Raw genomic sequence first — 52,944 nt, forward strand, 5'->3', positions numbered from 1 at the left:
TACACAAAAGATCCAGTTCAAAAGTTTATATGCTTGATTCTTAATAGTGTGTGTTGTTACCTGTGTGATCAAAAGTTCTGACTGGAATAAGACTGGAAGTTCTTATTTTATTTAAAGATCTACTTTTTTTTAAGTTCTATCCAAAGCTTCGTAAAACATTTTCCAGAAGACAAAATAAAAACAATTTAATTTACAGATTTATATATTGTGGATTATATGTAAACATATGTAATACCCTAAATAAAAAAAACAATTTTTGATCCAATTTTAAATTATTGATATTTTGCAGATTCTGAAAGGTTACTATTCAACAAATAGCGCAATATGCTGATAGAATATTCTAGAGCTGAACATAACTGAGCAAAACTATTTTATATTTTAGTAGAATAGTTACATCTATATATTTTTTTTAGTTTTTAATTTATTCATTTTCGAGATTTTTCTTGACTTGGAAATCACAATTTTAAAATTCCAAGCTAAATTCTCAAGTGTTCCATGATCGTGTAGCAATATATTAACGGTGTGTGCACGTTTAAATAGAGACTAGAGCGCATTTATGAAGGAGCTGCATGTCATCTGCTCAAGTGATTGTCAATGGCCGTCTTGAGAAGTGATCAGATAAGGTGTGCAAAAGTCTTGGAAAACTTCTTAGAAAAAGGATGTGGATGAGGACATGAATGCTTTTTACAAGTTGAAATCTTGTAATTATGGCAAGAGCTGAGCACGTCTGTGAGGGAGAACTGTAAAAGGATGCGCGCCGTGAGGCGCACCCGAAAAATACAACCGCACAATGTTTCTAGTAATTCGCGTATGTAACTAATTTAGTGTTGATATATTTTTTACATTTTGTGCGCTATCACAAAAAAAAAACGAGTATCCTGGGGATGTTGGAGGGGCACAAGAGAAATCTGGAGGGGCACAAGAAAAATCTGGGGGGGCATTGCCCCTCCTAGCCCCCCCCTAGACCCGGCCCTGCTTCCAAGTACCTTTTGTAAGGTCCTGCACGCTTTGCCATTATTTATCTTGCAAACACCTGCATCAACAAAAATGCATCTCCGAATTTTTTTAAAAGTAATTTGTAACCGTCTGTCGTGATATTTAGTCATGTGATCCGTTCGCGCACATCCAAATCTTAGCTCTTGCCTAATTAACAACACAACCTATTGTTAGCAACAAACACTGCAAAGCAAAAAGAAAATAAATAATAAAAGCGTCAGTCACAACACTTAAACAATGGCATTTGCCATTTATTATTTCAAGGACAAGAGTGTGGAAGTGGGTAAAATTGACTGGATGAGTACTGAAGACCAGCAAAATTGTTAAAAAAAATATAACACAATGTCCCACACTCGAGGATGAAGATGATGGATGGATGAGTGTGAAGTGGGAAAAGGCAGAAAAAAGAAAAATTGTCCAGCCCTTTTTCCTTTTTAACTTTTAATTAAGGTTTGCATCACTAATCTTGACGGATTAGACATAAGTAAACAAGCAAAAAAATATCACAGACTGTCTTTTAGGAACAGCGGAGAACCCAGTTTTTCACAATGTACACACAACTTTTTTTGACAGACAACTATAGTGATCTCTGCCAGAAAAGGGAACAGTTCATTAAGGGTGAAGACATCTGGAAACAAACACTGAGGAGGAAGACAAAGCCAAACAGTTGGTTGATGGAGGATGAAGAAGAAGAGGAGAATGAACAGCCAAAAAAAAAAAATGTAATTAGATGGATAAATACATCTGTATTTGAATCTAGGACAAATACAAATGTCCATTGCTATAATGAAGCAATATATTACTCTGCTTTTGTATTGTAACACAAACATGCATTTCTGTAAAGCTGCTTTGGAATTATATTTTGAAAATCACTATACAAATCAATTTGAATTGAATCCCTGGTATTGAACTTCAAATTGTCATTTTGATAGCAAAAGTGTAAAAACACAACATGTACCCCAAAAGAGGCAGCAGACCAAATAATGGAAACCCTGAAGAAGGAGTTGATGGCAAAGCAAACTTCTTTACAGGTAAATTATTTTAAGATTTGCAAATTTTAGGGGAAACCTTTTTTTCTTTTTCTTTTCTTTTTGCTCTTTGTGTTCCAGTCAGCTATCGAAAATGAGTTCTCATCAGATGAGGACATACTTGCCAGAAACTGGAGTAAGGTACAACAGCAAATGAAGGAACTTAAAAGAGAGAACAGGAGGCTAAAAGAAGACAACATTAAAGAGATACTTGATGCCATGAGAGGTAATTATATGAATTAAAAAATAATAATAATCTGCCCTTTGAACGCAAACACACAACTTGACGTTGCAACTGTGTGTTTACATTTTGTGCTCTACAGTCATGGCTGACAGAGCAAAACTACAGAAAGTGTGGGCTCACTTTACTAAACTTAATGAAAATGCAGCTAAAAGCAATACATTTAAAAGGTAGTTGTGTGTAGGGTTAAACACCTGCAACCTCATAAAATAGTTACAAATACCACATTCTATAAATCTGAAGCATTGCAGCATGTTTGACTGCTATAGCAAAGTGACTGCTGCAACTAACAGTGTTCCTTACCAGACGTAACTCAAATTAAACCATTTTAATATTATACAAAGCACAAACAAGTGTGGTGAATGGCAATGATTTAATCAGTATTTATTTTGAATAATATTTAAATGTTTAAAAAAAAACATTTTGTTGTGAGTAGTGATTTATTTTTGGCATTTGTGTCAACATGCAGTTATGAGGCCTTTTCACAATTTTCTTATAATCATTTATATCTCCATTCTTTTAACAGAGCTTCCCACAGTAGTGACGAAGTTGAAAGAAGTGATTGGACAAATAACACTTCAGACCTCACCTACTGCATCCACTTCTGCAACACCTTCAACATCAGTAGACTCTGCATGTGTTTCTCCTCAAGTGTTGTCTGATGATATGGTAAGTACCGCACATGCATATAAGTGTTACGGTCCATGTGGGAAGGTGATTATACAATGTCCCAGTAAATCAACTTGGCAGTAATTATAAACATTACCTGAAAAATCTGCATATTCAATTGCATGGTGAATGTGCGTGATAAGTGGTTATTATGAATATTGCCTGACCACAGGAAATATAGGAAGCATTCCCATATTACCAAATGAAATGTTTAATGCTGTGGAAAAGCAGTGTGGACAGGATTTAGACAGGATCTTACATTGCACAGGAGCATTTCGCACCCTTGTTCATTTCATTGGGAAATGTGGTAATGTATCTCAGATTTCCTATTTGGTTGGGGAATAATAACTTGGTTTATTTGCATTAATGCACAGATGATGAATAGATATATATCCCAGGGAATGTGTTTAATTATCATTTCATTAGTTTAGTGTCTAACAACAATGTATAACCAATTGCAAACTGACAATTATTTTTCAGGTGTTTCTCATGCCAGGCTGTGATGTCAAGGTCCCCAAGCGAAAGCTTAACTCGCTGCGGACGGCAAATCTGTCAGTATACATCGGGGACCTTGCCGTGCTTGTCTATGGAAGGGAAACCCTGTCTCATTCAAGCTTGACAGGAAGACAGTCAGGGGCACACAAAGATGTGGAATCAAAGCCACAGCTTGATAGCACAAAACTTGATGCTATATTTGGTAAGTGTATTTAATTTAAGGGAAATTTCATTTTTAAAATGAAATAAATTCCTACACATTTCTCATACATTTCTACTTTTCAAAATGATGTTCGACGTTGGAGGTGACAGTGATTGTGTTAAATTACTGTCACCTCCAACGTGGATCAAAAAGGAACATTCCAAACATTTTGTGAAAAGTTCTAATCTATAAAAGTTTAATTTGGGATCATCAGTTTGGATTTGTGAATGTCACAAAAGAAAAAAAGAAAATAATCACACAATGGAGGAAACAAAAGAACCAAGACCCCTTTGATGATGCCCCAAAAATAATCTTATTTTATGTAAAGTTAGACATTTAAAGGTCATTTTCAGCTGTCTGTTGGTAAATATAGAAATTATTGCATTAGTTTTCAGAAACTTGAATTGCATATCACTACATGCTACTTTGACTGTTTTATTGTGTTAATTCTGGATGATGTATTTGGGGTGACAGAAAAAAAAAAATATAAGCTATGTTTTATTTTGTGTGTGTGTGTGTGTGTGTGTGTGTGTGTGTGTGTGTGTGTGTGTGTGTGTGTGTTTTTTAACTCACAGACCATGCTCTGTCAAAGTTCCCTGACATCACCATGCAAGATGTGAGACGCATCATAAGAAAAAAAATGCAACAACGAAAACTACATCAAGCAAGCTACTGCAAAGAAGCCCATTTGAATAGAACATTTTTGTTGTCATATATTTGAACAATTATTGTTTGGATTTGTAGTTTCTTTAGGAACTGATATCTTGTATGACACTACCGTAAACATTGTGTTTACTGTTTTATTTTGACTGGACTATTTTTGAACCTTTGAGTATAAATGTGAGTGTCATTGTTATTTTCAGTTTATGTGGAATCCTATACAATAGATTTGTTTGAAATTATTGATTTATAAAGATAACTTATGTTCATTATTCTGAGTATGTGAATTTTTGTGTAGTCCACTGATAGTGTACATAAGAACTTACTTATAATTGTAATAAAGTGCAATTAAAGGTATATTTAAAGTATAATAATTAATACCTAAATATCGTAGTGTACTTAAAGGTGCAAAACTAATAAAGAATTAGTAAACTGTGATGTTAAGTCCGACTTAAAGAATACTTGTAGTATAAAACTACTAAACTAGTAGTTTACTGAGAGTACACTAAAAGGAGCAAAAATAATATATAATTAGTAAACTACAAGTATGATGGTGAGTTCACTTAAAGAAAACTTGCAGTATAAAACTACTAAACTAGTAGTTTACTGAGAGTACACTAAAAGAGAAAAAACAATATATAATTAGTAAACTTGTAGTATAAAACGTACTCGGTTACTAACGTAACCTCGGTTCCCTGAGATACGGAACGAGTACTGCGTATGGGGAAAGGTCTCCCTTTTTCCCCGCTGCTGAAGCCTTTTTCAATAACGCAGTGTAACTGCACCGTCATTGGTTCACTCATAGACAAGTTGTTGAACCAATGGCGGCGCGGCATAGCTGCGCGGCCTATGGCGACAAAGCGCGCGAAAGTTCCCGCCGAAATGGGCGGGGTTAAGGGCTATATAAGCGGGCGTTTCGCCATAGGACTTCAGTGTCAATCGACTGAAGCGACGACCCTGAGCCGCAGCCTCGTGGCACGGCAAGTGACGCAGTACTCGTTCCGTATCTCAGGGAACCGAGGTTACGTTAGTAACCGAGTACGTTCCCTTTCGATACTTCACTCGTACTGCGTATGGGGAACGAATTCAACCACGCCGTGCCACGGCTGGGAACGATATAGCTTGCATTTGGCCAACCAAGAGGGGGCCAAGAAGACAAGCAAGAAGGCAAAGCCTAACCGAACCCATGGTTACACTTAAGGAAGATACTTCCTGGGATGGAGTGAAGCGGGACTCGTCGGAGGCCGCTAATCACACCGAGAGAACCCGAGCTTGTAAGGTCGGGACATCGAGATGATAGAACCTGACAAAGGTGGACGGCGAAGACCAACCGGCCGCCTCACAGATGTCTTGGATGGAAACTCAGTTGGACCAAGCCCACGAGGAAGCCATTCCTCTAGTGGAGTGGGCCCTGACTCCTATGGGGCAGTTAGTACCCAGTGAGGAGTAGCACAGGTTAATAGCATCCACTATCCAACGGGAGATGCGCTGTTTCGAGACCGGAGACCCCTTGGTGCGGCCGCCAAAACAAACAAAGAGCTGATCCGACTGCCTAAAGGACCGCGATCGCTCTATGTAGTTCCTCAATGCCCTGACTGGGCAAAGTAGCTCCAGCTCCAGTTCATCCGCCGAGGGAGGAAGAGCAGAGAGCGAAATGACCTGAGCTCTAAACGGAGTTGCGTAGGAACGTAGCCATGCCTAGGTTTCAGAACGACCTTAGAGTCACCAGGCCTGAATTCGAGGCATGCAGGGTTCACAGAGAGAGCCTGCAAATCGCCGACACGCTTAACCGATGCTAGTGCTAGTAGCAGAGCGGTTTTTAGCGTTAGGGGCCTGAGGTCGGCTGAACCCATTGGTTCAAATGGGGCTCCTTTTAAGGCCCTGAGGACCAACGAGAGGTCCCAGGGGGGAACAGTGAGAGGGCGAGGAGGATTCAAACGCCTAGCACCCCTCAAAAAACGGATCACAAGCCCGTTTCGTCCCACTGATTGGCCAGCAATAGGAGCGTGGAACGCCGCAATGGCTGCTACGTAAACCTTGAGCGTGGAAGGGGTGCGCCCCATTTCCAAGCGCTCTTGGAGGAAAGACAGTATGGAAGATACGTCACTCTCCACAGGGTCTATGTTGCGTGTCGAACACCAATCAACAAAGACTGACCACTTCTGATCGTAGAGGCGTCTCGTGGACGGGGCTCTAGCCTGAGAAATGGTATTTATGACGTCCCCGGGGAGGCTAGTCGGCTCCCATCGAGGGACCAGAGGTGCAGAGCCCAGAGCTCCGGCTGTGGGTGCCAGATTGTTCTGTTTGCCTGAGAGAGGAGGTCCCGTCTCAGGGGAATCGGCCACGGGGCTCCCAGAGAGAGCCTGAATAGCTCTGAGGACCAAACCTGGTTCCTCCAGAGCGGGGCCACCAGAAGGACTCTGTGCTGGTCTTCTCTGATGCGCCTGATGACCTGGGGGATCAGTGCGATCGGTGGGAAAGCGTAAAGGAGCGTGCTGGGCCATGTGTGGGCCAGAGCATCTACTCCCTTCGAGAAAAATATTGGGCAATGAGAGTTGTCTTCTGAGGCGAAGAGGTCTATCTCTGCCTTCCCGAAGAACTCCCAGATCTTGAGGACCACTTGGGGGTGGAGCATCCACTCGTCGGAGGGGATGTTGCTCCGTGACAACATGTCCGCACCCAGATTGTTCCTGCCAGGAACATGAGTCGCTCTGAGCGACTGAAGCCTCGGAAGAGCCCATTCCAGAAGACATTTCGCCAGAGCGCATAAGCGGCTGGACGAGAGACCGCCTTGGTGGTTCAAGTATGACACCACCGTCATACTGTCTGACCGAACTAGGACATGACGTCCCGTCAAGTAAGCCTGAAAGAACTGAAGGGCCTTCATCACTGCTAGCATCTCTAGACAGTTGATGTGTAGACGGCTTTCGTCGTGGCTCCACGAGCCGAAGGCCGGTCTGCCCTCGCACACAGCGCCCCAGCCCAAGTTGGAGGCGTCTGTTGAGAGCACCGTCCTTCGTGAGACCGCCTGTAAGGGACTCCGCGCTTGAACCATACTGGATCCATCCAAGGTTTCAGGGCTAGAAGACAGGCCTGATTGACCTTGAGACATAAGCGGCCGTGCCGCCAGGCGCTGGGAGGAACCCGGAACTTCAACCAGTACTGAAGAGGCCGCATCCGAAGAAGGCCGAGCTGCAGCACCGGGGAGGCGGAAGCCATCAGCCCTAGCAGCCTCTGGAAAAACTTCAGAGGGAGATAGGCTTTGTTCGTGACAGATGCCGTGAGCTGCTGAATTGCCAGGGCGCGCTCTGGCGAGACTACTGCCGTCATAAGGACCGAGTCGAAAACTGCTCCCAGAAAAGAGATTCGTTGAGTGGGGCATAGCGAGCTCTTGGCTAAGTTGACCCTGAGACCCAGACATTGTAGATGGCTGAGGAGCACGGATCTGTGGCGTTCCAGCTCGTCTCGCGAACGGGCTAAGATGAGCCAGTCGTCGAGATAATTCAGAACCCGGATTCCCATCTGCCTCAGAGGGGAAAGAGCCGCGTCCATGCACTTGGTGAAAGTGCGAGGAGCCAGAGACAGCCCGAAGGGCAGGACCGTATATTGGTATGCCACCCCCTCGTATGCGAATCTCAAGAATCGTCTGTGACGGGGGGCTATCTGGATGTGAAAATACGCATCCTTCAGGTCCAGCGAGCAGAACCAGTCCTCGGGGCAGATGTGCGCGAGGATCTGCTTCAGCGTCAGCATTTTGAACTTCCGTCTCATGAGGGAGTGATTCAAAAGTCTGAGGTCTAGGATGGGTCTGAGACCGCCATCCTTTTTGGGGACCAGAAAGTAGCGGCTGTAAAAGCCTGTCTCGCTCTCTGACGGGGAAACTATTTCCACAGCTCCCTTTTCCAGCAATGACACAACTTCGGCCCGGAGGACATGAGCGTCGTCCGGATTGACCGATGTTTGAAGCACCCCGGCGAAGCGAGGGGGCCGTCGTGCAAACTGGAGCGAGTAGCCCTGGTTTATGATCCCCATAACCCATTCTGACACATCGGGGATGGCCTGCCAGGCCTCGGCCCGAGTGGCAAGGGGTTGAATGATGTTTGGTGACAGACCGCCGTTGAGGGGGTCGTACACCGAGAGGGGTGGAAGAGGAATTTTGCTCTTTTTGTGGTGAGGTAAAATATTGTTCGCCGTGAAAACGGCGTTTAGAGTGGGCGCAACAGGTGTGGGCCCAGCTGTCACTTGGAGCATGTTTCCCACGCCCGGAAATAAACGAGGCGGAGGGGAAATTACTCGTGGGAGCTTTTGGGGCGGTCCGGTCGTAACGGGACGATCCCCCATCCTCTTCCTTCCTGACGAATCAGGACGACTTCGGAGGCACCGGGTTCAGCACAATCTTGGGCCGGGGTCCCTGGCGTCTCGGGAAGGGAGGGCGCTTCGCAGGGCGCGAGCGCTGGCGATGCTCCTGGGGTGGCGCTGCCTGTGTTGCAGGTGGGGCTGGCTTGTTCTGCTGAGCCGGCGCAGTCCTGGGGCGGCTAGACGCAGAAGCGGAGCTGGAGCGCTTTGGCAAGAAATGCCTCATAGCCTGAGACGATTTCTGCGCGGCAGTAAAGCGCTCGGTGAAGCCGTCCACTGCAGGCCCGAAGAGACCAGAAGGAGAGACCGGGGCGTCTAAGAAGGCCGTCTTGTCTAGATCCTTGATCTCCGTAAGGTTGAGCCACAGGTGGCGCTCCAACACGACCAGGCTGGCCATGGAACGACCAATGGCCTGGGCCGTAGCTTTCGTGGCTCGCAGGGCAAGATCAGTGGCGCTGCGTAGATCCTTGAAAGCCGGCGCGTCGATTCCAATGAGCGGAGGAGTTTAGCCTGGAAGACCTGAAATATGGCCATGGTATGGAGCGTGGAGGCAGCCTGGCCCGCCGAGGTGTAAGCCCGTCCAGCCAGTGTAGAAGTGGTGCGACAGGGCTTGGAAGGAAGGGCCCTCTTCGTTTTCCAACCCACAGCCGCGGGAGGACAGAGGTGAGCAGCCACCGCTTCGTCTAGGGGTGGCAGGTGCTCGTATCCCTTCTGCTCGGCGCCGTCGACGGCGGTGAGGGCGGAGCGATGCGTAGTGTGGAGGCGGGCGGAGTAAGGAGCGCGCCACGACTTCGTCAGCTCTTCGTGGACCTCAGGAAAGAAGGGCGCTGAGCGCTGGCGAGGTGCTTGGCGGCGGCCTGGCAGGAACCATTCGTCCAGGCGGCTGCGAGACGGCTCCTCTGGAGGGGCCCACTCGAGGTCCAGCTCCTCTACAGCTCGAGACAGGATGCGGAAGAGCTCGGCATCCATGCCCTGGCCATGCTCAATGGGTTCCAAGGGAGGCGGTGGAGCAGGGTCTTCCGGCTCGCCAGCCCATCCTTCCCCTTCGGAAGCCGCAAGCGACATGGAGTCATCTTGTTCGTCGTCCGTTCCCCCGAATGAGACGAGGTCACTTGCTTCCGCGGAGGGACGCTGCTCAGGGCGGGAGAACAGAACGGGAGAGAGTTCCCTAGGAGGAGAGGGCGAGGCACGCGGGGGCTGGGCCGGCGTGAGCTCGCTCAACTCCGGGCGCTGAGTCGCTCTACCCCGCTGTCTCTTCCTAGCCGGCTCGCGGGAGGAAGGAGACGGGAGGGCGCGAGCGGCGAGATCGCCCTCCGTGAAGAAGGCGACCCGCGAGCGCAGGGAAGCGAGACTCATGCACTCGCAGTGCGGGCATGAGTCTCCAGCGAGCGTGCCGTCCGCATGGGGCTTGCCCAGGCAGGCGACACACTCGCTGTGTCCATCTTCGTGGTGCAGGGGGGCCCTGCACGTACCACATGAGTGGCGGGGCATCGTAAGACGCCGCTGCCGTGAAAATGGCAATTGGGTGGCTCTTTTAGAGCGGCGAGGGCCGCGGAAGCTTTGGAAGCGGTTAAAACCGCTGAAATCGCTCTTTTAGAGCGGCGTTAAGCCGCGGGTGAAGCTCTCAGGCGGCACGCCGGATGGCGGCAGGGGACGCACAGGAAGCGGCCGGGAGCGGGAAGCGGGAGGCGGCGACGGCGCTGGAAGCTGCAGTCCGCGAGGGCGCCGGCGCTGTCCTCGTCCAGCAAATACAGGCGAGTCTGCTGCGGGAGCCTCTTCAGACGGCGGCGAGAGCAGGCAGGCGGCGAGCTTCTTCGGCTTCAGGCGGAGATCAGCGAAGAGAAGTAGAGGTCGTCGCTGAAGGAGAAAACACTGAAGTCCTATGGCGAAACGCCCGCTTATATAGCCCTTAACCCCGCCCATTTCGGCGGGAACTTTCGCGCGCTTTGTCGCCATAGGCCGCGCAGCTATGCCGCGCCGCCATTGGTTCAACAACTTGTCTATGAGTGAACCAATGACGGTGCAGTTACACTGCGTTATTGAAAAAGGCTTCAGCAGCGGGGAAAAAGGGAGACCTTTCCCCATACGCAGTACGAGTGAAGTATCGAAAGGGAACTAATAAACTAGTAGTTTACTGAGAGTACACTAAAGGAGCAAAAAATAATATATAATTAGTAAACTTGTAGTATAAAACTACTAAACTAGTAGTTTACTGAGAGTACACTAAAGGAGCAAAAAATAATATATAATTAGTAAACTTTTAGTATAAAACTACTAAGCTAGTAGTTTACTGAGAGTACACTAAAGGAGCAAAAAATAATATATAATTAGTAAACTTGTAGTATAAAACTACTAAACTAGTAGTTTACTGAGAGTACACTAAAAGAGAAAAAACAATATATAATTAGTAAACTTGTAGTATAAAACTACTAAACTAGTAGTTTACTGAGAGTACACTAAAAGAGAAAAACAATATATAATTAGTAAACTTGTAGTATAAAACTACTAAACTAGTAGTTTACAGAGAGTACACTAAAAGAGCAAAAATAATATTTTATTAGTAAACTACAAGTATGTGTCACAGACACGTCAGGTTCCACCTCACTCCCTTACCCACGCACTCAATCACCAGCTTACTGATCACCGCCACCTGTGACTCATCAGCAATGCAATCACCACCAGCATAAAGACACCACACTCACACACACTCACTGTCTGGTCTCGTTTGCACTACCTCATATGTATGCTTACCTTAAGGACTCCTAACGCCATATCTACCTGCTCCAGACGTCTCCTCCAGCTCCCTCGTCTCCTACTCCTCGTGTGTACTTACCTGCTGTGTGTGTGTGTGTGTGTGTGTGTGTGTGTGTGTGTGTGTGTGTGTGTGTGTGTGTGTGTGTGTGTGTGTGTGTGTGTGTGTGTGTGTGTGTGTGTGTGTGTGAGAGTGTCTCCACCGACTCCTTCCATCAACAGCATCTGCAAGATAAAATCAGGACAGTATTATCTTCTCTTCATCTCTCATCTCTCCATAATCTGCTTACCATCACCCAGTGCTCTGCTTAACATTAATAAAACTTACCTGGATTGTTATTATCTCTGCCTCCGTGTCTCTGTTGTAACAATGGCACGCTACTCAGGTGAGCAGGCTCTTCAGTGGTCCTGGACAGTGAGGAAGAGTTCACATTTCCTCGGAAGAACACGACTCTGACGATGAACGTCTGTATTTTGAAGAGCGACTTGATCCAGCTGAAGATACAGTTTCTGATGAGTAAGTGATTTAGTTTTACTTAAATTATTTGACGTGTTTTTTCTATATAAGCGTACATATATATTTCCCTTATATTTACATCTAGGCCTATCTATATAACTCTATATAACTTTATCTCATAAAAATGCTTATAAATATAATGCTTTTCTGTTGATATAACGTTACTTAAATTATTTGACGTGTTTTTTTTATATAAGCGTACATATATATTTGCCTTATATTTACATCTATCTATATAACTTTTATCTCATAAAAATGCTTATAAATAGAATGCTTTTCTGTTGATATTCGACTTGTTATTAATATGCATAGATACGTTGGATTCACGCGTTAGATCGATTAACTGCATGCAGCTGAATAGCATATTATGATAGACGTGAATGTGCTAAAATATGCTTGGTTGTGAAATGCGCGAACGTGTTGCTATTCACTAAATGTGCTAACTGATATAGCAGACTGTAACGTTTACACATTCGCACACTTTGTCCGGTAATGGCCAATTGACAGACATATACAGCATGCTTGTATACCTGTTAATTTCCTGTCAGTTATGCATAGCTAATGGTATGAGAGTATCTTATATGCTAATAATTTTTTTTGTTTTAGAAATGTGGATCCATCACTCTCACATTCACCTGCAATTCCCACTAAGAGGGCACCCAGCAACACAGGCGGAAATGAGAAAGAGTAAGTACATGTTCACCCACTATATGGTAGGCCTATGTAAACTACCGTTCAATAGTTTGAAATCTGTATGATTTTTCATCTTTTTAAAAGAAGTTTCGTCTGCTCACCAAGGCTACATTTATTCAATTAAAAATACAGTAAAAATAGTAATATTGTGAAATATTATTCCAATTTAAAATAACTGTGTACTATTTAGTCTACAGTGTCACATGATCCTTCAGAAATCATTCTAATATGAGGATTTGCTACTCGAGACATTTATTGTTTACAATTGTTCAGAAATGTTTCTTGAGCTGCAAATCATCATATTAGAATGATGTCTGAAGGATCATGTGACACTGAAGACTGGAGTAATGATGGTGAATATTCAGCTTTGCATCACAAGAATAAATGACTTTGTGAAATATATTTAAATAGTACACAGTTATTTTAAATTGGAATAATATTTCACAATATTCCTGTTTTTACTGTATCTTTAATTAAATAAATGTAGCCTTGGTGAGCAGACGAAACGTATTTTAAAAACATTAAAAATCTTAGTGATCCCAAACTTTTGAACGGTAGTGTATGTATATATGTGTCTGTATGGCTTTCTTTCTTATGCGTGCACAATATATTAGCGTTAGTGCTTGGTAATGTTAATATATACAATAATAAACATTATATTAGAATTAGTTATTGATGAGGCAAATAGTATAGCTCCTTGTGTAATAACCATCTCGCTGTTTTTTTTTTTTTTTTTTTTTTTTTTTTTTTCTCCAGCTATAGCCCTAATGAGAGTGCTCCAAAACCCCTTGCAAAAAGGCCAAGAAAAACATTCAGACAAGCAACAGGCATTCAGCTCTGTCATGGAAAACAGATAATGACACTGACATGGTTCCACAGACTCTGAGATTCCTACCTGCACGGGAACCTGGACCACAGCTGCGTCCTGCTGATGAACACACTCCTAAGAGTCTCTTCAAAATGTTCAAAATGCAAGGAATAATGCTGGTCGTCGGAACTGCATGCTTTGCAAAGTACAGCTTGGTAAAAGGCAAGACACACCTTGGAAATGCCAGGCATGTGACATTTACTTGTGTCTTCAGTTGAAAAGGAACTGTTTTCAGAAATGGCACACAGATGTGTGACTGTTCAGATTCTCTGTTCACCACCTCTCACTGACCATTGGGCTGCAAAGATTATCTATATGTGATCAAGCAGGTTATGTATAGGGTGTAAAAGTGGGCTTTTTTTTTATAAACCTTACCTTTATTTGCCTGTATACACAAAATGTGCCTTTGACCCTAGTTTATATGTGGATTATATTGTTAACTTTATTTTAAATAAAAAAGAAAAAAAAAACAATGATATGTCTTGTCTTTGCATTTTCTTAGTTGACTCAGTCACATTCCTGACTGAATGGCTCATTAGGGGCAGGGTCTTAATCTCCCCAGGTGTAAATCACTTCATTATTAATGAAGAGTCACACCTCTTCGCATATGGCCTACCTCAACAAAAAGTGTCTTAGAAATTTAAAATCAATACAATGTTTTATGTGTCAGAGTAGGGAGGATCATTTCCACATCATTTTGAAGCAAAAACTCTACACTAAAATATACAATTCTCAAAAGTCTTGTGAAACATTTAGTATGCATTTTGAGGTATTGTTTCAGTTACTTTTTTTTTGTTTTTTTTCAATAACCACGCATAAACATTATTGCTTTAAAAACACAAACCTGTTGCTCACATATTATTGTAGCCTAGTTTGTGCTGAATACAGTGTAATGACACTTTTGTCATTAATATGTTTATAACCAACTGATAAAAGCACAAATGTCAGAGCATGTCAAAACTTCTCCAGGGCCCAAAATCAGCCTCAGACTCCAGAGGGTTAATGGTAATTATGACTACTTGTGTCATTTATGATGTTGATTTGAATTACTTTCTGGATGAGTAAGTTTAAGTATTTATGGAAAATTGACCATTTAAGTGAAATTATTGAACTTAAATATACAAGCTTGATAAAAATTATCATTCTAGAAGAAAATTTCAGATGGCACTTAGAGGCTTTTGCACATGAACTCTTCATGAATTAATCATGTTGATAGGCCCTATAAAACAAATATTTCATATTAATCATGTAAATTTCCTGCACCTGTTATAGACATCCAAATGACGTCCAAAAAAATTACTCCGTTCAAAGGTCAAATGTTGAACGTCAAGATGACGTCCAAGTTGGGTCATGGTTGGACGTCCAAATAGTGGACCTAGTTTGGACGTCGAATAGATGTTCAGAAATGGTAATGGACCGACGGACTACTTAATACTTTCTCTGACTTAATGGGTTCTTATTTATGCTGCATTCTTCTAATTGTTGAGATGGTATTGTACATAAATCAGAGCCTTAACTTTGGTTTTATACCATGAAAATAATTGTTCTTTTTTTTTTTTTTTCAGTGTCGATTGCCATCTGATTGTTGTAAGTGATCAATCTAACAGCCATCCTCAAAGCCTGATTTGCCTAATAAATCAATACATATTAATGTGTACATGTTTATTCTTTCTCTCTCTCTCTCTCTCTTTGCTTGTGGGCAGCTAAAAAAAAAAACCAAAGGCTCTTTTAAGAGCCATTCCACCTCTTAAGTGTCTTTGGCTATGTAAGTATATGTGACACCTCAGTATTCTAAATAAATTCTCATCAGTAATTTCCTAATAAAGACGTTTAAGGGATAGTTTAAAAAAAAAAAGGTTCATATGCCATGTTCATAGCATATTGATAACATTCATAACATTTTTATTTTAAAAGACATATACAAAATCTGTTCAATCATGTTTCTTCTTTTTCTCCAGTTTGCTTTTGTGTCAGCAGCAGCGAAACAAACCTCCCAAAGCTCTTTTAAGAGACATTCAACTGTTAACCATCTTTAGCTAGTAAGTATATTTTGTTATGTTAGACACCTCATTATTTGGGTTTAAATTCTTTAAAGCTACATTGTGCAGCAAGAGAGTCATCAGTAACATATTAACAGCTTTTAATTATGTTTTATTATATCTTAGCGGTCTATGTTCTAAATTGTGTGACTGATTGCAAAGATGAGAAACATGGACATAATTTATGCAGTTTCTCATGTTACCATAATATATTAAGTCTATTCAATTAATAAAAATCCATAGCTATGATCCTGTACCACAATTTTCAGATTTGACAGGTTCATAACATGTTGATTTGTCAATAATCATTTTTCTTTGATTATTTACAATTCTTATGCACGTCTATAAATAATGACTTATGTAATATTTGATATTTTACCCCTTCCTTGTCTGCAAAGAGATAAGTACCATCCTTTTTTAAGATGCAAGCACATTCTAAGTTTAATTAGATAATAGATTAATTTGCAGCATATATTCAATATTCAAGGACTGTACTGTACTGTAATATAATCTTTTTTTTTTTTTTTTTGATTCTGCATCATCTTTTAGTCCTCTGCTGTGATTTATTTTCTTCCTACCATCCTTTAATTTAAGGTAAGTCATTTTTTAAGCATCACTTAGTCCACTTTCAAATAAACTTCTCCTGATAATTTACTCACCCCCATGTCATCCAAGATGTGCATGTTCTTCTTTCTTCAGTTGTAAAGAAATTAAAGTGATAGTTCACCCAAAAATGAAAGTTCTATCATCATTTACTCACCCTCAAGTTGTTCCAAATAAGTATAAATTTCTTTGTTCGTTTGAACACAAAGATAAATATTTTTGAAGAATGTGTTGAACTGAACAGTTTTGGGGCACCATTGACTTCCATAGTAGTTTTCTTTCCTATTATGGAAGTCAATGGTTCCCCAAAGTGGCCTGGTTACAAACTTTCTTCAAAATGTCTTCCTTTGTGTTCAACAGAACAAAGAAATTTATACAGATTTGGAACAACTTGAGGGTGAGTAAATGATGATAGAACTTTCATTTTTGGGTGAACTATCCCTTTAAGGTTTTTGATGAAAACATTCCAGGATTTTTCTCCTTATAGTGGACTTCAATGGACTCCAAACGGTTGAAGGTCAAAATTACAGTTTCATTGCAGCTTCAAAGGGCTTTAAATGATAAGGGTCTTATCTAACGAAACCATCAGTCATTTTCGGAAAAAAAAGCTGTATGTCCTACGCCTTTCCTATTCAACTTACGGAAAAAAACAGAACTGGCGGCGTGTTCGTTCCGTAAGTAGAATAGGGAAGGCGTAGGACATACAGCGTAAGGTTTTTGAAGAATACGGAAAGCAGAAGCACGTACAAGGCGATCATTTGTGTTTATAAAGCATATACAGTTGTTTTTTGTTTTTGTTTTGTTTTTCAGAAAATGACCGATCGTTTCTCTAGATAAGACCCTTCTTCCTCGTCTGGTATCGTTTAAAGCCATTTGAAGCTGCACTGAAACTATAATTTTGACCTTCAACCGTTTGGAGGCCATTGAAGTCCACTATAAGGAGAAAAATCCTGGAATGTTTTCATCAAAAACCTTCATTTCTTTTCGACTGAAGAAAGAAGAACATGCACATCTTGGATGACATGGGGGTGAGTAAATTATCAGGAATTTTATTTGAAAGTGAACTAATCCTTTAAAGGTGTTTCCAGTGTGTTTTATATTTACTATTTATTTGTGCTCACAACAATCATATTGGACTTATCAGGGATAGTATACTTTCCCAACTTAATTTTCCATTACAAATAGTTCCAGTAACAACAAGCCTTGGATCAACAGATTGACAGCATGGATGTCAAGAAGGGTATAGAGAAGGAGTTGAGGAGAGAGCTGAGGAGGACTAAGGAGTGCCAGAAAGAATAGCAGAGGGGACAAAGGAATATATTTAGCAACCCAGGTGAAAAAAAGTACATTTCTATAATGTACTTAAAGTGCTCTGTTTTCACGCACTAGTTTTGTACTTAAGAAGTACTAAAGATGAATTTTTAGTATATTAAGTACAAAATTTGTGTATGAAAATAGAGCACTTTAAAAACATTATAATTTTTTTTTTTTTTTTTTTTTTTACCTGGGCAGTTTTTCCCCACTTACATCCATATGACAGTCCCCTCCCCTTTAGGTCTCTGGCATCACCAACTAAAAACTAACTAACCCTTAAAAAAATATATATATATATTACAATTATGCCATGTCTGCTCTTGGTCAACAAAAGCTGCAGTGATGTTATGTTTAATATTAGTGCGTCCATGGGGCACATCAAATCTCATATCTGCCAGTTTCTCCTGGAGACCTGCATATAAGCTTATATCATTTTCATAGAACATAATCAATGACTGACAAACATAATCAAACAAATTTAACAGTAATTTATTTTGCCACTACTATGGGTGTATACATTTTAAATGGCTGTGCCTGTGACCACATCAGTGGACACCTTTGCAAATATTTACAATTTAATTTTTTTAAAGCAATTATTAGTGATAACATGATCATCAACATCCCAGTGTTGATGCTATCATTTGATTTCCTTTACAGATATATTCAGAAGTGTTTATCTCCAGGTAACATGTCCAGTTACTGGAGTAAACGCAGAAAAATTCAAAGAGGAGTTGAGCAAGATTTGCAAAAACTCCAGTCAGCATCTGTAGAAACAGATGATGAAATAACGGAGGAGAGACTTGACTGCCACAACATAAGCAATTTTGAGGAAGTGGCTCTTACAACACCAGAGTCCAACAATAGAGTGGAGTCAGTATATGATTGCACACTAAGCAGTGAGGGAGGAGCTAGTGAGAGCTTTGCTGGGAACACAGAGGACAGCAATGATGAAAGCACAGATGAGGAGGATAATATCAGAGCATTACTTTCTGATTGGGCTGTCAGGAAACAAATTCCACATTCATCACTGACTGAACTACTCAAGATTTTGTGCAACAAATTACCTGAATTAGGCCTTCCTAAAGATTCACGGACTTTGCTGAAAACAAAATCAGTGGTGGAAATAAAAGAAGTCTCTGGGGGGGACTTATTTTCATGCTGGCATTGAACACGGTCTGTTGTCCCACCTCACAACATCAGTTCATCCAATGTGTCAGTCAGTGTCCCTGCAAGTCAATATAGATGGCCTTCCTCTATACAAGAGCTCAAACTCTCAATTCTGGACTATTTTAGGCCTTGTAGAAAACTACAATGATGGGGTCCAGACAAACAAGTTGCCATTCTCATTGGGATGTTTTTTGGGGAGAAAAAACCAGCCAGTCTTGATTTCCTACAAGACTTTGTTGAGGAAATGCAGCATCTTGAAAAAGAAGGTTTCTTTTTTGAAGACAGAAATATTAGGGTCCAGATCTCTGCCATTGTTTGTGATGTACCTGCAAGGGCCTTCATCAGAAATTCTAAGGGTCACAATGGGTACTATGGATGTGACAAATGCTGTCAAAAGGGAGTTTACCACAATAACCGTATGATCTTGCCAGAAACAGCAGTCTATCTAAGATCCAACCATGACCATTTTGATTCTCTTTCTGAGGACTCGCACTACAGTGGGAAAACGCCTTTAGAATCACTGTCCATTGGTTTGGTGACATCATTTCCTCTTGACTACATGCACCTTGTATGTTACACGTAAACTCATCTCTCTATGGCAGGAAGGGCCACTGAAGACTCGTTTAGGTCCAGCGTTTGTCAGAAATGTCTCTTCACAACTGACAGAGCTACGACCTCATGCGCCATCAGAAATGATCAGAAAAACCGAGATCTGTAATCGAGTCAGACCGCTGGAAGGCTACTGAATTTCGTACATTCCTCTTGTACACTGCACCAGTCTGTTTGAAAGGAAATATTCCAAAGGCGATGTATGAAAACTTCATGCTGCTTTCAGTTGCTATGACCATCTTTCTAAGTCAATCCTTGTGTGCAGACTATGCTGGAAACCTCCTGGTTTTGTTTGTGGACCACTGCAGCAGACTGTATGGAAAAGAAACCATGACTTACAACATGCATTGCTTGACTCTTTTTATTCATGATGTACAAGCATTTGGGGTACTTGACAACATGTCTTGTTTTCCCTTTGAGAATTTCCTTGGCCAAATTAAACGAATGATGAGAAAACCAAACAAACCTTTAGCACAAGTCATACGAAGACTGTCAGAAAAAGAGACCATGTGAACAATGCAGTCAGATGCAGAGAAGACACTACAAAGACCACATGACAACGGCCCAGTCCCAAATGGTCTAAATGTGAAAGAGCAGTATGCAAAAATGCAGTTCGCTCACTTCTCTGTGCAGATTTGCACTGGGAATAACTGTGTCCAGCTGAAAAACACAGATGTTGTTGTTGTGTAAAACCTGGTGGTCGAGGAACACGGAGAAACCTTAATCGTGTACAAAAGATTTAGGAACAAGACAGATCTTTTTGTCTATCCCCTACCATCATCACAGCTAGACATTTTCTTGCTCTCTGGATTGAAGGATGAACTCCTTTTTACCCAAGCCACAAATGTGCTACGGAAGTTTGTGTTACTTCCATGCAAAGAGGACTTTGCTGGCATGCCATTACTCCATTTGTAGGATGTGAGGCACCTGTAAAATAAAAAAAAAATAAGAGTTTAACAATTTCTGTAAAAAGGTTTGTATGTTCAGTCCCTCCGGAAAAACGCGATTATGCGATCGCCTGATTTCATGCATAATCAGCCAAAGTCCGCATAATTATGCGGGGGTCGCATTTTTTCAAATATGCCGCACTTTCGCCGCATAAATTGCTGATTTCAGCAAGCAAAATATATGCGGGGCTAGCATGATTTCATAATCCCTGCATTTTCGTTGCAAAAAAGTCACATATATCTTAGCAGAAAGTTGAAAAATGTTGCGTTTACTTCACACTAGTAAAGCGCCATTATTTTCCCCCTATTGCCATGGGAACCTTGTGAAGTGACGTAATTACGCGACGTGAACATCATCTGCATTCTGCAAACCATGAAACCATGATGAAGCACACAAATCATTCTTATTTGCCAATAACAATAAGCACAAAAGACCGCAAGCAGTTTCCCGGTGTGTTACAGTGGGGGCAAAATATTTTGCACTACGTGCAACTGCGTGTTGACGCTGGAAAACCACTTTCACTTTGCCACCGCCAAGGATGGTTAAAGCAGTAGGGGAAGCAGGCAGGAAGAAGCACACATTTTTTTAAATATTATTTATTGATTTTTATAGAAGTTGTTGGATATTAATAATAATACGTTTATTTTGTATAGCGCCTTTCTACAAACTCATATTCCTTTTGTAAAGGTACAGAACTTGTTTGACTCAATGTTTTGTAAGTTTGAGCCATGTGTTAATTAAGGTCTGAAATAAAACAGAATGAGAACTTAAATATTCTGTGATTTAGTATGCTTGCTTATCATAGGAAGTAATAAGAAATGACACTTTACATTAAAGTAGTAGCCTAGTGAGAACAGGGTGTTGGGGGAATCACCTTTTATTTTTTTCTGTTTTTCATCAAACCGCAGTTTTTACAAGTTCCCGCAATTTCATCGCATAAAATTGCAAAAATATTCCGCATATTCCATCGCATTTTTTAAGAAAACGTGCCGCATAATCAAGCATTTTAGCCCGCAACAATCACAAAAAAATCCCGCGTTTTTCTGGAGGGACTGTATGTTATGATACGTTTGAATTGAGTTTGTGAAATATTTTGTGAAAATTGAGTGACCCTTTTCACCTTTTTGTTTACAGTTCAATGTTTGCTGTAGTCAAATTTCCAAATGAAGAGGACAGTTTAGCTGTCATCTCTGAAGCCTGGTGCACCAAGGAGGGATGCTACTGGCCTCCATATAAGACCCATGAGAGGATCAAGAGGGCAGTGATGCTGCATGAAAAACCAAACAGCGACACATGGGAGATACACCCATTTGATTTACTAAAAAACGAAAAGTTAGGGTTTTAAATGAATATCAGAATACTAGATGTATAATTTGTGAACATAAATCAATTAATTGTTATTGTAACTTTTTTTGTGATGTTTTCAGATACACATGACAAGGTCCATGAATGCCTGATTCGGGCCGAAAAGGGCTTCAACATTGAAACAGAGCCAGAGTCGCATCAGAGGAAGAGAAAGTAAGATTTACTGTTTGAGATAAATGGAACCTAAACCATACACTAGCCTCTAATTACTCCATGCTTGCTATCATTCCCAGGCGAAATCCTAAATTTGACCAGACAGATTCTGAGGAGTCTGATGATGGTGACTATAGTCAGCTCCCACCACCACCAAAGCCCCCCAAATTTGCCCCCAAAAGGATCGTTTGTAAAGCTAAAAAATTTATGTGCCAAGTTTACCTGTAATTTTCATGAACTGTACATATTTACATTTTGATAATTATCATTTGCACAATTTGCAATAGCATGCCCAAGAGACAGCTCCCATCCCTCTGTATCTCTCTCTGCTGGGGGTAAGTGCCCCTTGTTTAAAGAATTTAATATAATAAAGTCTAGCTACCACAACATTTAGCTAAAGAATTAATTGTAATATTGTATTGTAAAAAACAGGAGCAGGATGTAAAGCAGCCTACAGCTCCAATAAGGCAACAATACAAAGTGAGTTAGCATCTATCTTTCAATACAGTGAAGCACTGCAATGTGGCAGTCCTTTCAATGTTTGTAAGAATGTCTGAGACAAATAACTGCTTAACTTTGATCTGAACAGACACCCAGCCCTCTTCTTCATCACAGAGGTGCCCTGTTTACCAGCCAGAAGGTACATAAAGCTTGTCCTTGTCATGATGTCTTAAATGTAAAGGAAAACACACACATCACATCTTTCAGGCATCTATATTACTGTAATTATTGCTTGTATACAGCTATTATTAGCACAAACAATTTAATTAACATTGTTTTAAATCAAGAATCCAGCTACTTATTTATGTTATTTTTTGATGTGTAAACCTCCTTTAAGAAAAATGTCTCAGCATTACATCACTTGCTCACCAATGGTTGTCATAATGAGAAAAATTCCATCCCCTCTTGTCCTATCACATAAAAATTCACCAACATATTTGTTTAGATCTGTTTTTATTTGTTTTATTTTATTTGTTTAGGATGTTGTTGACCATTGCATTGTGTTTCATGCAGAATCAGAATCATCAAGACCATCTTCCCTAAATTTTCTGGCTGCAAATCAAGGTAATTTAAAGTTTTTAAATGTATCACTGCATTTATCGATATTGTATTTATCAGCAACAATTTAAATAAATTAATTAATATCACAATAGTATAAATGCAGTGAACTGTTCTGCACAGTTTTTTTTTGTATTTAATAGGACTGGGCAATATAAAAATTATATTGTAATTATTTTGTCATATTGCTATTTGAACTGCAATATTACTGACATGAAAACACCAAATTAAATGAATAGTTCACCCCACAATATAAATTTGCTCTTAATGTACTCACCCTCAGGCCATCAAAGATGTAGTTGTCTTTCTTTCTTTCTTTCTTCAGTAGAAAATGCAAGTCAACGGGTGGTATCCGTTTAGAGTCCAAAAAAAAAAAAAAATTAACAAATTAAGAACACAAAATGAATCCCAGTGGATACCATAAATTGAGGTATTATGAAGTAATTGATAATATAATTATGTAGGATAATGTTGCTATAATGTACTGATGCTAGGTTAAGGTTATTCTCTCAATTTGTGCCGTTTAAAAAAGAAACAATCTGAAATATAGAGTAGGCCCCTTTTTTTTTCAAATTGCTTAAAACTGGTTCCCTTTTGTGCTTGATTTAAAAATAGAGACCTCTATATGGTCTAAAACGTTACAGGCGCTGTTACTTTGTTTGTGGCCTTAAAATTGCAATAGACTATCTGGTTGCTAGGCATAACAAGTCTCTGGGACAGCAGACAAGCCATTAAAGTAAGCCTAATAAATATACTAAATATGTTTGACTTAAATAATCTAAAGTTTAACAAAACGAAAGAAAAAAACTGTGGGACAAGTCTGTGCTGCTGAGTTTATTTTTGTTGTGAGGAGCGGCTATACACAAGTCAGGAAACTGAGATGAGAAAACGCATCCTGTAGTTTCATTTACATCCTGTTATCATTGTGAGCGCAAACAAATAAAAGTAAACACTTTGTGGCTGTATCTGTGTGATCAAAAATAATGGAATAGGCTATTAATTAATATGAATTAATTGAATAAATAATATATTATATAATATATAAATTAATATTATTAATAACACTGTTCGATCGCGCCGGCACCACATACACATCATATTTTAGCATTGCAAACTTGATTTTGTAGCCTGATTAACATATAAACATCAAGTAATCTAATGGCCTAATTAACTGGAAGGGAAAAAACAAGGACTAAAAAAACAACCTATATAAATTAATTTATAAACAAAATAATTGTATCCGTTTACTCATTCTATTTAATGTTGCAATTCACTTTGTATAGTGCATTTATGTTTTATTCGTCATTATTATTATTGTTATTTTATTTAAAGAAAATAGCCTTTGCCTATATCCCTGATAGCACACGTACATCTCGGAGACGTCTATTTGATGTGTGTGTTTACGTCTGGAAGATGTATTTTTTAGAGTGTTTGCTCATCTGCAATACGTCTATAGGACGTTTCCTGTCAGATGTCAAATAGACGTTTAGAAGATGTCTTTAAGATGTTTATGATTTAGAATGTATGTAAAACTGACATCTTAAAGACGTCTATCAGATGTTTGTAAACAGCAGATGCTTTCCAGATTAAGTGATCTTTAACAGACATCTTGCAGACGTACGTGTGGCTACTTTACATGGACAGTGATTAAAGTCTGTGTTTGTTTTAAAGGTGTATCATGCATTTTGCATTTAGATTGCCCTGCATCTGCACATTCATCATCATTTATTTCCCCAAACACGGGTGACATGCACCACAAAAAAAAAGTATTGCCAAATGTTTATAGCCCCTTTCTAAATGAAATTTAGGAAGTAACACTCACTACTATTTCAACATGCAAGATTCCAGCGAAATGTTAAGACTTGTTCAGCTGAAAAAAGGAAAAAACACCCACTGCTGTTTCAACATACAAGGTTCTATAAACTTTGCCATGTTTTGTTGAATTTCATCTTAGTAACATAAGTCATAGGTCAATTGGAAGAATTGTTTTAATTATTGTACATTATTGTAGGTTAAGTTCAGTTCAGTGTTCGCTCCAGACCCGGAGCTGTTGATCTTTTTTTTATTATTGTTATGAGCTCAAGTTCACTTGCATTTGCATCCTTTTGTGCAGACAGGATACAAGATGTAATGTTACGTTTATGTTGTGTATCTAGGATATTAATCACATAGGATGTGTCACAGAACGGACTTTAGTCCTAATTTGTTTGCTCATTGTTCGCAATGTTCTGTGCTGTGTACAACCCCAAATCAGAAAAAGTTGGGACAGTATGGAAAACACAAATAAAAAAAAAGAAAGTAGTGATTTCTAAATTTACTTTGACTTGTATTTCATTGCAGACAATACAACAGCACATTATTTAATGTGTTCCTCATGATTTTTATTTAAAAAAAAAAAAAAAAAAATCCTATGTTGGTTCTTGCAACACATTTCAAAAAAAGTTGGAACAGTAAAGCATTTACCACTTTGTAATGTTGCCATTCCTTTTCACAACACTTAAAAGACATTTAGAAAAAATTTAAAAATTTAAAAACTCCATCCCCTGTTGTCCTATCACATTAAAATTCACCAACATATTTGTTTAGATGTGTTTTGAACTAATTTAACTGGTAAAAGATGCCTGATCTGTGCATATTTTTTAAAAAAGTCTTAATGAGTTAGAAGGTCGTTGTTGACCATTGCATTGTGTTTCATGCAGAATCAGAATCATCAAGACCATCTTCCCTAAATTTTCTGGCTGCAAATCAAGGTAATTTAAAGTTTTTAAATGTATCACTGCATTTATCGATATTGTATTTATCAGGAACAATTTAAATAAATTAATTCATATCACAATAGTATAAATGCGGTATTGTAATTATTTTGTCATATTGCTATTTGAACTGCAATATTACTGACATGAAATACAAGGTTAAGGTTATTCTCTCGAGAAATTAAAACAAATGCGTGCAGGAAACTCAGTTAACAAACTGAGGTAAAAATTCAACGACCACATGCTCTATTCCTAAATACCATAGCGATTGAAAATGTGACACAGATTTCAAAAAACGGTTCAAAAAACAAGTAGTTAATATTAATCACTTACATGTTAGACACAATTGACTGCATTTGTTGTGTTTCAGCAGCGAAAATAGTTCCAAACAAGCAGAACCATAGCGCATCTCACTCTGCAGCGTTTTCATTACTGAATGATTTAAAGTTTATGAACGAATCGGAAGATTCAAAGAATCCCAAAAAAACTGCCTCATTCTAAATCAGGGGTTCTCAACCTTTTTCAAGCTGATGCGGCCATGCCAGAGGTCTAGTTTTTGTGTAAAGGCATACACTTTGTCTGCAAGGAGCAAAATATGAGTTTCGCAGCCTTGCAAAGACAGGTTGAGGCCATTCAAGCTGTCAAATATATCGACCAAATAGGACAGAGACGCAAGCCACATAGTGTCATCCAGATGCTTTGCCAGATCTGATTTGATTTCTGTCAAAAACCACTTCATCTCCTCTCGCAGCTCATACAACCGCTGTAACACCCGCCCCCTGGAGAGCCAGCGAACTTCAGTGTGCAGAAGCAGCTGTTCATGCCCTGACCCCATCTCCTGGCAGAGGACCCCAAACAAGCGAGAGTGATTTGATTTGATGAGATTTATCATTTTCATGGATTGGTTCAGCACGGAGTCAAAGAGAACCGGCATTTTTTTAGCAGCTAGTGCTTCGCGATGGACCATGCAATGTGTACATTTCACAAGTGGAGCTACTTGCTGAACGCGAGCAGCTAGGCCACGCTCACGCCCCGTCATTGCCTGCGCACCATCCATGCATAGGCCAATGCATCGGTCCCAAGCCAAACCATTTTCACGGATAAAAATATCAAGGACATTGAAAATGGCTTCTCCTGTAGTGTGCGACTGAAGAGGCCGGCAAAACAGGACATCCTCCTCAATCGCCTTGTCCCGCAGATACCTGACATAGGTGAGGAGCTGTGCCTGCCCAGCAATATCAGTGGATTCATCCAGCTGCAGCGCGTAGTAAGGACTCTTTTTTACGAACTCTATCAGTTGCTCTCTGATATCATTGGACATGTCTACAATTCTCCTACGACTGTGTCATTGGACAGGGGTATTGCTCCGAGTTTGGCTGCTGCACTATCGCCTATCATTATTCTTGCGCTGCTGGCAAAATGAGAGTCTCTGCGATTGTATGCGGTTTACCCAGTTGAGCGATTCTTTTGGCCACTACATACAATGCCTCCAAACACTGTTTAGACACAGTGCTGTGGACTGAAATGGTTGCCTGTTGCTGATGGAGGCCATCAAGCTTTCTTTTAAAATATTCAGCCGGTTTATTTTTAATGTCAGCATGCTTTGTTTCGAGGTGCCTTTTTAATTTGCAGGGCTTCATACTGTCGTTTGCCAGCACCTCGGCACACAAGACACACTGAGGTCTCAGATCAGCCATGACTGTAAACCCAAACTGCAGGTATACTTCATCGTACCTTCAAAGCTTTTTTGCTGCTGGTGGTGCGTCGGTTGGCTTGTTGGTCCTCACAAGAAATTTCTCCATTTTTGTTATGTGTTTTCAATAAAGTTTAGGCAATATGTAACTGTGTGTGTGGCTATGTTGAGAGACGTATCAGGGGCTAATCAGTCGGGACTTAGGCACGATCTTTAATTAAACGAACAAAACAATTATTTTGCAGACAATTCAGATTTTATTTTAATACTTAACGATTGTAGTCCTCGTCAGTGTGTGTGTGTGTGTCTTAGTTGCGTGGGTAGTTTTAGCTAAGTGTAGCTACTGCCTAGCAGTTAAAAAAATGACTGGCTAGGGCTGAGATTTGATCTAATCTTTAAAAAGAATGTTTGTGGGTTTGGTCTTTAAAAAGTCTGTTGGGGTTTTGTAGTGAAGGCCTTTGTAAATCGAGATTGATAACAGACTAGCGAGAGCTGGCACAAGTGAACTTGGCAAGAGACTAGACTAGAGTGAATGGAGAGCTATGTCGTGAGTCAATTTAAATGCAGTGATTTATTTTTGTGTGAGAGTGAGTGAACATTTACATTTACACCCCGCTCAGTGTCACCAAATGTGACACTGATATGACAGTTCAACAAACAAGTTAATAATATTAAGTCACTGTTTTGGTCTATTTTAGCAGCGAAAATAGATCCGATGAATTGAAAACAAAGATCACAACATAGCGCATCTCACAGCAACACTCAATCGTGTTTTGAATTATTCAGTGTTTTGAACAAATTGTTTGAGTCAAAGATTAAATTACCCATTCACAAACATCTGTCTCATTCTTGATGAATCGGCTGTTTGAACGAATCGTGAATGAACGACTCAATGACTCGCTTAATAAAACCGCCTATCACCTGCATTTGCGCTCACTATCAACAAACCAATCAAATTTGTTCGTAACTTTTTTTTTTTTTAAATCAGTCCAAACACATTTTAATTTTTATTCAGGAGTTATGTATATACAAAACTACAACTTTTTATGACAGTAGTTTAGTGATAAAAAAAAAATTCAAATTTATTTTTCCAGGTTTTACAGTTGTATTTTTGTAGAAAATGACTGATCGTTTCTCTAGATAAGACTCTTTGTAATGAAGGGTCAACAGAGGAGGGATCCATTTGCAGCTTTTATTAAGATCAGTATCAACAGGGCAAGGGCAAAGGCAGAGATGTAAACAGGAACAGGCAATGGTCGGGGTAGGCGGCAGACAGACAGTGTTCAGGATACAGGCAAGGATCAGGGCAGGCAGCGAACAATCACAGTCCAGTAAACAGGCAAAGATCAGGGCAGGCAGCAGAGAAACACACGGGGGTCAACAGTCCAATTGGCAACAGGAATAACAATCCACAGAAAACGCTCAGAAGTGATCACTGGGGCAAATCAAGACTTCGCGGTGTGTGTGTGTGCTATTTAAATAGTGTGAGAGTGATGTGGTGCAGGTGGCCTATGGGAAACGTAGTCTGAATCGTAAATAGTCAATATTCTGGTGAAGGCTTTCTCCGGTGGTGCGGGGGAGGAAGTGCGGGAGCCTCACTTGTGACACCCTTATTCCTCGTCTGGTATCATTTAAAGCCCTTTGAATCTGCACTGAAACTGTAATTTTGACCTTCAACCATCTGGAGGCCATTGAAGTCCACTATAAGGAGAATAATCCTGGAATGTTTTCATCAAAAACCTTCATTTCAACTGAAGAAAGAAAGACATGAACATCTTGAATGAGATGAGGGTGAGTAAATTATCAGGAAATTTTAATTTGAAAGTGAACTAATCCTTTAATGAAATGAATGATTAGTGCAGCATATAAACAGTTGGATGAACTTATCATGGCTGGAGAAGTCAGCCGTCTCTCTCTCTAGGACAAACAGATGATGGGCAGCAGGGCTTTCTGTCTCAGCAGACATGTGGCGATCCTTGTCACTGTAAGAAATAAGGAGCGGTTACTGAATGTATATTTGAATCTGTTTGTGAGAGTTTGTGTATAAAAGTTTTGTGTCATTACCTGTTGCAGTACCAGTATGAATATTGAAAGAAAACAAATATGTATATTGGTGTATATTTTTTTTGTGGCTGAAAAGAAAAAAGTAGGCAAAAAATGAATGGCTTGGAAAATGGCCCGCTCATTCATCTTTGTGTAGCCTACTAAAAAAAGAAAAAGAAAAAAGAGACAAAGCCGCAGGGAAGTCGTTCAGGGCAACTTGGAGAGCAAGAGAGGTGGTGTTTTGTGGCTAAGAAAAAGAAGTAGGCACAAAAAGTAATGTGGGGAAGCCTGAGGGATGTTCGACATCCACCCTTGTCTCTTAATCCAGGCCTCCACTAGTGACTCACACGGCTGACGCCGACCGAAATGTTCTATAAAGAAGTATCCCAAGAAGCATTAGCCATTGTGGTCACATGTTCTAAGAGATTTCACTACTTGTGCATATATGACTGTAACAGAACGTGCATTTGGATCCTCACCAAGGACACGCTGTTCACGCAGCTTGAGCTGCTCGCTGCACCAGCGGCTGTAGCAGTGCCTCTAGTGTTTATGTCTGCGTGCCCTTTTCGGAGGAGGCCCGTCAAGAGTCACTGGGTAAGACTGAACCAGCAAGTCAAACGCCGTCTGTTCATTCATCCTTTTCTCTCGGCTGGAAGCCCCACCAAACCCACTTCTAGAAGATCAAAGAATTTTTTTTTTTTTTAAATGAAGAAAATGCCAATTAATGACTGCCTCGAGTAGCACAATTACTACTACTGATAATTTCGTTCACTAGATTTCAGATTGCATACCGTGTTTTTCCAGGAAGCTGGTCTGTCACGCTCTGGGCCAGAAATGCATCTGCCCGAGGGTCGCTGCTGGTCACACTGGGAAGGTTGTATCTAGAACACAGAGCAACATTAATATGCAAAACATAAAAGGACAAGTGGACCATGAGCAAATTTGTATACTTGAGATTTTGTAAGAAATGACACAGCACTTACTTGGCATGGAGTCTGTTCGAATCATTGCCGGGGTTATATATCGGCCTCCCACTACTCGACACAACAAATTTGTCCTCTGCTGTCGCATCATTTCCTTGAAGCGTCACCAGCCGTACCTTGTTGAAGTACAGACCAAAACCATAAAAACATACATATGAAGCTGTAGTCTTGCATGACTTTATCTGCTGTTATGGTGTAATTTTGAATATAAACTTGCATGTTCCTTGTCATCAGTCAGCAGTTCTTCCTCCTTCACTGCAACAGAAGCTCCGTTCGGCATGTGGGTTCTCCCCTCCCGTTCCTGAACCTGCAAACAGACATTTGTGTCAGCCGTCACAAACACTCACAAGGTACACGCATCTGCAGAGCACAAGATCAGGAGGCATGGGTAAAGTAAAATACACTTACGGTCATGTTCGTCACAACGTGTGCCTCGTTCGCACCTTCTCCAGGGCTTTGAGGAGCAGATGAAGGTAAAGAGGGCAGTGTGGGGGAAGGGAGGACTGGAGGTTTGTTTGTTACCACTAAGCCCTTCTTTTGCATCTCCTCTATCAACCTGAGGAAATTAAACACAAACATTTGAATAAATATTGAATATTGTACTGCAACATGACAAAGCAGTGAAGCATAAAATGTAATTTACACACCTGGCAAGAGGATCAGCAGTTGCCAAAATGTCTTTAATATTCGGGTACTCCCAGAAACGTCCCCTGTGGGTAAATTCAGCCAGCTCTTTCTTGGCTTGAATCACCGTGGCCTGAATCTCTGCCTCTGAGCGGTCGCGCATGCACACCGTCCTGAGGTGCCCAGGAAGAGAGCGTGGAGCCTTCTTGCAGTGAGGGCAGAGGAAGTACATCCGGCTGTGGAAAGATCTGTGTGAACAATAAGAAGACAAAGTTATATAATACATTTCCTTAAGTTAAATAACAAGTAGGCATCATGTCGTGAGACTCTCATTCTGCAGCACAACTCTTCAAAAATAACAAACGGCATCAGATGACACAAGGCCGAAGGAGCTTTCCAAACAAAGGAATATACGTAGAAAGACCTGTAGTGCTCCAGTAAGTTATAGAGAAAAGTGAATTGTTCCCAATAGATTATACTACATTTCCTAGCCAATACGAAATGACATTCAATAAGGCAGAAAACAATTATTTTATTCCAAGAAACCTCTACCCATCAATTTTACTCAGTCACAAAGACTATTTTGACTTGCTATCAAAACAATGCTTTTCTCATTTATTATATCTGGTCCAATAATATATATATATATATATATATATATATATTTTTTTTTTTTTTTTTTTTTTGACTGAGAAGCATTTACTAGATAAGTAAAGTATTGCCTTGGTTTCTGACTAAATAATTAATCAGTATAAGCAAAATAATATACCAGTGGGGTAAAAAGAAAAATATTATTGTTTTCAGTTTGAATTAAGATCTATTATGTATTAAACCATTGGCAGATAATTTAGCTTGTTTTAAGCAAAAACTCACTTAATTTCGATTTATTTCTTCAGAAAACAACACAATAATGCTTATATATCTACGGAAAGCTTATTTAAGAATTTTAGATAATTGGACTGTAAACAAGACAAAAATACTAAGTAAAACATTCTTTGCAGTGTACATAATAAGTACTTACCCTTCGGAAGCCATTTCATATGCTGAATATCCAAAACAAGCAGTGACTGACAAACAATAGATGATCTCCAGGTGATACTGAAAAACAACTGTAACCTTTCACAGCAGACAGGCTCCTTTAAACAGACCTCAGGTCAAACAGCCAATCAGCCCTCAGCACCCAACAGCCCCCAGATAAAACAACCAATCAGCATCCTGCACCCCCTGCCCAGGTGTTGATGGCCCATCATGCTCTAGTGCTGTAGTTTAGCTTATCTTAGATTAGTAAGAAACAAACAACAAAAATCTCTTCATCTCCATTTACTGTTTAAAGTATATGTAGATACCATAAATAAATGAAGATGGAACTTAGTTTATATATATTATTTATATATAGTCGACATATAATGTAACATATACAGTGCTCAGCATAAGTGACAAATAACATTTTAAACAATATCTTAATGAACACAAAAACAATTTCCAAAATGTTGACAAGACTAAGTTTAACTTATAACATGAAAGCAAGGTCAATAATATAACTTACACATTTTTCAGTTTCATTGAGATATTGTTTAAAATGTTACTTTCAAAGGGGGTGTACTCATTTACGCTGAGCACTGTACATGTACATTTATTGTTGACATACTGTATATAATGTAACATTCACATATAAAAAAACTTTTAAAATATTTGAAACATTTAACTTTTTTTTACATTTACAGACATTTGTAAACATGTTGTTTTTGTATACAAACCTGACACTTATCACAGATATGTATATTATATAGTTTGACTGTTGTCTTAAATACTTTATCACAAAGCTTTATGAGTGTTTCAGTTTCACACATTTTGATGTTATTTCATTACTTTTATTGTAAATAGTGTTTTGATTTATAGTTGGTCAAAGTTGTGTTACTTTAAAATGACAAATGCATCTTTTGTGAGCTGGTTTATGTGTGACTCCATTAACACTGCAGTCATCTTTAGTAAAGGTCACCATGGTTTACACATGAGATGATGTGCTGTAAATCACTGCATCATGTGATCATGACCGTCACAAAGACTTTATGTGTGACTCCATTAACACTGCAGTCATCATTAGTACAGGTCACTTTGGTTTACACATTAGAGATGATGTGGTGTAAATCACTGCATCATGTGATCATGACCGTCACATTACCTGCTGTTACATAACAAAGACTTTATGTGTGACTCCATTAACACTGCAGTCATCTTTAGTACAGGTCACCGTGGTTTACACATGAGATGATGTGCTGTAAATCACTGCATCATGTGATCATGACCGTCACAAAGACTTTATCAAAGACTTTATGTGTGACTCCATTAACACTGCAGTCATCTTTAGTACAGGTCACCGTGGTTTACACATGAGATGATGTGCTGTAAATCACTGCATCATGTGATCATGACCGTCACAAAGACTTTATCAAATACTTTATATGTGACTCCATTAACACTGCAGTTATTTTTAGTACAGGTCACTTTGGTTTACACATTAGAGATGATGTGCTGTAAATCACTGCATCATGTGATCATGACCGTCACATTACCTGCTGCTACATAACAAAGACTTTATGTGTGACTCCATTAACACTGCTTCATTAGTACAGGTCCTGTCATTTACACATCAGATGTGCTGTAAATCACTGATCACGACACATTCAGATGCTCTGCTTCTACATAACAAAAGCTCTTTATGTGTGAAAACAACATCTGTTTAATTCATCATCTATACTGAGGATATTTTCAACTTAGTACAAACCTTGAAAACCCCAAGTGGCAGATAATTTAACTTGTTTTAAACAAAAACTCACTTAAGGTTTTTCCCCCACAGAAAAAAAACGCAATATCTTATGCAATTTTACTTATCTAGTAAAAGCTTCTTGATTTAAGAATTTATAGATATTTGGACAGGAAACAAGACAAAAATACTGATTAAGTAAAGCATTTTTTCCCCATTGTCTTGGATTGGATCTCTAATTAATGTATGATGCTAACTGCAAATTTTTTAATTATTAAACATTGCAAATAAAAGATAAATGCTATCATCATCATGATCAAGCCTTGGAAAAAAAGTAAGTTCTGTAGTGTGAGCTTGTCCTATCCGTCTCCTTTCTTTTTGCTGGCTTTGTTCCGGTAATTAGAGAAGAGTTTAGACATTTTGGCAGGAGGCTGCTCATCTACATCATTACTGCTCTCAGAAATGCAGACTGGTTTTTGGGCTTCAGCCACACTGAGATCTGAATATATATGATAGAATAATGGTTAGCAGCAATAATATTAATGTTATACCTTATTCACAACCAGAGCTGCACAATTCTTGATAAATTGAGAATCACAATTCTTTGTTTAAAATAAAAACTAACCCTCTGGGGTTCTTCATTTAGGAGTCACACTCAGGACCTTCGCGGTCAAAAGTGACCTGACCCCTGAAATCAAATATTTTTTTTTTCCCCAGTAAAATCAATGTAATATATTTTTATTCAATAATATTTTTTCTTTTGAATTTTTAGAGAATTTTATGGTAATAATTAATATTTATGCAATAATTATGATCTATTTTTCCCCATTGAAAAAATACAATTTATATATATATAATTTTTTATTATTTTTCAAGTAATGCTGTATTTCAGGTTAAAAAAGAAACTAGGCCTTTAAAATAATTTTTTTTTAAGTCTGATTGGTGCCACCTGGTGGGAGTAGTGTAGTGAGCAATAATTTCATGCAATACCATAGTTAACCACTAGATTGATGTACAGCTCTCTATAGAAATGCTTGTGAATTCCCTAGTTGTTTTTGCACATATTTTCTCCTTTTGTTTAGGTTGTTGATTTGAATATATATTGAGAGATAGACTACACTTGTACACTTTTTCTCAAAGACTACTTTTGTCAAGTTTTTTGTTTGTTTGTTTGTTTGGTCTAAATGGTAATTTGAAGTGCCAGTTTTACTTTATAATACAGTCAAACCTGAGCATTGTGTTAGAAAGAGAACAAATGGAAAGCAATTTGTTACCCACTTTTTTAATTCTAATTTAATAAAAATGCAATTCATTCATCATAACATTTTTTATAAACCTTTTATAATAAACATTTTCATTAAATCTGTTTTTTGTACTATTCAATGAACAGTAACTCATCTTCAAAAGGCAACAGCAATTATGAACAAAAAAATAAAATATCAGCAAAAGTATAATAATTATAAAACAGTAAATGGAAAATAGAACTATAACTATATTTACATATTATCTGCATATTTACATACTAACTGTAATTAGTGTTTGTTGCACATGTCACAGATCACAACTGAGTGTCTCTTGCATATTGGATGATTGCACTTTGTGCAAATGATGCTTGTTTCCACTTGGCAGCTCTGGCTTATTCTTTCGAATCATTCCTACCATCCTTATTCTTTTCTGCAGGAGCTCTGTGCCAAGAGCATAAGACGTAAAAAAAATTGTCACATGTGACAATATGCTCTTGAAGGTCATTCATCATTTCGAGGACTATTCTTTTGCTCAGGTTTTTCTTGTGACAGTAGCTGGTCTTTGCATCACAGGCTGCCCAGATTTTAATTCCATATTTGGCAGGTTTTGATGGCATATATTGTTTGAAAGGGCACCGGCCCCTGAAACCGACCAGGCACTCATCAACAGTGATGTTGAGATCAGGACGGTACATGAATGGTAGTCTTTCTACCCAGTGAATCCTCATTCCTGTTGCAAAGTTTGTGGCAGCCTCTCAAATCTTCCTCTTCAGAGCTTTCATCAAATGGGTCATCTGGCTCAGTGCTCTCTTCTTCACTAGAATGAACTAAATACTCTAGAGTCTCCAGGACAGTATCCCTTTGCCATTGTGCTGAGTGAACTGTGGGCTAGGCTCAAAGTGGTAATATTTATACCCAAGTTTTTGTTTTCATAAACAGATGCTGTGATTGGTGTTTTGTTTTTATAAACAGGTGCTGCAATAGACCTGAAGGTTGTTACCAGGGAAGAATTCCATCCTTTGATCTTACTCTGTGTGTGTGTGTGTGTGTGTGTGTGTGTGTGTGTGTGTGTGTGTGTGTGTGTGTGTGTGTGTATGTGAGAGAGTGTACTTGTGTGCCAATCTGTTAATGTGTGTGAGTGTGTGTGGCAAATGGGGCAGACCTTCAAGAGTCTGCATGCTGTGAAGTTTGAAGTTTACAACTGTGTGTTTGATTGCTCTAGTCTACATCAGAGAACCAGAAAGTCTTTTAAGAGCGTCAACATCACAATTTAATTTGCTAAATAGGCAGCAACTCACACTAATGACCCCTGACATTGAAGACTTTACTTACTGATTTAATTACAAATATGTGAAACATTTCATTTTTAACTTGACTGAACCTTTTAGCAATAGTTCTGGTATTGAATAAACTACATTTATGCTTGAAATTTTGCTTATTTTACTTGATTACTGATTCTTGAGAGATAAATTGTGTTTCAGTTTGCACTGACACATGAATGAACTCATACAACCTTTTTAACACGTTTCTTTGTATCATTTTTGTCACTGTTTTGATTTTAATACAAAGATTATCTGATAAATATGGTTAGATTTCAGTTCACTTCTGTGATTGTAGAAAATGCAGCGTCTGAACAGGACTTTTATTTTGGAGTGACGACATGACGTCATAAGACTGCGCCGAGCTTCCTGCATCTGCTGTGATTCTGTTGAAGGAAAGGTTTGTTTTAAGAATTTAAGCTGTTTTAATCGATAGAAACAGTTCAGTGATATATAGTTATAGTGTGTTTTGTTTTAAACAAGCGATGTGAAATGAGTTTATTTACTATTTAATGTAACATTGTAATTGTTTATCTAACTGTAATGAAGGATATATTTGTGTGAGTAAAGCTCATATCCACTGATGAGAAACAGTAAACCTGCGTCTCATTTCTCTCTCTAAATCATAAATCAGTTTATCATGAACACGAGTTCAGTCTCTGGAGAGTAATAGTGGAGAAACTGAACTTTTCAACTCCAGAGTCAATTGAATCAAACACTTTGAGAAATGATTCAGTGAATCACGACACGTGCTGCTCAAACAGTGAACGATGAACAACAAACACTAACAAACTAACTAATCATGTTTTCATCAAAGAGTAATCATTTAAATATAATCTATAATTCATTAAATACCAAATGTAGATCATAAACTTCTAAATATTAAGTGTTTAATTTACAGCGTTAGTTTTGAGTGTTTTTTAACAGGTGAAGACTATTAACTCTGTTATTCTTTTCTTACAGATGGAGTTTATTAAAGAAGAGACTGAAGACATGAAGATAATTATTAAAGATGAGACTGAAGACATGAAGATTGAAGATATTGAGGAACAAACAGGTTGGTTTTATTCTCATCGTTTTATTGATCCTAAAATGTCCAGCTCTACAGAAATAGAGAATATTTTCTACAACATAAAACCAAACATCTACTTCTGAATAGAGAACAATGAAAAACAAAAAACTTTGAGCATCTTAATGCTCAGAAGTGCTGTACTTACATTTTAACATACCTGAACATAAACAGCAGTAATTCAACATTAAATCAAGCAAAATAATTATTTTATAAAGAACCATTTAATGTGTGTCATATGGAGGAAAGTCAGGAGAAACATTTTGAACAGAGTGAACTGATAATATTTGATGAAACCAGTGAAAATATTCACACCTTGTCATTTGTGGTACAGGTGTAGTTTGGAAATCAATAAGCGCTGACAGATGAAATGGTGTGAAAATTACATGTTGTGACAAAATTATCATGGTTGTCATTTTAATGTTCTGTAAAAGTTCTGATACAAACTGAAATAAGTTCAGTTAAACTAACAAATTAAATCAGCAGCACTGGATTTGTGTGAATAAACATTAAAGGGATAGTTGACCCAAAAATGAAAATTCTGCTGTCGTCCCAAACCCCTGTGAGTTTCTTACTTCTGCTGAACACAAAAGAAGATATTTTGAAGAATTCTTGACCAAACATTGACTTCCTCAGTAGAAGAAAAGTACTATTGAGGTCAGTGGAAATTGTAAGCTGTCTGATTACCAATATTCTCCAAAATTTGTGTTCAACAGAAGAACTTGTACAGGTTTGAAAAAACATAATGGTGAGTAGATGACAGAATTTTCATTAATAACCCATTAATATTGCAAGCCAAAAGTCACAATTTTGATTGTAAGTGCCAAATAAATACAAAGTCGGACATGGGTCATTGTTATGTGCTCATAGATATAAATTTATGTGTAACTCCTAAATGCAATGAGATGCTCACTGTGAGGACACATAAAAAAATTGGTGGTGCTATAATTAAACAAAACATGAAATTTGCTTTTTCTACAGTACTGTTGTAACTTGAGACACAAAAAAAACGTCACTGCAAAATGACCAAAAATGTTCTAAAGCCGTGACTCTGCAATGGTTTTGCATATTGACACCAAACTCTGTGTCATTGTTATGCCAAACTGACCACATCAATTAACTGACAGTGCCACCTACTGGTCAAACACAAACGGCAATTTAATTGGTTACTTTATTTTAAGATGACGATTACATTGTAATCACTCAAAGAAGAACTGAGTAATTTTAAAGGATTAGTTCACTTCAGAGTTAAATTTTCCTGATAATTTTAACTACATTGTATTTACTATAGAGCTAGGGTTGAGGTTTGGTTTAATTTCGCAATTAAGCATTATTAACTCATTACTATAGTGTGTAACTACATCACTTTAAATGTGATTTGAATAGGATTTCAAACCACACATGAATGTAGCTTGAAATGGATTTGTATAAATTGCATTTCATGTGATTGATTGATTGATTGATTTATTTATTTTGCAGTTCACACTTGCTAAATCTGATTTCAATCAGATATGCACAAAAATCAGATTTGGACTGATGGTGTGAATGTAGCCCAAGACTTTGTTGATGTAAAATTACGTACAGATTTTTGATATCTCGATTGCTGTTGCCATGGCACCGGATTTATTTGAAATTTAGATCAGGGGTTTTCTACCTGTGGGGCCCCTAGGGGGCGCGAGCACCCGATTTTGCTATCAAATCATTAGTCATCCACTAGAGGGTGCAATTTGACTATTCTCCCAACTAATCAATGGCTATGGTTACAGCAGGTTTGGCACAACTGAATTTGAGAAAAAGCATCTAAAAACAAATTGGACTGGTGGCTTGTAAAATCAAGAATATCAGATTTATAAAAACTGAGATTAAAGGGTTATTTCACCCAAAAATGAAAATTATGTCATTAATTACTCACCCTCATGCCGTCCCACACCCGCAAGACCTTTGTTAATCTTCAGAACACAAATGAAGATATTTTAGTTGAAATCCGATGGCTCAGTGAGGCCTGCATAGGGAGTAATGACACTTCCTCTCTCAAGATCCATAAAGGTACTACAATCATATTTAAATCAGTCCATGTGAGTACAGTGGTTCAATATTAATATTATAAAGCGACGAGAATATTTTGGAGCGCCAAAAAAACCCAAAATAATGACTTATTTAGTGATGGCCTGATTTCAAACCACTGCTTCAGGAAGCTTTCGGATCATAAATGAATCAGTGTATCGAATCTGCTGTTCGTAGCGCCAAAGTCACGTGATTTCAGCCGTTGGCAGTTTGACACATGATCCAAATCATGATTCAGTACAACAGAGCTGTTGAGAACATATCCACATCGCTATGATTCAGATGCTTTACTTTATGCTGCCACCGCTGTCATTTTTTGTTGTCTGTTTATTTTGTTATTGAGAGAAAAACGTGCAGTACTTATCACATTCTATCAAACACCTCTCAGGAGTACGGATGGCATTGGCAGATTCAGTGAGTTTCCCGAGTTTTGGAATTATATAACATGGTCTATTTTTGCAAACAGCTGACTCTTGTCAATCTGATGCTAAAGCCACGGGTATACTTCACTTTCCGCGCCCTGGTCGTGTCCGCACATCCTTCAAAGTATACTAAATGGATGCGGATGCGTGCAGATGACCGAGTTCGACACACGCGCAATACAAATTTTTTCTATACTCTTTACCAGACTTGTTTCATCAATGGGACATTTGTTGGGCAGGATCGGAGAAGAAAAATAGTGCATCCACCAATTGCAACATAGTTCAGAATATACACCAAGAGAACAGGAATCAAAAACGATGGAGAAGGCATGCCTCTTGAGTTTACTCGTCTTGTTTTTGAATCGCTCTTTACTCATTCTTCTTCGACTGCACATTGTGCTCAGTACTGTGCGTATTGTCACCTAGTGGACTCTTCTTTCCTGCTTGCGCTGTTGCACATGCACCGTCCGCACGGCCGCGAGCCCTCTGCATGATGAAAATTACGTCATGCGGACGGTGCACGAACGCGGATGGCTGAAGTATACCCGGGGCTTAACGCTATTGATGCACCTACTGCTTCTCCGGCTATGCGTCAGTTTACGTTCTGAGATGACGCTGACATCTAGCAGTTGGGTTTATAAGCACAATAGCACAATTTGACTTGCTGTGGAACAAATAATAGATTAATAAGACCAAAGATTGCCCGTTTTATGTACTCAAATTGAATTATGTCTCATGTTTAACCACTATAAGAGCCAGCGGTAAATCCCCGAAGCACTGCCCGAGATTAAGCTGTTCTCGGCGCTTACACAACCCCTGAATGGCTGCTGGTGCCCTGGAGCTCGCATCTCTCAAAAACATCTAAATTAATTGTAAAATAGGCGCTATTATTAAATATAAGTCACATATATATATATATATATATATATATATATATATATATATATATATATATATATATATATATATATATATATATATATATATATATATATATATATATAATATGTATGGATTATGCAGGCCGTCAGCAGCTAGGAATTAAGTCCTACCATGATGTACAGGGTACAACAGGCCATATTTTATTCCTTTAGCCCTTAGTTTCTCCCGTGGACCGTCAAGCAGTTTGCGTTGGGAAGACACCTCTGCTGGAAAGTCCGGAAAGATACTGATACGACTCCCATCAAAACAGAGAGCGGGCTTTGGTTACGGGCGAGCCACAGTATCTTAGTCTTAATTGTATCATGAAGTATCCTGGCAATCATAACTTGCGGTCTGTTGTTCACAATGGGGCCAATGCGGTGACCTCGGTCAACCTTTGTCACGCGGAAAATGATCTTCTCCGATAGTGAAGGCAATAGGCCAGAGACAAATTGTGTGGGGTTGCCCTTCTCGATGTTCTCACAAAGACCAGCTATTTTGATAATTTGTCAATGAGATCTGGCCTCTAAACCCGTTACCTTGGACTTCAGAGACACATTCTCTTGTGATAAACTTGCTAAAGTGCCTTCCACTGTGTCGGCTGACGAGGACGAGCCTTTTTGACAGTCTTTTTAGATTTATTCATCATCAGCATGTTAATTATGTTGAGTGATCAAATTTAGCAAGAGCAACAAAGTTTTAAATGATCATTTCAACAAGTGTGACGGAGCTAATGAAAACACGTCCTACTCCATGTGCTGCTCTCTAGCGCTCTTTGGTATCGGGGGTATTTTTACGAGTACGTGTACAAGTATATGAGCTTAGTATCGGCCCAATACTGATACTGGTATTGGTGCATCCCTACTGAAAACTCCTGATTTAGATCATGTTGAGGTTTTATGTGTAATCATGGGAGCTGATTAATTATTGTTTATGGTCATGATGCCACCAGCTGGCAGCAATAGGTGTGGCATGTATTCAAGCATTTAAAAAAGTCCTTTTATAGTTTATTTTATAAAAAACTGACAACTGACTACAGGTCGGCTCCATAGCAGATTTCAAGCAATTAAGAGCTTAGAGAGTTACATGTAAAGTACTAGACAGATTCTGCTAGTATTGGACATTTACAAGTAACAGTTTAACTGTAAAATGTAAGTTTTGTGCTGAGGAAAGCACATCTCATTTAATTGTTTTTTTTTTTTTAAGTTGCCAGCCATCACCAGCATTTTTGATTATTATTACAAAACTTTAATGACCCCAGAAGATTTTGTTGTATGAATAGCTGAACATGCAATATGTCAAGAAAAATAACACAGATGATTGCGTTAGTTTGCATGTACTTGATCAAAGCTTTTATCGCTTCTTCCTGCTGCTGCTGCTTCTGTGTTTTGATCTGGAGGTTTTGTACTGATTCAGATAAGTAAAAGCACCCCTACCGTATACCAGGAAAATTCTGTCAATGGTGGGAAAGTTTTGTGTCATAAATTATTCTCAAAATGTGTCTTAAACCAAAATTAAGGGTGTACTCACACTTGTGAGCACTTTTGACCCTCAAAGTCTAGTTTGTTTGGCTAGTGTGATTGCTCCTCCGTACCATGCCCTGGCCCGCTTGAAGAGATTAGGCTCGGTACGGCTGTAGTGAGATCGCTAACCGTGCCGCAGTATGGAACAGCTTCTACTTTTGTGTGTGCTATGTCTGACATCATTACAATGACAAATATCTTCTATTACTAATAGAATAGTTCACTTTTCAGTTAAGTTAATTAATTCAAGTGTATTTAGGTTTATAACAGGTCTGGTGCTTGTCTTATTGGTGAACAGGAATAGTAGTCTGCAAATATCTCTATCAATGTCAGGTCTTCTCTAACAAGCTGATGATCTTCACCAGATGTGCAAAATACAGGAGACATACAAAATGTGCAGTGGTGGGTCCCTGTGGACCAGGTTTGAAAACCACTGGTGTATTGATTATAAGATCTATAGACGGGATGGGCAACTCTGGTTCTGTAGGGACACTATTCTGGAGAGTTTAGCTCCATCCTTGATCAAATACACCTGCAAAATTTAACCCAACCCCAATATTTAACCTTTATTCTTGAGGACTGCTTGAAAATTACAGGCACATGTATTTAAATAGAGATAAAACTGAACTATGCAGGTCCTCCAGGACCAAAGCTGCCCATCCCTGATCCATAGGGTATGGTATAGATCAGGGGTGTCCAACCCTGCTCCTGGAGAGTTACCGTCTTACAGACTTCAGTCCCAACCCTGCTCCAACACACCTGCTGTAATTATCAAGGAACCCTGAACATCCTGATTAGCTGGTTCAGGTGTGCTTGATTGGAATTGGACCTGAAATCTGCAGGATGGTAGCTCTCCAGGAGCAGGTTTGGACACCCCTGGTATAGATCATACATGTTGTTGGTTTTGATGCTTTAAATGTCTAAATTGTTTTGTCTATTTTTGTCCTAGACCTAACAGCACTGAGAGAGGCTAGCCATGAACTTAATGAAAGGGAAGAAGAGAAAGAACATAATGATAAACATGATTTCATGACTGGGGAAAGGTCGACGCTGGCTAAAAAGACTTCCTCACGAAACAGAGTTCAAAAGACAGGAACTAAAAGATATTTCACCTGCCAACAGTGTGGAAAGAGTTTTGATCAACTTAGAAACCTTCAAGTCCACATGAGAATTCACACTGGAGAGAAACCCTTTTCTTGTCGGCAATGTGGAAAGAGTTACATTCAAAAAGGAAACCTTAAAGTCCACATGAGAATTCACACTGGAGAAAAGCCTTACACCTGCCAACAGTGTGGAAAGAGTTTCAATCAAAAAGGAAACCTTAATGTCCACATGAGAATTCACACTGTAGAGACCCCATTCGCCTGCGTACAGTGTGGACAGAGTTTCAGTGAAAAAGGGAGACTTGAAATCCACTTGAGAATTCACAAAGGAGAAAAGCCTTACACCTGTCAAGAGTGTGGAAAGAGTTTCACACAAAAAAGAAACCTTAAAGTCCACATGATATCTCACACTGGAGAGAGCCCATTCACCTGCCAACAGTGTGGAAAGAGTTTCAGTGACAAAAGAAAACTTGAAATCCACACAAGATCTCACACTGGAGAAAAGCCTTACACCTGCCAACAATGTGGAAAGAGTTTCAGTGAGAAAGGAAACCTTACAGCACACATGAGAATTCACACTGGAGAAAAGCGTCATACCTGTCAAGAGTGTGGAAAGAGTTTCAGACAAAAAGAAAAACTTGAAATCCACATGAGAATTCACACTGGAGAAAAGCCTTACATCTGTCAAGAGTGTGGAAAAAGTTTCAGTCATAAAGGAAACCTTGTAGTCCACATGAGAATTCACACTGGAGAAAGCCCATTCGCCTGCCAACAGTGTGGAAAGAGTTTCAGTCAAAAATATAAACTTAAAACCCACATGAGAATTCACACTGGAGAAAAGCTTTACACCTGCCAGCAATGTGGGCAGAGTTTCAGTCAAAAAGGAGGCCTTAAGCACCACATGAGAACTCACACTGGAGAAAAGCCTTACACCTGCACTCTGTGCGGGAATGGCTTTACACGGGAGCAAATCCTTAGGGAACACATGAATATTCACACTGGAGAGAAGCCTTTTACATGTGATCAGTGTGGAAAGAGTTTCGCACATAAATTGTCACTTTATTTTCACATGAGAATTCACACTGGAGAGAAGCCGTACAAATGTGATCAGTGTGGAAAGAGTTTCAGTCAAATAGGAAACCTTAAAGACCACATGAGAACTCACACTGGAGAAAAGCCTTACACCTGCACTCTGTGTGGGAATGGCTTTACACGGGAACAAATCCTTAGGGAACACATGAATATTCACACTGGAGAGAAGCCTTTTACATGTGATCAGTGTGGAAAGAGTTTCACATATAAATTGTCACTTTATTTTCACATGAGAATTCACACTGGAGAGAAGCCATACAAATGTGATCAGTGTGGAAAGAGTTTCACACGAAAATCGTCACTTCATTGTCACATGAAAATTCACACTGGAGAGAAGCCATTCATGTGTGATCAGTGTGGAAAGAGTTTCAGATTCATGGGTAACCTTAGGGACCACATGAGGATTCACTCGAAAGAGAGCTGTTTTAGAAGTCGTCACTCTGGAAAGAGCAGAGGTGTAAAGAGTACCTGAAAACCATACTTGAATAAAAGTACAGATACCTTATCTGCCTCATCTCCTAAATCAAACACCTGCGATTCACAACTAACTGCTAATACACTTGCATTCATGTAAAGTAGCCTTGTTGGCAAGTTTGGGTGAGTAAAGGAAAACATACAAGATATAGTACCTACAATGCCTTCTTTATAGCAGAAACTGCTGCAGAAAGTTAGGTGCCATGCAAAATGTAATGTAATTATTGGAGTAAAACATACATTTACTTGTTCATAAATGTAGTCAAGTAAAGAGTAAAAGTTGCTAATATCCTGATACAAAGTAGCCAAAAAGATACTTAAGTACAGTAACTAATAGCATTTACTCAAACACTTTACACCACTGGGAAATAGTTCCACAGACAGTTTCCGTAACTGGCAGATTTAAAGAAAATTACCGCAGTTTGGCAAATAAATTACGGACAGTTACAAACACATTACCAATCATGTAGGCTTTAAATATAAAGCTTATGTTTAAATGTTTTTCCACTTGTGTGAGCAACATAATATATAGGTCAAAAGTATTAGTTCATACAGGGTTCCCACGGGTCATGGAATTTTTAAATTTCTATTCCGCACATTCAAAGTCAGGAAATGTTATAATTTTTTGTCCAAGTCATGGAATATCAGGGATTTTTGTTTGTTGCTTTAAATTTTAGTTTCCATTTATCAAAATGTATTCTATACCTTATTTTTTGTTTTTTGTCACGTTGTTTCACTCGTTTTGTATTGTAGTGGTTAGGCTATTTTTCAGCGCCATTTTATTTCCTTGAGCTCATCAACTGGCAATCACTTAATCCAGGGGTCTCCAAACTCGGTCCTGGAGGGCCACTGTCCTGCAGAGTTTAGCTCCAACTTGCCTCAACACACCTGCCCAACAAAGCAAATGGGCATTCATTTAAGATTTTAGGACAATGATGCTGTTGTTACACACTACATCACTTCTGGATTCGTGGGCCACACAGTATTAAAACTGATGTCAATAGATGTCACAGACAAAAACAATCTCATTCATGCAACTAAAGTTCATGTGGGGTTCTCTGCAGACAAAATGCTGAAGGAACTGGTGTCATCACAGAAGATCAGTGAGAAGAGTGTTATAGTTCAGGATGGATTGCAGAAAGTGCTTACTGACACTTGCAGGGAAATTACAAGAAAAATCTCCACTTGTGTGCAACATGGATTGCCTAGATCCAGGGAGGATGGCAAGCAATAAAGATTCATCATGCATCAACAAGTTGAAAAACATCCTCAAACTGCTCAGTGAGACCAAACAAGTGCAATGATATTCTCAAACAGTACAGGAAGTTCATCAATAAGACTGCTGAAGAGAAGGGCAGATTTCACTGACTTCAATCCCATCACAGGTCAGGTAGATACCCTATTCTATAATAAGTCAAGAGAAAAGGTGTACGAAACACTGTGAAATGTTGTGGCACTCCTCCTAATTTTAAGTGTTAGAAACTTTTCTGCAACCTCTTCGATGGGTTCGAAGGGAGCCATAGAAAGGCCCTGAAGCACAGTGGCCAAATCCCATGCTGGAACTCTCATGCGTACTGCAGGTCTCATCCTCAAAGTGCCACGAAGGAAACGAGTAATTAGAGGGTGTCTCCCCAAAGAAACCCCACTTAAAGGAGCGTGGTAAGCAGCTAAGGCCGCCACGTACACCTTCAGTGTGGAGGGGGATAACCCTGCAGAAAATCTCTCCTGTAGGAAGTCCAGCACCACACTAACCGGGCAGTTAACTGGATCCCACTGATGATTTTCACACCAGGAAGTGAATAATCTCCACTTCAAGGCGTAGAGTTTCCTCGTGGATGGAGCTCTGGACTGGAGTATGGTCTCAACAACCTCAGTTGAGAGACCGGAATCTATGAGACGTGCCCCCTCAGAGGCCACGCCCACAAAGAGAACCGTCTAGGAGAGAGACCAGGTCCGAAAACCATATCCGAGTCGGCCAGAACGGGGCTACTAATAATAGACGGGCCCCGTTCCGGCGAACTCTGTCCAGAACCCCTGGGAGCAGAGCGATCGGGGGAAATGCGTACAGCGGTAGCCTCGGCCACGGCTGTACCATAGCGTCCTGCCCGAGAGGTGCTGGGTGAGTTATGGAGAACCACAGTGGACAGTGAGTCGTCCCTCGAGACGCAAACAGATCCACCCTGGCTTCGCTGTAGTTCTCCCAAAGAGTCTTCACCACATCCGGATGAAGTCTCCATTCCCCGGGCCTCGGCCCCTGCCTCGACAGGATGTCTGCTCCCACATTTTGGTACCCAGGGATGTAAACTGCTCTGAGGGATAACATGAAGATGATTATCTGTCTGGCATAGCCGCTCGCTCTAACGTTAACTTAGATAAATGTTCACTATTATATTCAAGGGCAAATTCCAAACGGCATTTTTGAGCCCTTGAAGGGCACTTTGAGAAAAGGACGCCATTAGTGTTTCGAACGAAAATGAACAACTGAATCCATTTACTAAGGGCCTATTAGTGAAGGGTACATGCAGTAGTCACTGAGAGGAAGTAATCTTATCATTTATGGTCATGTGACCCAGCGAATACTAGTGATTATTTTTTAAACTTGGATGACGGGAGAGTTGGGGTGTGACAGTATGGGATTTTTTTCAGACTGGTTGTATTTTTGAAAGCTTCTGACAACAACAGGGCTGGCACAGTGTTTGACCAGTTTGTTCAAGCCACAGCTAGGTATGGGGTTCCATCTCGAGTTAGATGTGACCATGGAGGAGAAAACAATACAGTTTGTTTGTTTATTAATATCTATCGTGGATCTGAGAGAGTAAGTGCCATCCGTGGTAGAAGTGTGCACAACCAAAGAATCGAGAGACTTTGGGGAGATCTTTGGTGGGGCATGACTAATGTGTACCACCAGCTTTTCTCCTTTCTCATTGACTGTACCAACGAGCTACACATGTGAGATCCAGGAGGGCCACAGTTCAGCAGAATAAAGCTACAACCCTACTCAAACACATATAAATCAGGACAAAGATTCAACTGAGAAAGCTTCAGTGCCACATCATATTGACATATGCCAAAATTATGTACTGCAATTTGCATGTCTCAGTCAGTTTCTTCAGAATGGTTACAGAGCTGTGATGACAATGCAGCTTATCAGTTTTTTTATTGGCCAAACTCTTATTATATCTCATTACTTCAGTCCCTTTTATTGTTACTAATTTTAAACCTCTTTTCTTGTATTCTTACTGTTAATTCAAACGCAGTGTGATTTACTATCATTGCATTCCAAGTGGCAATAAAAATGTCTCCAAAGGGCCCTTTTGAATGGAGAAATATCATGACAACAATGTTGAAAAACTGATTCAAAATTAAGTATAAAAAAATAATGATCTTGTGTACACTTATGTATATTCAAATGTTATTTTTACTTGAGTACATCAAATCACATTTTTAAAAGTGATTGATTAATTAAATGTGTATTAAACTAGATTTTTTTAAAAAGTTACCTTTTTATTTATTGTGGATATTCGTCAATTAACTATTTACCACGACTTTATAGATGGGTCAAGCTGTAAAGTCATTAAAGGAACTGTTGAAAGGAGATGAGAAGAACCCAAATGAACTGAGTGAGCAAGAAAACCGTGTCAGATGGATCTGACCTGGATGCAAGACCAGTTCAAAAACAGCCTGGGACTGCTCAAACTGATACGTGTCATGAAAAGAGTGTTTTTACAACAACAACAAAAAAACACAACTAAAGAAACAACAGAAACAGAGGCAATCTGAAGACATAGAAATTCAAAAACTTGCAGTGTTAAAAGACATGTCAGCATTCATTCAAACTGGGAATGTAAAGCAGTTTGGGCAGCAGGTGGCAGTAGAAATTAGTAACATTAAAGATCACACTTTGCGAATTTGCGTAAAGAGGAAAATAATGAACACAATTTATGAGGCACAAGAATCCGAGCAGTTTGGTTGCAGCCCCAAATTATTCACCAAACCCACCCTTTCTTGCACATCAGCCACCCTCACCATATCCACCAACATTTCAACTCCCACCTCAATTTTCATCTCACTCACTTCCACCACCACATGCACAAGCACACAATTACAAGACACAACTTGACCATCCTCAAACACATGGGTTTCCTAAGATGGTCCATGATGTTGAGGACTAAAATCTAAACTAAATTTATGCTATGTATTCTACTTCTGTTATCAATATGCTTTGAATGTACTAAACGGTGCACACATTGTTTTATGAGCTCACATTTGTTTACATCAAGGGTGGATTCAGTCTGTAATTAAAGATCCTCTCCTGATGCTCCATATGCCTGTGAGAGAATGGTTTCATTAGGTCTGCATGTAAAGGATACGCATCATCTCCTAAAAACATGAATGGTACAAAGACTTTGGCAGTGGCTGTGGAGGTGGGATGTTGAGGACTCCCTGGTCAAGTGCTTGTCTGAAATCAGAGTGGGCAAAAAGTCCTGCATCTGCTATCCTGCCCTGAGCACCGACACTCACATACAGAAACTTGTAGTTGGCGTCCACCACTGCCATCATCAAAACTGAGAATCTGCCTTTATAATTATGAAATGTACTCATTTGCTGGTGGCTGGATAAATATATGTTTCCCATCCAGGGCACTGATCATTATTCGGAAACTGCCACCTTTGCTGGAATGAAGCGGCAATTGTTTGCCATTCCTTCTCAAGTTACTTTTCCAGAATGAAAATAGGATTATAATTGTGAAAATGTAATTTATTTAGAAGTAATATCCTCATCAGTGTTCATTCAGCTTTTACTTGTGTTTTTTTTTTAAAATGAATCAGCATATTTGTCATATTTGCCCCCTTAATTGAATTTCAAGGGAATTTTTTTCTAACCCTATTAAATTTATGCCTCATCTTTCATGTCAAATCCTTATATTTCCTAATAATTTAAATTAGAAAATTAAGACTCTTAAATCAGTATCAACAAAACATTGTTAAAACGTCTAAATATGTAGCAGACCGTCAGTAGGTGATGGCAAGTGTCTTAATGAGTGAGTAAATTAGTTGGTTGTTCATTCATCCAATTTGTTCAAACAACTGATTCATTCAAAGAATAAAGAAAGTGGCCATCTTTAGAAAGGGCGATTAAAAACATTGACACCAATTCATGAAACAGCAGTATTGGAAATGCAACATCACTATGCAGGAACTACTAGTGATCTGGACTTTTATTTTAAAATGAAAAAGATGTTTTTGACTTTAAAATAATGGTCCAGATCACTAGTAGTTCTTGAAGATTGTCCTTTTTTACTCTCAACATGGTCATAAAATGCATAATTAATTACTCAAGTTCCTAGTCATTCTTCAAGAACTACTAGTGATCTGGACCATTATTTTAAAATCAATAACATCTTTTTCACTTTAAAATAATTGTTCTGATCACTAGTCGTTCCTGCATAGTGACTAGGTAACACTTGAGTAACTAATGATGCATTTTATAACTATATTCAGAGTAAAAAAGATGATTATGTCTCAGACACACAATAATGTTCTTTACAATTCGTCAGTTAGTTAATAGTTATTAATGATGGTCATCTCATTCTGTAATTACTGATTAGCTAATAAGGAACTATCTTAGTCCTACATTTGATATTACTTACTGATTAGTTAATCTTGTTTCTATATTAGTCAATAGTATTAGCTGTAGTGTTAATGTAGAACTACTCATTAGTCCTGTATTACTTCCTGCATAGTTACTTATTAACGACGGACCATTATTCTAAAGTGAATTTTGTCTCCATTTACCTGTCTTTCCAAAACCTTAAGACAACTAAAGATTGATGTTACAGGATGAATAAAGAGAAGACAACATTTTGAAACGTGTAACATTATAATTGTATTGCTAAGATGTTATTGTTTGAAGCAAACTATATATAGACAAACAAGAACAATTAAAAGAGAAATATCAAATGTAAAAAAACAAAACAAAACAAAGGATAAAGGGATGAGGAGCTAACTAATCTATATGGGGGTGATGAGTTTTTCATTGTTTGGAATATGAGCTAACTAAACTATACATTGATGAGGTCTTATTGTTTGGAATGAACTATACAACTATATACAAACTAAACAACAAATAAAACAAACTGAGTAACATCAAATATGAAAGTGGGAGGGGGGATGGGGGAGGGGGGGTTAAAGAAAAATGGATGACTAATCTATATGCTTTTTTCTGATCTTATTTCAATAACTCTCCTGTTTCAATTGAAGTTTCATTGGCAGTTTGTCAATTAGCACATCTGGATTTCCAGAGAAGATTGCCTGAGGAACTATGTACACGACCGAGTCGCTGCTGACCTAATTGACCTGTTGCATTAAAAAAGATCACATTTCAACTCAAGCCTATTATCAGATTGCAGTCGTGCTGATGATCAGAACAGTTGAGCTTTTGTTCTTGTTATATTTATTCATTAATGTAGATTTATAGTTCCAAAATGCATGTTCTACTTGAATGACATAGCAGCAGTAATGTGTGCATTAATTACCTTCACAGAAGTGAAATTTCCCCTGCCCATTGTTAAACATACAGGGACGAAGGTGGGTCACAATCACTTCGTCGCATATAGTTCCATCAGCGCCTCATCCCTCCAAAACGACACGTTGAAGAGTTTCTGTCCACACTGCAGTTGGATATCGAGAATGGGCACATGGGTGCGTGTCATCCTCATGCCACGCACCTAGAATATTAAAATTCATGGGCGAGTATAATACAGTTGTGTTTCTCAGTGATGTTTCTGTAGTTCCTCAACATTGCACATTTTGAATTTTTATTTTATTCATTCAATTTGTTAATCATTCACTTTTCTGTTAATCATTGATATTTGTTTTCCAAATAAGGGTGACATCCATATAGTGGACTTCAATGGAGCCCAAACATTTGAAGGTCAAAATTACAGTTTTAGTGCAGCTTCAAAGAGCTTTAAACGATCCCAGACGAGAAATAAGGGCCTTATCTAGAGAAACCATCGGTCATTTAAAAAAAAAAACAAAAAAAAAACTGTATATGCTTTATAAACACAAATCATCGCTTTCCGTATTCTCCAAAGTGCTTACACTGTATGTCCTGCGCTTTCCCTATTCTACTTACAGAACGAATGTGGCGCCAGTTCTATTTTTTCTGTAGGTAAAATAGGGAAGGTGTAGGACATTTAGCGCAAGTTTTTTGAAGAATACAGAATCACGTTATGGTGGAAGCACGTGCAAGGCAATAATTTGTTTATATAAAGCATATACATTTTTTTAAGAAAACGACCGAGGGTTTCTCTAGATAAGACTCTTATTCCTCGTCTGGTATCGTTTAAAGCTCTTTGAAGCTGCTCTGAAACTGTAATTTTGACCTTCAACCGTTTGGAGTCCATTAAAGTCTACTATATGGAGAAAAATCCTGGAATGTTTTCATCAAAAACCTTCATTTCTTTTCTGAAGAAAGAAAGACATGAACATCTTGTATGACATGGGGGTGAGTAAATTATCAGGAACTTTTATTTGAAAGTGAACTAATCCTTTAACAATGTCTTTGAGACTATTCAGGTCACGTTTACAAAATCTGTAGAAAAAGGCACACAACTCCCAAAACCCACTTAAATATAACTTTTGACAGAACTGATCCTTTAAGTGTTCTAAAAAGTAGTTATAATAATTAAAGTAAGAGTTTTGAACAGTTGAACACTTAAGCTTCAATCTTGATGCAGCAATATAGAATCTGGCACAGGTATATTTTCTTTGTGATTATCACTTAATCATTCCATTTTTCTGTTCTAGGCAACTTGGAACTGGGCATGTTAGAGAGGTAATAATGTAAAGTTAGTAAATTACAAATGATAAAACACTTAAAGAAAGAATTGAACACAGCAACATTCATTTGATAGATGGAAAGATTGACTCACTTCTTTAATGTGCCCTTGGAGGCTGAGGTATCCTCCCTTTGAAAAAATGTCCTCTTCCTCACCACTCATAACTTGTGAGGTTGGACAAAGAGCTTGTCTTGCAGATGTCTCTGCCGCCTCAGTGACCGTTTGTGGAACAGTCTTGAATTTGAGGGTGCCAATTTGGCCAAATGCATTTGAGAGG

General features: G+C 39.1%; 1 protein-coding gene and 4 long non-coding RNA genes across 5 annotated transcripts; 4 read left to right on the forward strand and 1 right to left on the reverse strand.

The window, feature by feature from the left end:
* The first annotated feature begins 2,763 nt into the window (after positions 1 to 2,763).
* LOC125261731 lies at positions 2,764 to 4,424 on the forward strand. Its single transcript, XR_007183419.1, has 3 exons — positions 2,764 to 2,934; positions 3,415 to 3,631; positions 4,207 to 4,424. It is a non-coding gene; the product is annotated as an uncharacterized LOC125261731 (long non-coding RNA).
* Positions 4,425 to 11,320: 6,896 nt separating this feature from the next.
* On the forward strand, positions 11,321 to 13,949 carry LOC125261737. The gene is made up of 3 exons (XR_007183422.1): positions 11,321 to 11,915; positions 12,522 to 12,602; positions 13,365 to 13,949. It is a non-coding gene; the product is annotated as an uncharacterized LOC125261737 (long non-coding RNA).
* A 518-nt stretch (positions 13,950 to 14,467) lies between these two features.
* LOC125261735 lies at positions 14,468 to 27,328 on the forward strand. The gene is made up of 12 exons (XR_007183420.1): positions 14,468 to 15,241; positions 15,435 to 15,515; positions 16,065 to 16,109; positions 18,090 to 20,181; positions 21,291 to 21,488; positions 21,584 to 21,674; positions 21,755 to 22,009; positions 22,107 to 22,154; positions 22,264 to 22,314; positions 22,689 to 22,739; positions 25,433 to 25,483; positions 26,238 to 27,328. It is a non-coding gene; the product is annotated as an uncharacterized LOC125261735 (long non-coding RNA).
* Positions 17,906 to 23,709, reverse strand: LOC125261736. The gene is made up of 2 exons (XR_007183421.1): positions 23,011 to 23,709; positions 17,906 to 20,135 (listed from the first exon to the last, which is right to left on the reverse strand). It is a non-coding gene; the product is annotated as an uncharacterized LOC125261736 (long non-coding RNA).
* Positions 27,329 to 36,980: 9,652 nt separating the features above from the next.
* On the forward strand, positions 36,981 to 48,556 carry LOC125261734 (gastrula zinc finger protein XlCGF57.1-like). Its single transcript, XM_048180302.1, has 2 exons — positions 36,981 to 37,213; positions 43,105 to 48,556. The coding sequence occupies exons 1-2, from the start codon at positions 37,120 to 37,122 to the stop codon at positions 44,820 to 44,822; spliced, it is 1,812 nt and encodes a 603-aa protein (XP_048036259.1). The 5' UTR covers positions 36,981 to 37,119; the 3' UTR covers positions 44,823 to 48,556.
* Positions 48,557 to 52,944: the final 4,388 nt, after the last annotated feature.

This window comes from Megalobrama amblycephala, unplaced genomic scaffold (genome assembly GCF_018812025.1).
Source record: "Megalobrama amblycephala isolate DHTTF-2021 unplaced genomic scaffold, ASM1881202v1 scaffold474, whole genome shotgun sequence".
Taxonomy (NCBI): Eukaryota; Metazoa; Chordata; class Actinopteri; order Cypriniformes; family Xenocyprididae; genus Megalobrama; species Megalobrama amblycephala.

What these genes read in the sequence shown, in the direction of transcription:
- LOC125261734 (XM_048180302.1), top strand. Translation starts at nt 37,120, where the DNA reads ATGGAGTTTATTAAAGAAGAGACTGAAGACATGAAGATAATTATTAAA. An exon ending in AGATATTGAGGAACAAACAG is followed by an intron (nt 37,214 to 43,104) that starts GTTGGTTTTATT and finishes TTTTTGTCCTAG; the next exon opens with ACCTAACAGCACTGAGAGAG.